This window comes from Danio aesculapii, chromosome 23, assembly GCF_903798145.1.
Source record: "Danio aesculapii chromosome 23, fDanAes4.1, whole genome shotgun sequence".
In the NCBI taxonomy this organism is placed as follows: Eukaryota; Metazoa; Chordata; class Actinopteri; order Cypriniformes; family Danionidae; genus Danio; species Danio aesculapii.
The window spans coordinates 49841616-49913704 of record NC_079457.1 but is presented as its reverse complement, the minus strand read 5'-3'; the positions used below and the strand labels follow the sequence as shown (position 1 = coordinate 49913704).

The 72089-nt window shown below is 38.7% G+C and overlaps 4 protein-coding genes across 5 annotated transcripts in view; all 4 read right to left on the bottom strand.

The window, feature by feature from the left end:
• Positions 1-17696, bottom strand: part of LOC130216850 (arf-GAP with Rho-GAP domain, ANK repeat and PH domain-containing protein 1-like) — a 122875-nt gene extending 105179 nt beyond the window's left edge. The window contains exon 1 of the mRNA XM_056448730.1: positions 17395-17696. The gene's annotated coding sequence lies outside the window, so the exon portion shown is untranslated. The remainder of the gene's footprint in view (positions 1-17394) is intronic.
• Positions 17697-35511: 17815 nt separating this feature from the next.
• On the bottom strand, positions 35512-50748 carry tmem106c (transmembrane protein 106C). Its single transcript, XM_056449762.1, has 8 exons — positions 50411-50748; positions 48894-49130; positions 48047-48110; positions 47057-47216; positions 44123-44263; positions 43478-43527; positions 43338-43391; positions 35512-37014 (listed from the first exon to the last, which is right to left on the bottom strand). The coding sequence occupies exons 2-8, from the start codon at positions 49102-49104 to the stop codon at positions 36867-36869; spliced, it is 828 nt and encodes a 275-aa protein (XP_056305737.1). The 5' UTR covers positions 49105-49130; positions 50411-50748; the 3' UTR covers positions 35512-36866.
• A 1918-nt stretch (positions 50749-52666) lies between these two features.
• On the bottom strand, positions 52667-61060 carry LOC130217334 (PTB domain-containing engulfment adapter protein 1-like). 2 transcript variants are annotated; one of them, XM_056449428.1, is made up of 10 exons: positions 60999-61019; positions 60569-60634; positions 60247-60296; positions 57614-57685; positions 57421-57516; positions 57204-57341; positions 56882-56986; positions 56081-56149; positions 54439-54499; positions 52667-53141 (listed from the first exon to the last, which is right to left on the bottom strand). In XM_056449428.1, the coding sequence occupies exons 3-10, from the start codon at positions 60289-60291 to the stop codon at positions 53092-53094; spliced, it is 636 nt and encodes a 211-aa protein (XP_056305403.1). In that variant the 5' UTR covers positions 60292-60296; positions 60569-60634; positions 60999-61019; the 3' UTR covers positions 52667-53091. The 2 variants fall into 2 exon arrangements, with proteins under 2 accessions (XP_056305403.1, XP_056305402.1); XM_056449427.1 differs by lacking the exon at positions 60569-60634 and having other exon boundaries at positions 60999-61060.
• A 3008-nt stretch (positions 61061-64068) lies between these two features.
• On the bottom strand, positions 64069-71047 carry LOC130217662 (E3 ubiquitin/ISG15 ligase TRIM25-like). Its single transcript, XM_056449816.1, has 2 exons — positions 70269-71047; positions 64069-68644 (listed from the first exon to the last, which is right to left on the bottom strand). Exons 1-2 carry the CDS (start codon positions 71007-71009, stop codon positions 67763-67765), a joined length of 1623 nt encoding a protein of 540 aa, XP_056305791.1. The 5' UTR covers positions 71010-71047; the 3' UTR covers positions 64069-67762.
• Positions 71048-72089: the final 1042 nt, after the last annotated feature.

Here is a 72089-nt window from a genome sequence, read left to right as displayed (position 1 = left end):
TGTAAAGGTTATATTAAATAAATAAATTAACTTAAAAATAGAGACATTTGGAACAGTGAATGGATGATGTTTAAAAATAAAAATGCTTTTTCATTGCGGAATGAACCGCCAACTATTCCAGCATATGTTGTACACAGCCGATGCCCTTCCAGCCGCAACCCAGTACTGGGAAACACTCGTACACACTCATACCCAATTCCCCTATGCGGGGACTGTGGGGGAAACCGGAGGAAACCCACGCCAACACGGGGAGAACATGCAAACTTCACATAGAAACACCAACTGACCCAGCTGGGACTTGAACCAGTGACCTTCTTGCTGTCAGGCGATCATGCTATTCCCTGCGCCACCGTGACGCCCTGTTATTATTATTATTGTCTATTATTTCATAATTAGAATTGTTATTAACTATACTGTGTAATTAGTTTTCATGTGTTCTATTTAATGTAAATATTACAACAGCTTTGGCAATACATGTGTAATATTTGTCAAATCAATAAAGCAAGGTGGGAGAATTGAAGTGAAAGTAATATAATATAAATATATTTAGATTTTTATTTATTTTAATATATAAATATTTTGATTTTTTTATTAATAACACAACAATAACAATAAGATGAATAACATTATTATTGTTGTTGAACGAGATATCTTTTTAAATAATATTATTATTCTAAAAATAATATTATACAACGTCTTATTTGTTTATGTATCGATTTATGTAAAATTGAGTATGTATTGTAATATATGTATATATGTATTATATAATCACTATATTTCTGTATTGTTTTTCATGCTCATGCATATATAATCGCTATATTGTTGTACTGTATTCATTGTTTATATAATGCGCAATGCTTTGGCAATAATTGACTAGCCATGCCAAAGAAAGAAAGAGAGGGAGGGGATGGAGACAGGGTTTCTGCAGGTTTCACCTAGAGCTGGGCGGTATATGAAGTTCTGGGGAGATATTGACATGATTCCCCAACGTGATGCGGGATTATCTAATATCTTTCATATCTATATGGTTTGAGGCCACACGTGCGCATTCTGTGCGAAACAGACCACTCTAAAGTAGCACGCGAGCTCCACTTGCGCAAATGAGCGCATGCGCAAATGAACGATTCACTCCATGAGTCATACAAACGAAACGTTCAAGAACGAGCCATTACTGACGCGACATGGAGGAACATGCAGTGCCGGTGTTGTATCGAAATCTGACTCCCCGGACAACCCTGTACCGTATTTATTTATCAAAGATTTTTGTTTATAATTTGTAATGTTGTTCATCTTATAGTTTTAAGCAGGAGAAAAACCTGTACTGTATTTTATTTATCAGATTTAGTGCAGCTGTTATTTATTGTGCAGCTGTTTATTTGTGAACAGGGAGGGAAACCCCTGTGTTTGAATTATATTTTGCTCAAAAATGTTTAATAAAGTTTTAATAAAGGCTTTAACACTCAATTAATCATTTATTGGAAAATACTGGATATTTATCATATACTGTCATTCCTCCTAAAAATACCAAGATATGATTTTTTGCCCATATTGCCCAGCTCTAGATTTACCAAGTTAAATTTAAGACTTTTTAAGACATTTATGTTTTAGACTTATACGAGGCTAAATGCTATGGATTTTTTTAAATATCCCAGTTGGAAAAGATTTCCACTTACCCTATCAAAAAATAATTAGAATTGAACACATTTAATAATACAACAATGATAATTTAATAATAAAAAATAGAGGTCAAGTCAGTGTAACAGTCACCAGCGATCCAGCCTGTGCAGATCGCTAAAGGACTACAAATCTGCTGGTATATGGACTACAAACTCTAGTCATGCACCACACACACACCTGTTCCAGATCAGGATTGATTACACTCACACAGCTGGGAGCTGCTCAAAGACTGAATAGATGGACTTTAAATACAGCACACACACACACACACACACACCTCAGTGCTGAGTCTTGTTGAACTGATTGTGAACATTACGACGTGTTTTCCTAGCCTGTTTGACCATAGCTTTGTTTTGTTTGTTGTCTGCTTCCTGCCTTTTGACCATCCGTTGCATGACTACGACTCTGGATTTAGGGTTAGGGTTATCATCTCTGTTTAATAAACCTGCGTTTGGATCTGCACCTCTGTTGTCAGCGTCCGCTTCACATTACAGTCACTATCCTCTGCAGTAAATAAATGCTAAACTTTAAAATAAATATTACTGTAAGGAAAGTAGTTAAAATATTATGGTAAATAGAGTTAAAAATGTTACTTTAAATAAATAAATGTATTGAGATTGGGATTGTTGGTGATTGTATGAGCATACATTGTGGTATGATTGCTTGTTAATGGCCAGATTGGGTAGCTATACATGAACAACGGAAAATTAAGGCCTGTTAAAAAAGATTTGAGACCTACAACACAATATATTGGTTGATTTGAGACCTACAACACTACCTACAACAATATATTGGTTGATTTAGGGCTAAAATTTAGCTTTTGAGATTTAAGATTTCTAAAGACCCCGGGGATACCCTGGAGAGAGCGAGAGAATCAGGCCAGAAATTTTTTTTTAAATATTTTTAACACAGCACACAAAGTTAAAGAGGGATATCCTCATGTAAAAATACATGAGGACACACACACACACACACACACACACACACACACACACAGAGTTGAATATCCCTCCTAGGTTTAAAAACTAGACGCTCCACATTCACAACTGGATCTTCAGGTCACACACGTCATACACGGAAAAAGTATTAAAACACACACACACACACACGTCATGACCCTGAAAGAGCCAGGAAAATAAATCACTGCCTGCAACCAAAATGCACACACTAACCATTCACACCATCACAGAAAACGACAAGAACATAAAAATAAATAAAACTTAAACATCACAGCTTTTCATAACACTTTCAACATAATAAATAGATGAATAAACAATCTGAAGCATCCGATTAATTGAAATCGAATCGCAATTTTGAAACTTTGCAAGAGACTGTGATGTGAAATATATCTGTATTATTTCATTTCCCCCGCTATGCGTGACTGCCGTCTGTGTGTGGCCAGTCTTACTAGCCAATTAAGTGAGCACACTTTCTCCTGACCAATCAGAATTGCGCGGATGTGGAACGCCCACAATAAAAACAAACACACAATAAAGTGCAGACGAGTGACGAGTGCAGGATGATTACATTTGCTGCTTCTGAAGCATTAACAGATTAATTCATAATAATATGAGAATATTTTGGTTTCAAAGTCACAGACACCAAAAAAAGGTCATTTGTAAGAATTGTTGTCACAGCATGAGGAAATAAAGCAATCAGCACCTAAAAAAGCACCACAGGCGACTATATGAGGAGTGTCCTGCTAAAAACTCAACTGATAGTATTGTCAGTGAACCTGAATCTATAGCAAGCAACAGCAAAGTACAACTTCAGAGTTGCTTCAGTCATGTTAGTCTGCTGATAATTTTAATAACTATTATTTTTTTATATTAAGATACACCGTCTCCCTAATTTGAGTTCAACTTGTTTATAGACAGGTAAGGTCATTTGATTTGTGTTTACTGAAAAGTGAGTGTTTCATTTCTAAAGATTTAAAATAAATCAGTTTCTTCACACTCACTGCGTTTTACCTGAAGCTCTACAACAAAATTAAATCGCAAATCAAATCCAAATCACAATATCTGTTTAAAAAAATTGCAGTTAGATATTTTCCCTAAATCACACAGCTCTAGTTTGAACTGTGGGGGACACCGGAGCCCCCATGCATGCAAGGATCGCTGGTCTTACTCTCTCATGCGCTTTGTCCTAAAGCAGGGCTCAAAATTGCAACCGTTTTAGTCACATATGCGCCCAAAATTTTTATTTTATCTATGCGACCTCAAAATATATTTGGGAGCATTGGTGCGACTGCATAAAATTGGTGCCGTGCGACCAGTTTTCACTGAAAAATGTTCACTGCGTGATTTAGGAGACATTCACGCAGTGTGCATCTTAGAACTCACAAACACAGCGCTCAGGAATGGTTTAAAACAGTTTACATGTCAACTTGCTGCAGTAAACAAAGCCCCCAATGTCCCGCCTTCAAGCTCTTCTTATTGGCCCCACTGCTCTAGAACTGAATGCAAATGGATTGGTTAATATCAGCTGTCAATCACTCAGTTGATGCCTTTCTTCAGATGACAGGGAGAGCTACAACCGCGAACATGTAAAGCACTGGATACGAGAGAATGAAAACACTGACAGATTTAGTTTTAGAAACCACCTAAAGTTACAAATAATGGCACATCTGATTACTGATCATGTGCTGAATGTTAATCCAGCATCTACACTTTTCCAAGAGTGGATAAAAGACTTCCACTGGGTTAAAGTCCGCTATGAAAATGACTAAAGCATTAATAAACCATAAAGCCGGTGTGACAGAGTTTGCAGGTAACAGCGTTTGTCAAATCTACACATTTTAAGCAAGAGAGGTTCTGTTTAATCCTTCTTTTAATCTTCAGAATGTTGTCAGCTGTGCAGGTGGCAGCTATATGTCAAATGTAACACCACGTTCCCATCGCAAAAGGGCTTGGATTCACTAAGATCAAACTAATATTGCAGCTCATGAAAAGACCGGTATTGCTATTAAGATGACGTATGCAAATAATAAGGTATATGTCAGTATTATCTGTGCAATATCAGACACCAGCCGTGAGAACAGTTATTGTTAACTAAGTTTCATTCATGTCAAGCAGTGCGTACAGGGCCGGTGGGCGCATGCAGATGTCATTTTGTTTGTTTGTTCGATTGTTTAGTGTTGATTTCCAATGCAGTAGATCTGTTCATATAACGTTAAAACTTGTAGTAATGCTGCTTATAATTGGTGGGTGCGACAAAATTTTTAAAGCACCAGTGGTACCAAGTAAAAATGTTAATTTGGAGCCCTGTAAAGCCACTACTGTATGCTTAGTGTTTGGCCGGCAGCAGGCAGGAATTATTACTAAGCCGTACTGACATGCTATTTCAGAGCGAATATTCGGTGAACAATATAGGGAGCACGTCACAGGCTGTCATTGATCAGAAATGACCCAATGTGAATATAAATCCATCCTGAAGATCCTCAGTAAAGCAGGCTAGGCGGAATACCGCTATTTACTGATGTTCTGTTGTTAAACTAAATATAAATGTACATTATGGATGCTGTAAAAGGCCCTTATGAAACTGAGAATAGTCACATCAGTCTTTCACCGGGAGATTTCAGTGGCTGAACAACACTTCTGTGCATATAACCCATTCATAACAACCCAATCTACATCAGCTCTGCGTGACTAAAGAGATTTAAAACAGAACATGACCTGTCTAACAGAGACACTTCAGCCATGGTGTCGTCCAGCGTGCAAAACTAACTCCAATATTGATTTAGGAGTTTAAAGAGTTTTGATTCAGCGTTTGTTTTTACCGCTGTGACTGTCTAGTGTGCACATAAACACATGTACACGCAAATGGCACATCTATGTGATGTATAACGGCTGCAGAGCTACAAATCTACAGTTTGGGTTATTTATCAGAATTATGAGAACTATCAGCCTGACAGTATTTAATAGGATGATCATTTGTTGAGTCTTCTGCCTCACCCAGAATATAAACACATATAAACACATTTAGATCATTTACTTTAATCAGTACTATTGGAGTGTGAAGAGACGTTCAACACCAGCACAACAACACATGTCTCTGAACACCATCACCTACTGCAGCTTTCACATATTTCTGTTTGTAAATATTCACTTTCAATAATGCATTATTATTTTGTAGATTTCATTGAGGCCAGAAGCTGTTAGCACATTTTAAATGAAGCTGTTGTCAAGCACTGTTTGGCCAGAGTTCAGTCTAAATGCTGTTAGCTGGAACAGTGTTTTCACACATGTCAGCAGCAGAGTAAAGTGATGAAGACTAGACGAGCTCCCAAACTGTGAAGCTCCAGAATAAAGCTGATGACTTTTTGTGCATGTCGATATCATTTTACATCACTATATTTACTGTCTGATCATTGAGTAAACGATGAGCTGATTTGAATACGAGATGTTTCAGCACGAGCACTACAGGAACACCAGCAACCTTCATCTGTTTATTAAACTCTCTGACTGATGCAGCTCAACAAGAGAAAGTGGAGTGGAGAAGTGAAACAGCAGCATGTTCGGGATTATGAGGATACATTAATGCTGAAGTTTTCAAATCCTCAATAAAACTGATGCGCGCACACACACACACACACACACACACACACATATGCATGCACACACAGATTCACAAATATATTCACACAGACACACACATACATCGTACACACATACATAGACACACACACACACACACACACACACACACACATACACACACATACATATATTGAAACATCTGTTTATATTTCCCAAAACAACTGACCACAAAGTTATGGGAGCAGAAAAATATTAATCTGTAAACATGTTTTGTACTTTAAATGAGGAAAATAAAGATGCGTTATGGATGTGACCATAAAAGTCTGCGAGTTTCCAGTGTAAAACATACTTTGTAGAAATTTTGTGAATTAAACTGCACAACCCAAAAGAAACAATGCTAATAAAAGGGATAACAGTTGACTCACTACAGAACAACAAATCATTGATTTTATATTTTGGCATATATGAGGAAAACAGTGATGTTATGGATGTGACATCTCTATGTTAAGAATGTGACTTTGGTAAATCAAATATAATAGTTTGAAAACTTTGACAGAGACATTTTTGAGTGTTTCTAAAGTACTGTAAAATACTTGCTTACACAAAAACCCTAGAAACAGTTTCCGTATTTTGGTGAACATTTTTTCATGGTAAGGTTGACATTTGCATGGAATTGCTCATATATATGAGGGCTCGAAATTGCGACCGTTTTGGTCACATATGCACCTGAAATGTTATCTATGCGACCTCAAAATATATTTGGGAGCATTTGTGTGAGTGCATAAAATTGATGTCATGCGACCAGTTTTCACAGCAAAATGTTCACCACATGCGCAGATTTAGGAGATATTCACGCATTATGTCTCTTTGCACCTAAAAACACCAAACGCAGCTCTCAGGAATGGTTTAAAACATGTCAACTTGATGCAGTAAACAAAGCCTGCAATGTCCCGCCTTCAAGCTCTTCTTATTGGCCCACTGCTCTGGAACTGAACGCAAATGGATTGGTTAATATCAGCTGTCAATCATGATAAAAGGGAGCTACAGCTGCGTGAATGTAAAGGTCTGGATACGAGAGAATGAAAACAACACTGACAGATTTAGGTTTAGGAGCCACCTAGAGTTACATAATGACACATCTGATCAGTGATCATGTGCTGAAAGTCAATCCAGGATTTACACTTTTCCAAGAGTGGATAAAAGACTTCCAGAGGTTAAAGTCCGCTATGAAAATGACTACAGCATTCACCGTAAAGCTGGTGGGACGGAGGTTTCAGGTAACAGTGTTTGCCCCTGAATCTACACATTTTAAGCACGAGATGTTCTAACATTATTTAATCCTTCATTTAATCGTCATGATGGTGTCAGTAGTGCGACTGACACCGCGTTCACCATCGCTAAAGAGCATGCATTTACTGAGATGAAACTAATATTGCAGCTCATGAAAAGACTGTTACTGCTATTAAGATGACGTCTGCAAATAATAAGTGATATGTCAATATCATCTGTGCAATATCAGACAGCACCAGTGAGAACAGCACAGTTATTATTGTTAATTCAGTTCATCTCAATCACGTCAGGCAGTGTGTGCAGGGCCGGCGAGCGCATACAGAGTTTTGTTTGTTGGTTAGTTTTGATTAGTGTTGATTTCAAATGCAGTAGATCTGTTCATATTAAACGTGTAGTAACTGTGCTCAGAATTGTTGGTGAAGGCGACTAAATTGTCAAAAAAGTTAGGAGCACCGGTGCTACCAAGAAAAAAAGGGTAATTTCGAGCCCTGTTAGCGGTGGGCCGTTATCGGCGTTAACGTCAGACTCTTATCGGGCGCAAAAAAAAAATATGGCTGTTAATCTATTCTCAAAGTTGGGTTGGGAGCTGGGTCTATTCTACTCAAGCTATGATGACTTTCACCTCGATATTTCAGCGTGGATGTATCCCTGACCGGTGAGCCGTCTGACAAAAGAGTGCCCTTCTGAATCAAATCAGCAGGAGGCCCTTCTGGATCTTGACTACTGACTACGCTTACACGGACATCAGTAATCTAGTTATCTGCCATTATAGTTATATGGTGTTTACGTGAAGTGCTTTCATGGAAGAGTTTCCTGTAATTTTGGGTGACTTTAACTGCAGTTCGGCAGTTTCACCTTCACTCATGAACATTTCATGCATGCCCCCGTGACAAACTGGGGTATTAGACGCACATAAGGAGTGAGGACTGGCGAGAGTGTTATGGAATTTAATAACGCACGCTGAATGAAAAGAAAAAACTTCTGCATTTCACGGTGTGTGTGTGTGTGTGTGTGTGTGTGTGTGTGTGTGTGTGTGTGTGTGTGTTGCTTTACTGACAGCCGCTTGTGTGAATCTTGTGGAAAAAATATGGCGAAAAGTCTTACATGACTGTAATAGTTTGATGGCAGTGTTTACTTCACTACATACAAAATACACACACAGACACTGTCACACACACTCACTTATACTTACCACACTCGCATACACACACACACAAACATACACACACCCTCACACAGAAATGCGCACTCACACATCTTTATATGTATGCACACAGACATACATTTAGTCATGGATACACACACAGGCACGCACACACACACACACGTCTTTATATGCATGCACACAGACATACATTTAGTCACTCTCTCTCTCACACACACACTCTCGCTCTCACACACACACTCACACTCACACACACACACACACACACACTCACACTCACACTCACACTCACACTCACACACACACACACACACACACACACACACACTCACACTCACATACACACACACACACACACTGTTTCCTTTGTGTTTGTTTCCAGCTATGGCGGCAGGCCTTTTTTACACAGATCTACCAACTACCTGTGGGGTTATTTCATTGACAAATGTCGTGAGCGCAGTATTAGAAGTCGAGATCCCATATATATAATAGCCTACAGCATGCGGATCTCTTTGCTTGCGCTCTGATTTTTTCTGCTCGTGCACAAAACTTCTTGCCTCCCCCTCAAATATAAGCCGCTTCAAGAGCACGCAGATCTTCTTGTGCGCTCTCAAATAAACACTGCTGAGGTGCGATTTAGTGCGTTAATGTAACGAGGATGTCTCCAGCCTTTATTAGATTTGCTAGGAATATTTATGAATGTCTCCGGTAATAATGCGTCCTGAAATAAAGTAAACAGCTATACTGTACGTCGTGTTTGCTGGCCTCACGCATAACGCACCTGTCACAGTCAGCCAGTCAGCACGTCACCTTAAAGGGTTAAACAAATGACGCACAGCACAACTACGGTTACAGAAAAGTTCACACTGTTATAATTCACTTACATTTTAATACGCTTTGGTGCGATTATCACCTGCTATTAGAAAAGTAGAATGTTTTGAATGAGAAGCTGTAATGTAGCCGTGGCGGGATGAATCCTGGCCTGGTGCCCCGCCATGGAAGAATGAATGTAGCGGAAACCATTTGTATATATATATGTGTGTGTGTGTGTGTGTGTGTGTGTGTGTGTGTGTGTGTGTGTGTGTACGTATGTAACCATTGGACATTGGAATTACAAATATGTGCATATATGTTCAAATATATTATCCATAATATTATTTATGCTTATATATGCCCATATATATATATATATATATATATATATATATATATATATATATATGTATGTATGTATCTTTGTAATATATGTATGAATCTTGGCGTGGCGCCCTGTCATGGAAGAATGAATGTAGCAGAAACCATGCACACACACACACACACACACACACACACACACTTCTATGTAATGCACTCAATCTACATCCACTTAACAGTGTGAGACTTCAGGTGAATCTTCAGTCCATACAGTAATTGTCTTACCTCAGTTTACACTGTTTATAATAATATAATAACTGACACTAAATTCTCTGAGGGAGGAATCTGACGTACACTTTATATCAAACATTAAACACACACTCTTCACTTGCGTCCATTTCACAGACCCTTTTTTTAAATGTCATTTAATACAGACACCAAAAAAACACGACGTCTTTGAAGCAAACACATTAAAAACCAGCTCTCTCTCATAAAGCCCACTCCGTCTGAAAACCCCCGTGAGTCACAAACACCGGCCCACCTTCATCTGTCAGACGAAACGCTTTAAACCCAGAAAACAAGAGGAGAATTAAACTACTGTGTAATTACAGGCCGTGAAAGGCTTCACAGGCTCTATAAAACGCTGCACTCAGAGCGACACGTTCAACAGAAACAGGATGAAAACTGCGAACAGGCTTCTCAGTTGTGGTTAAAGTCTCACTAACACATGCTTACAAAGTCGCACAAACACACGCGGTGTGAAGTTTTGACCAGCTAATCAACAGCTCAATGGATGCATGAAGTGCTCCACGTTCACACACACACAGCCTTCAGCACATAAACACTGCACTATCGGCTGCTCTCAGTTACAGCTGCAGTAGGTGATGGTGTTCAGAGACATGTGTTGTTGTGCTGGTGTTGAACGTCTCTTCACACTCCAATAGTACTGATTAAAGGAAATGATCTAAATGTGTTTATATGTGTTTATATTCTGGGTGAGGCAGAAGACTAACAAATGATCATCCTATTAAATACTGTCAGGCTGATAATTCTCATAATTCTGATAAATAACCCAGACTGTAGATTTGTAGATCTGCAGCAGTTATACATCACATAGATGTGCCATTTGCGTGTACACGTGTTTATGTGCACACTAGACAGTCACAGCGGTAAATACAAACGCTGAATCAAAACTCTTTAAACTCCTAAATCAATATTGGAGTGAGTTTTGCACGCTGGACGACACCATGGCTGAAGTGTCTCTGTTAGACAGGTCATGTTCTGTTTTAAATCTCTTTAGTCAGGCAGAGCTGATGTAGATTGGGTATTTATGAATGGGTTATATGCACAGAAGTGTTGTTCAGCCACTGAAATCTCCCGATGTAAGACTGATTTGACTATTCTCAGTTTCATAAGGGCCTTTAACAGCATCCATAATGTACATTTATATTAAGTTTAACAACAGAGCATCAGTAAATAGCGCTATTCCGCCTAGCCTGCTTTACTTAGGATCTTCAGGATGGATTTATATTCACATTGGGTCATTTCTGAACAGTGACAGCCTGTGACGTGCTCCCAATATTGTTCACCGCTACTCTGAATATTGGCTCTGAAATAAGTGTAATTCCTGCATGCCGCCGGCCAAACACTAAGCATACAGTAGTGAGAGAGTAAGACTAGCAATCCTTGCATGCATGAAATATTGCACATTATAATGGGTTCTGCTGCTACACAACTGAAACATGCTAGATATAACCCAGTTGTTCATTCAGAATTGTGGTATTATAAAGTACTGTAAAGTTTTCTAACTAGTGAACGACATGATCTAGTGGGTTGTCAACTGTCATTGTTAAAGGGTCATGAAACAACACAACACATGTTTTGAGATGTTGACAGCCATATGTATGTGTCCCAGGCTGCTAAAACACACTGCTTTGGTTGTTTTTGTGTTATTTCCAGCAAATTCGTTCTTCCAGTTTTAAAAGAAAGTTTGAAGCTATATCACGGCGATTAGATCCTTGTGTGTATTGTGTGACTGGATGTCTGTACCGGCGAGTACAACATGACGCGTTTGAGTGTGCAGCATTAATTCATGAGAAAGACTTGTTTCCGACCAATCAGCACGCTCTATTGTGAATGAGGTGCAACTTCATTAATATGCATGATATAGCTTCGAAGACTATTTTAACCTGTTAACAGTGTTCAGTGAAAAGCCACGTTGTGTTGCCAGCCGTAATTAAAACAAGTGGAAGAAGAAGAACTGTTTGGAGACATGGGTCGTCAGTATTGCGTTTATAAATGTGCTTTTGTTTCCATTTCCCTGCTATGAGAGCGCAGCTGGACTCACGTGTGTGGATTACAGTGGTCTGCTAACACGCGACAAAAATACATTTGTGATGAACATTTCTTTCCCGAGAGCTTTTCGCATCTGGAAATGGTGAAATCCGCATTTGCCACTCATCTCCTTTTGCTAAAGATGCGGCTGCAGTTGGTGTTGATTGTCTTGACTCTACAGATTTGGTAAGTGTGTGATCAGTGTTCTTTGTTTATGTTTATTCAGATGGCAAAGTTAGTGTCATCAGCAGTAATCTTTCAGTTTTTAAAGACAAACCTTAATCAAATTGATTCAGTTAGTTTACAGTAGGTTAATATCACTACAATATGATGGGCTGAAAGATGCGCTGTAAATGTTGATCTCCGAATGTAAACATGTAAACACCGCAATCAAACTATTACCGTCGCGTAGGATTTTTGCCACATTTTGTCACAGGATAGTCTAAACACACACGGTTTTCTGATGCTACCTACCGAGTGCATCTAAGTTACCAAGAAATGCAGTGGGGGGGGGTTTTCTCCCATACAGCATGTGGTATCTAACATTCTATTAAAACCACACTTCTCCAGCAGTTACTTGCATCCAATATCCAATATCTCGTTTGTCACGGGGGCATGCATAAAATGTTCCTGAATGAAAGTGAAAGTGAAAGTGACAAACTGCAGTCGACAAATTAAAAACTTGGCAAATAATTAGATTACTGATGTCCATTTAAACATAGTCACTGTCCGTCTGTGTTTGTTTTGCCTCTGTGAAAATCTGCGCGTGCTCACACTGAAACTCCCCTTTTCATGCAAACCCTTCCCTCTTTCACCACTCGACACTCCCACCCAAACAAAAGCTGCACTTTTTCTGACTTTTTTCAATCTAGAGGTGTGAAAACACCCTGCTGAGACGGGGGGGTTCATGGCCTTTTAATGTGCACGTTCGTGTTTCAGGAGGTGGCTTTGGACGGCAGGGGAGGCACTGTGTTTCAAACATATTATGCTAACCGGTTAGCATTTAGGCATTTAGTTAGTTTGCACTAGAAAGTCACTGGTTCGAGTCCCGGCTGGGTCAGTTGGCGTTTCTGTGTGTTCTCCCCGTGTTGGCGTGGGTTTCCTCCGGGTGCTCCGGTTTCCCCCACAGCCCAAACACATGCGCTACAGGGGAATTGATTAACTAAATTGGCTGTAGTGTATGAGTGTATGAGTGTGTGTGTGTGTGTGTGTGTGTGTGTGTGTGTGTGTGTGTGTAGGGGAATGAGTGTGTATGGGTGTTTTCCAGTACTGGGTTGCGGCTGGAAGGGCATCTGCTGTAAGACTCCATTTCAGAGGTCGCCACAAAGGAATGAACCACCAACTACTCCAGCATATGTTTTACGCAGCGGATGCCCTTCCAGCCACAACCAAGTACTGGGAAAAACCCAAATAAACAGTAAAGCGTAATATACACTAGACTTTATTTCATCTATAAGATATATGATATTGCTCTTACTACACAGCCCTAACATTATGAGCCAGCTGTTGTGTGACTAATAACATGTTCCCAAATCAGCTGATGTTTGGTCATATTCAGATGGTTAATTGTGCAGTAACCGACTCTGTAGATTTAACAGAAGTTCTAGTTCTCTTTTTGTTTATCATTCAGTACCAAAACCTCCAAACAGCAGTACTGGTGGTAAATCAACATCTGTTTTTTTATTTTTTAAATGCTATTTTGGTAGTTTTGTGTGCAGAAACACACACATACAACATGATTCTCAAAGTCTCGCTCATGCATATAAACTGGAAATGGAAAGTGTGTTTGTGGCTATTTAAAAGTCACTGGTTCGAGTCCCGGCTGGGTCAATTGGCGCTTCGGTGAGAAGTTTGCATGTTCTCCACGTGTTGGCGTGGGTTTCCTCCGGGTGCTCCGGTTTCCCCCACAGTCCAAACACATGCAGTACAGGTGAATTGGGTAGGCTAAATTATCTGTAGTGTACGAGTGTGAATGAGTGTGTATGGGTGTTTCCCAGAGATAGGTTGCAGCTGGAAGGGCATCCGCTGCATGAAACATATGCTGGAAGGGTTGGTGGTTCATTCCACTGTGGTGACCCCTGATGAATATAGGAACTAAGCTGAAGGAAAGTTAATGAATGAATATATTAGTGGGGACATGGCCTAGGTTAAGGCTTTAAACAGTAATTCTTTAAGCTGAATACTAGTCATTCATTCATTTTCTTTTCAGCTTAGTCCCTTTATAAATCTGGGGTCGCCACAGCGGAATGAACCACCAATTTATCCAGCACATGTTTTATGCAGCACATGCCCTTCCAGCTGCAACCCATCTCTGGGAAACATCCATACACACTCATACACATATGTACAATTTAGCTTACCCAATTCACCTGTACCACATGTGTTTGGACTGTGGGGGAAACCGGAGCACCCGGAGGAAACCCATGCAAACATGCAAACACAGCTGGGTCAGAACATTTTTCACACAGAAACACCAAACTGACCCAGCCGAGGCTCGAACCAGCAACCTTCTTGCTGTGTGGCAACAGCAGTACCTACTGCGCCACTGTGTCGCTGCTGAATACTAGTATCTTGCAAAATAAGTTTAACGTCATTATAAAATAAGTGTAAAATGTTATTATTAGTAATTTATTAGTTTATTTGTATTTATATCGGTTACATTCATAAATTAGTTGGAAAAATCTTCTTTATATTTATAAAAGAGATCAAAATTTCACAGAAGGGATAATCATTTTTAATGCAACGATGGGGACTTATATTGTGACTTGTATCGACCCAGATTTACATCATGTGCTGCATTTGATAATAAGCTGATGTAGCCAATAAAAAGGTGAACAGCTCAGCACGCAAACACACACACACTGGAGGTGTTGATTCACTGAGAGAAACACAGGCATACTGAGCTGCTTCAGTGTTTATAACAAACATCAGCCTGATTAACATTCCAGACACATCACAGGACCAGTTAACCCCTCGACACGTCAACACAAACCCCTTCAACGCTGCGCAGCACACACACACACACACACACACACACAGCTCTCCATTATGAGCATTAGAGGAACTGAAATCACCTTCAGCATGTAGAGCTCCACTAATGTGTGCGTGTGTGTGTGTGTGTCTTTAAGAGCTCAATTAGTTTCCCCACAACGCCTGTGAAATATTGTGGCTCAGACCACATCCATACACACACACACACACACACTGTTCCTGTCTGTCTCAAACACACTCCCATGTTTCACTACACTCTACAAGTGAATCTTAACACACATACCTACTACTGCTGTCTGTGTTTTTCATCTCAACAAGTGCATCTCTGAACACACACACACCCGCCCACACACACACACACACACACACACACACACACACACACACACACACACACACACACACACACACACACACATTCTGTGCATTTACAAGAAAACAAGACAAACATTCCAACAACTGAGCACCCAGAGAATGAGAGAAAAACACAGAGACAGACAGAAAAACAAAAACACAGACAGAAATACCCAAAACATGGAGAGAAAATATGGTGAGACGGGCAGAAAAACAAAAACAGAGAGAAAATAGAAAGATAGAAAGACAAAATTAGAGACCGAAAGAGAAAAGGAGTGAGCACAAAAACAGAGACAGACATGGAAAAGGGAAAAACCGTGACAGAAACACAGAAAATGCAGAGAACGGTGTAGAAAAACAGGCAGATATAACGTCTAATTAAGATAAAATTGCTTTTATATTCACATATTCAGACTTTCTTCTTAACAATATAATAATAATATTCAAGAAAAGTATTCTTTGCAAATTCTTAATACTGAAATCATACTAGCAACCAATGACTATTAAAGTACAACACTATTTACATTCAATTATATAGTCCTAATGTTATATTGGAGTCATTCTTCTATGCCATTTCAGACTGAATATTCAATGTACCATGGTAAACAATATAGGAAGCATGTCACAAGTTGTCATCTGAATGAATGTGCGAATATAAAACCTTAATTAACGTATATAACGGACAGAATATACACAGATAACCTCATATAGGAGTGTGTGGGAGATAATAGTAGCATATTTTAGTGAATAATATATTCAACAATACTCCAGTCTGATGAAACTGAGGTGAAGTTGGTTTTATATTCACATATTCAGACTTTCTTCTTAATAATATAGTTTCAGAAAAGTATTCTTTGCCATTTTTAAATAGGAAAATCATATTAGCAGCCAATGACTATCAAAGTATGACATCATTTACAGTCAATTAAACAGTGCTAATGTTATCATGAAGTCATTGGTCCATGCTATTTCAGACTGAATATTCAAAGTACCATAGTAAACAATATGGGGAGCATGTCGCTGAATGAATGTGCTAATATAAATCCAACTTTACCTCAATTAATGTATATAACGGACAGAATATACACAGATAACCTCATATAGGAGTGTGTGGGAGACAATAAACGCATATATTGGTGTATAATATATTCAATAATACTCGAGTCTGATGAAACACAATGGAGTGTATGTGTGTGTTTTCAGATTCACTTGTCGAGTCTAATGAAACACTGGAGTGTGTTAATTGAGGTGAGTTTGGGTATATATTCACACATTCAGACTTTCTCCTTAATAATATAGTTCAGAAAAGTATTCTTTGCAAGTTTTAAATAGGGAAATCATACAAGCAGCCAATGACTATAAAAGTATGACACTATTTACAGTCAATTAAACAGTGCTAATGTTAGTCTGAAGTCATTCCTCCATGCTATTTCAGACTGAATATTCAATGTACCATGCTAGACAATATAGGGAGCGTGTCAGAAGATGTCGCTGAACGAATGTGCTAATATAAAACCAGCTTTACCTCAATTAACGTATATAATGGACAGAATATACAAATATAACCTCATATGAGAGAGTGTGGGACATAATAAACGCACATATTGTTGAATAGGTTAATACATTTAACGACACTTGAGTCCTGAAACATGAAAACAGACCAGAGACAAACTAATGGAGCGAAAGAAAAACAAACATAAAACAGAGGCATAAATAGAAAATAAATGACAGGATCAAAATCAGAGAGACAGAAAATAGATTTAAAACCACCAAATACGAACATTTTTTTAAACCCAGGAGTGATTTATATTCAATACAATATCCCTGAATTCGCGTCTCATCAAAATTCACCTCAGAAACACGCCGATTTTCAGACCTGGAGACTGTTTATAATATCTGACAGATATTTACCGGTTTTCCTGGACTTTTGAAGAATATCTCGTCGAGATTTGGTCGAGTTTATCGGGTAAAACCATCCGTGTTTATTACTCCGTCTTCTGACTGAAGCGTCGAGCGCGCGCAGGAGTTGCAGAAACTCGTGAAGAAACAAACACACGGTCCGCTGAATACTGATGAAACACACACTTCCAGGAGCTTCCACTTCGGTTCTCGCTGCGTTTTCTGCAGTTTTTCCTCCGCCAGGGTTTCAGTAAATCCGCTCAAACACTGAAAGAAGAGCCGCAAAAAACTTCCGCAGGCGCGTCACAATACCGTGAACGCGACGCGACAAATACCGCTAATGCCGGTTGCTAAGACACGCAACGGTCACGTTCTTGCGGGGGCTGAGCTGAGGGCTGAAACTCCCATGACTTTTTGTCACTTTTAGGATATAACTATAATAATTCAACAACATGTGTAGAACATATGCTGATTCATTTCTGGTATACAAGAGCACATTGTCTTTAGGAATTTGTATTTTAAAATACTATTATGTTAATAATTAGGAACTCGTCATATAGTCTATCTGTGATTGGTCAAGTTTGAGCAGCGCGGAGAAAAGTAACATGTTTGGTGTGATGTTAGCGATGACGCTGACAAAAAATATTCAAGTAAATTTACAATATCAATTTAAATCATTTTTGTATTTATTTATATGTTTATATATTCATCTTTATATTTATATATTCATTATTATATATTTTTACAGAGTAGCTGAATTGATTTATTAGTAGTTTTATATAGCCGCACATTAAAGCTCTGGCGGCAGGCGGCGCTACAGGTCTATTGGTGAATAATTGGTGTGTTCAGAGGGTACAAAACTGCATGTTGAACAGTAAATACACTGTATGAAATATATGTTAATGAACAGTTTCCGTATTATGTGATTCACAAGTGTTTTCTGTGTATACGGTTGTGAATTGCATTATGGGATGTTGATCTTATGTAATATACAACACCAACTCAGACAACATAGCACTGCAAACTACTAAAATGCTAATAAAAGTCACTTTTTACAACTTTTCAATGTTAACTGTTGTTGGAACAAAGATCAAGATCCCATAATGCAATTCACAAGCAGAAATAAACAACTTGAAAACATGAACCACAAAATAAGCTGCTAATTTAAAGACATTTTTACAGTGTACTGGATTAATTTAGCATTTGTTTTGAACAGTATTAAGCTACACTGCTGCTTTTACAGTAATGCATTTCAGATATATCAAAAGCAAAGCATAATCACTTTTTCAGGCATCAAAAAATCACATTTACCTTTATTTCTGATTCATTTGTCAAATCGGTCAAGCTAAATACATTCGTATTATGGCAAATTATGGGACGGTGCACTGATTTTATGATGATGCACATCCAGGTGTTCCCTTCATAGTGCGCACACCGCAAAAACAGTGTGTTCAAGACTTTTATTGTAGCCATGTTCTTACTATTATTTACTTTCTTGTCTTGTTTTTAGTCCAAATATCTAAAAAGTCTTAAATTAAGAAGCATTTACTAGACAAGTGAAAAAATATTGTATTGTTTTCAAAAATAACGACTTAAAATTAAGCAAATTTGTCTCGTAAAACAAGCAAAATAATCTGCTAATGGGGTAAATAAAATAATCTAATAAACATATTTATCTTGCGTACTCCATTGGCAGATTATTTGAGCTTGTTTTAAGGAAAAACTCACATAATTTTGACTTGAAAATAAGACAATATTTCAATATTAACATGCAAAATGCTTCTTGATTAACAAATTTTTAGATATTTGGACTAGACACAAGAAACAGAAATTAAGGAAGAAAGTATTTTTGGTAAAACACCATTATTTTAAAATATATTTTAAGTATAAAAAAAATCAATGTATAATTTTAATGTGAAGTGGACGCTGAAAACAGGGGTGCGGATCCAGACGCAGGTTTATAAAGAATAGTCAGGCAAGCAAACACAGAAGGCGAGGCATCGTAAATGCATCGTAATGTTAACTTGACAGATGAACAAGACTCAGCAACAATGTGTGTGTGTGCTGTCTTTATAGTCCTTAATCAGTCCATGAGCAGCGTCAGCTGTGAGTGTTTGCAATCAGACAGGATTAAGAACCGGAGGCTGTGTGCAGTGCATGACTGGATCTTGTTGTCCATTTAATGGCAGATTTGTAGTTCAATTGATAGTTGATATTTTTATTTTAAGATTTATTTTTGGCCTTTTTGCCTTAATTAAGTTGATAGGACAGTGTTTCAGACAGGAAGCGGAGTAGAAGAGAGAGGGGGTAGGGACGGGAAATGTCCACAAGCTGGGAATCGAACTCGGGACACCCTGAAGTGCTGCTGCACCCTATGTCAGCACACTAACCACTAGGCTATTGCACTGACAGTTGATAGATCGTTAATAGATAGTTGATAATTGATAGATAGTTTATTGAACTGTGTGTTTACCAGTGATCTGCAGCTAGATGGGGATCATAGCAATAATAATAAATGGTCATTTTATTGTATTTCTGTAATTTACTGGCAATTTACTGCAATTGCCCCTTTACAGTAACTTACCTGTAAATGTATTTTACAGTAGCAGGGCCCTACTGTACTCTCATTTTACAGTAAAATAGCCCTCCAGGAATTTCTTTTTATGGTATAAATGCCACATTTTAATTTTACAATACGACAATTTCGACATTATTTTTACTGTTACTTCTGCATGAGCTTGATCCCTGATGTTAATTTTGGGGACGGTTGAGAGAAGCAGAAGTTGTCAGATGATGGTCCGAAAAGAGAGAAACTCACTGTGCGTGTAGAATCGACACGTGTTTGCCATCAGATATAGAGTTTCTGAAACTCTTTGCAGTCTTTTCTCAGGTGACTGTGGTTTAATAAGAAAAAAATAAACCCTAAACCTTCTAACCACAGACTTCCTGTGGTGTGTGTCGTGAGTTTTCTGCTTCATGACTGTCTTCAGCATTAAAAACACACAAAGACCCAGAGAGACTAGATCCAGATTTGAGTTTAGTGGCAGTAAATGGAGTATATATAATAATAATAATAAAAAAAAAATAAAAAAAAATTATTAATCTTATTAATATTATTATTTATAATATTATTGTTATTATTAATATTATTAATATTCTTATTCTTATTATTATTATTATCATTATTATTATTATTATTATTAATATTATTATTATTAATATTCTTCTTCTTCTTCTTCTTCTTCTTATTATTATTATTATTATTATTATTATTATTATTATTATTATTATTATTATTATTATTAATATTCTTCTTCTTCTTCTTCTTCTACTTATTATTAGTATTATTATTATTCATCTTATTAATATTATTAATAATAATATTGTTGTTATTATTAATATTATTAATAATCTTCTTCTTCTTCTTATTATTATTATTATTATTATTATTAATACTATTGTTTTTATTATTATTATTATTATTAATATTACTATTATTATTAATATTCTTCTTCTTCTTCTTATTATTATTATTATTATTATTATTATTAATATTAATAATATTATTGTTATTATTATTATTATATTATATATAATATATTTTATATATATTATATATATTTTATATATTATATATATTATATATTATATATATTATATTATTAGTAATTTATTATTATTATTATTATTATAAATAATGTGTCTATTAGTATTATCAGGGACTTAAAGAAGTCCCTACTGGAACTATTAGACTTGATATAGATTTATTTTTATTATTTTAATGTCCATTAAAAACAAAATTACATTCAATTAGAAAAAAATACAAAATAGAGATTATGATAGGAAGCTGGAACACGTCAGCGCTGTGCGCGTGCATGAAAGTAGGCGGAGCTCAGCTGTCAGTCTGTGCGCGCACCCACACACACACACACACACACACACACAGTGGGATGTAACAGCTGCTCGTGCTGCATCACGCCGGGAAACACGTATGCGTTTATCACTTCCCACACACACTCATATATGTATGGAAGGCCATTAGGGCCAAAACGTCTGCAACAAACGCGTTTACACGTTATTACGTGTTAACACGTAATTTACGCGTTAACACGCAATTACGCGTTAACACGTAGGTACGTGTTAACACGTGATTTACGTGTTAACACGCAATTTACGTGTTAACACGTTTTTTTTAAACTAGTGTCATTTTTAAAGCACAATCATTTAATAATTTCTCCAACCTGCTCATTTTAAAATGTATAATGTCATTTCACTTAAATCACAATAAATGATTTGGAGTCAATGAACTGTAGTAGATATTTTGTATAATGAAAGGCCAAACATCTTCTGCAATGTTATGTTTGATGGCCGGGGACATTATAATTCTTGTCATTCAGCTGCTGAGATTTCTTTGAAAATGTGTCCAGAGAAATCAGTATGAGCTTTATTTGACAAGTGTGGGCAAACACACAAGAAATGTTTTGGGTGTTTTTTTTCCAGAAGCACAGGATACATACAAATCAACACAAGGACACAGAATGACATAAGTGGATATAAAATAAACAATAAAACATTTTGGTTACAAAAATCATAAACAGTAAGGGTTGTGTATATGTATGACCATAAAAAATAAACAGGTAACAACTGATCTAATAATAAAGATCTATAGATATAAAGATGTGTAGAGATCTGAAGGTTGGACGGGTGCACAGCAATAATCCTCTCCGCTGTCCTGACAGTCCGCTGCAGTCTTCTTATTTCTGATTTGGTGGCTGATCCGAACCAGACAGTAATTGAAGTTTTGTCAGATGAAGTGGCGGCAGATTGTGCATTCTCATACTATATGTAACAGGTCATTAATTACTAAACACATGAATGATTTAATGCAGAGTAGCCTATCTTGGTGAGGTTTATGTCTGCAAATAATGCACATATTGTAGAACAAACATTTTATAATTTATAATTTTGTGTTATACATTTATGCTTGTAATATATGTTTATTGTTTACAGAACTTTGGACTATGTACTTTTGTCTCTGTACTGGAAGCTCCAATCACCAAGACAAAATATTCTTGTGTGCAAACAACTGACAATAAATAATTGACAAGTTTCCATAAAACTATGTAATAACTAAGCTCCTTTCTGCCTTTTAAGAAAAAAACTAAATTATGATATACTAAATCAAAATTACAAGATAAAAAGTCGAAATAATGATTTAATAACTCAAAATTATGACTGAATAAATCTGTAGAAATTACATTATGACAATAGGTGGCGAAAAACAACCATCTAAATGTAGAACTTAATTCTCTAAAGATGATTAATCTAATAAAACAAAGTTTTTTAGAGAGTTATTAAATCTTTAACTGAAAATGTCATTTTTTTAAGCATGCAGTTTTCTTAAACAAGCTAATGAAATAACCTAAACTTAAACTAATGTTCCATGGTAATTTACTTGACAAGTACCTTTGCATTGTAGTGGGTAACACATGCAGTTAAAGTCAATGCAAAATGTTAATTTAAAATAATATTTCCCACATTATCTTATATATATAGTCATAATAAGTCTTATAGTATATATATATATTCTCGATTGAGCAAGAGGGGCACCTCAGCCAATGAAGGCAAACGGGCAGTGGCTCTAGGCACCGGGCCACCCCCCGTGCACATATATATATATAAAATGTGTGTGTGTGTGTGTGTATATATGTCGATCAATTATTATGCAAACTTTAATACTTTTTTTAAAATATTAAGATGTTGTTAGCAATTTTATCTTGACAGACTGGCACAATTCAGCATGTAGACTCTCAAATTAAAAAAATAAATCACGCATTGCGGCCAGGCATGCACAGAGCATCTCCGTTCTCACAATGAGTTTCTGAGTTTTATCATCCAACCAAGTTCGTTCTTCCGAAGTAATCTGGGAACAAGGTCAGTGCTGCAAATAGCTTGTAAAGCCTGGCTCATTCAAAGAGACCTGCGCAATGAATGATAATGTCATTAATAATCAAAACAGTATAAATCAGGCTTCTCTAAAACAGTAAATATTGCACATAAAATTAAAAAAATGGTGTTTTGGCGCTGAAGCATATAGCGGACTTGTGCACTTCAGATGGTATTCCCTCTTGTTTATTGTGTAGATAACGGAGAAAGAAAAAAACACACATTACAATTAAGATACAAATTATATCAAATCAAATGTTTCAAAAAGATAATTTTCCAAGAAAAATACAAGTGTATGTTTTTGCTCCTGCCTATGAATGGATGATTTCTTTTGTTGTGTGGAAAATAAGGGTTTGATTAGTGTTCCACTGTAATTGTTGTGTCTCAAACCCCTGTCATATGTCTGCTACATTTTTAATTTCTCATTATTTTAAAGATTATGTCATGCACATCTGATTTTTCCTCATTCTGATGTGGTTTCATTTTCTCCTCACTTGCTGCAGGAGTTTTAAAATCCTAACCGATAATAAAATCTGGTTGCAGCGCACACGAGGCGAATCTTCTGCGATTTCATTATCTCAAATCTTAAACGTGCGCACACTAGAAGATATGAAAACTGCGGCACAGCACACTACAAGGTACTCTTAAGAGTGTGCCTGATAGAGCACCTAATTGCAGAATAACTCTGCTTTTTATTTATTATAGGCTAGGTTACAAATATTTGACCATTTGCCAGAGCGAACAGCCTGCAGAATGAAAAATGCTGCTTGGGGGGAAAAAAATGCTTTTTTCCTACAACCCTACTGTATAAATTTTTTTTACGTATAATGTTCTATTACTTAAAATTTTGTTAAAATGTATATGTATAGTTTATATATAAAATGAGCCCTAGCTTATTCCGCTTTGATAATTATGCAAGGATAATATTGCATATTCGGTTTAGGCCTGGATAAATTATGTATTTTATAAAATGATTGTTTATGGACTAAGCTAACTGTAATTCAAGCGAAAGGAGAGAGACCGAGTGAGCGCGCGAGAGGACTCATATCTCCTTGGTGACCAATCTTCATTGATTGCGGATTCCAGCAGTAAGCGCAGACTGTGAAGGTTTAGTAACAGAGTTTTTCTTAAAATGTCGCAATGCACACAACATAATGAGTGACATATCAGAATTAAAAAGAGGATAAACTGTTGGTGTGCATCTCGCTGGCGTATCTGTGACCAAGACAGAACGTGTTTGTTTGAGATGATCAAGAGCCACGATATCCAGGGTAAATCACCAAATGAAGAAGAGCCACAGCCATCAGGAGGAACTTTGGATGCCAGAGGAATCTGTCTGAAATAAATGTCTTTGTGTAGTGAACAAGCATGAATAACATGCAGGTTTTAGAGTATTGGAATTCTCAGCTTCAACCTGCATGTTTTTCATGCTTGTTAACCATTTATTAATATGATTTACTATTACCATTAACAAAGCATTTGTGAGTGTAATTTATTGTAGTGTACACTCCAGCATTATCTAATGTTACATTTGCTCATTGTTTGTTCTTGTTACCACTAATGTGTTAATTAACACTGTAACAGACGTTAAAAAGAGTTATCTTACATTTCTTTGTGTTTAAGGATCACTTTACTTCTGTTGTTTATGGGGACTTTTATTTTGACAAGAAATCCGATTTTCAGAGCTAAAAAGAAATGATGAGAGAACAGTATGTGCATTTCATGACGGTTTATCAGAGCTCGTACTAAAAAGGACGGTCACTAAGTTTATTCAGTAACCCCCCGAAAAGGCATACGGTTTGTTAATGTAGACTATTTCATTTAAATTATTTTCGCTAGTCTCTCTCTCTCTCTCTCTCTCTCGTATTTTTTTATCCTCGTATGAATACAGCCCAACGCTATTTTACAGTTAGATGACTGGTAAAGAAGCAGGCTATCGGAAATTGAAATAAGAAACTGTCTCAGCGCAATCTCTGCCTTATTCCTCGCTGCCAAATATGTTGAGCTCCTTTTAAAGGAAGTGGACCAGATGGCGTAGGCTCGACGTAGCCATTGTGTAACAAAACGATTGCGCGCATCACCACATTAATATTTACGAGAAGGATTACGAGCTGTTACGACAGACACAGTCATCGGGACACCACAGCTACGTTTTACTTGAATTATTCATGATGAAGTGACCGAAGCACTACGATGCGCTTACGGTGACCTTACCTCATCAACCAAGCTCATGACGGGAGAGTAACGCACGCGGAAGTGCGTTAAGAAATACAAACCGAAAGCAGCAAGTATTGCTGCTGTTTAATGTCTGGTTCAGTTATATATCGAAGCTAGTTTCTGCCAGATACGGCAAAATCATGCTTTAGAAATAGAGATTATGATTTAGAAAAGTCTAAATTATTGGATAAAAATCAAAATTGGAGGTCCAAGGTGGAGGTGAATAATTAATCTAATGAAATCTTTATAGTAAATTGAATCTTTAACTGAAAATGAGATTTAAAATGTTAATTTCTATTATATAGTATAAAACATATACTTTCAAATAAATATCAGGACATACAAATATACCAATTAATCACACACACACACACACACACACACACACACACACACACACACACACACACCACACACACACACACACATATATATATATATATATATATATATATATATATATATATATATATATATATATATATATATATATATATATATAGATAGATAGATAGATAGATAGATAGATAGATAGATAGATTACAATTCTGTCTAAAGATGTCAAAGTGGCATAAAACAGTATATATAATGCACAAATATTTAATACTACTCCAGTCTATACAACAGGATGAGTCCATTTTTATGGTTGTCATGTTTTATGTTTTGTATTTGTTACAGCCAAAACATAATTTTATGTGTAAGCCTTGAATATTGTGTTGTGCTCCACCCTGCTTTTCCACCTTTGACCTTTTCCAAAAATTTCACCCTTGTGCTCTCCCCAGCTCTCAGGTTAATTAGCTTCCAGCTGCTAATCATTATGAACCTGCCTGAGTCAGAGTGGTTTGGCTATAAATACTGCCTTCTGAAGCTATAGTGAGTTGAGGAACACTTCCTAGTTGGTATTTGTGATAGTGGTCACTAGTGGTTGTGGTAGTTGGATTAAGCCTTAAAGCCAAATTAATATTATTGTTCCTGCATGTCCATTACTATTTACTATTTTGTGTACTTAATTTGAGATTTACTTCCAAGTGTGACTAAAGGGTGAGTGCCTTTTATTTTGTATATCCTTTCACCTGTTCGTTTGAGAGGGGAAGCTCAGGGAAGTTTGTGTGGTTTTTTTTTTTTTTTTGCATTAGGTAAGCTAGTCCTCTAAATTTAGCTGCTTTCTCTTTGTGGTTGGGCTATACTCCCTCAGCTTGACAACTATCTATTAAATTTCCTATATTTCTAATAAAGATCTTATAAATAATAAAATAATTTATTTTATTGAAATATTTATATTTTTCTCTCTTCTTAACCCTGTGCTGACTCTTCACTCTGGGGCTGAGGATTGAAGTGTGTTCTTCACATTTCTTTAATTCTAATTCAATATTTCTACCAAATTTTAGTCTGTTACATATTTTTGTCAAACGAGCTCCTTGATTTAAAAAAAAATATATAAACCTTTGAAGAGTACACTTGAAAACATGATTTATGGAAATTATTAAAACTGAATATTTTAGTAGTTTTCAGAAAATGTTTTTACATTTGAGTATAGAAGATTTAATTTGAAAAGATTTATTAAAAACATGTAAACAAAAAAATTTAAGTAACCTCTTCATATAACTTTTAAAATTTAAGACTGTTAAAAGATTGTCCATTTTACTGGCCACTCGATGGATGAAAACACAATGAAGCAATATAGGCTAACTCTTTATCTATCTATTTTATTTTATTTTTTTTGTGATTTACAGCGAACCTCTTCAAGACCGGACTTTCTGTATGAAATTTAGACTTGAAAGAAACTAGTTTATGAATACCTCCTCATGTAGAGGTGAATAAGTTGACAAGCTGAATTAAACTTGTTCAAACGCTGTTGCTGTCAAACATTGTTTACTTAACTTAGTCAGTTTAATGATGAAGGGATTGACCGACTATTTTACAATGCTCTCTTGTAAAAGTGTTTTATTTAGATATATTTGTGGCTGCTGTATTTTGAAGTTTATTTCGATACATGGAAAATGGATGTAGTTAGTATTATAAAATGCATTTCAATGTGATGCGGTGGCGCAGTATGCTGTTGCCTCACACCAAGTAGGTTGCTGGTTCGAGCCTTGGCTGGGTCAGTTGGTATTTCTGTGTGGAGTTTGCATGTTCTCTCCTCGTTCGTGTGGGTTTTCTCTGGCTGCTCCGGTTTCTCCCACAAGTCCAAAGACATGCAGAACAGGTGAATTAGGTAGGCTAAATTGTCCATAGTATGGGTGTTTCCTAGTGATGGGTTGCAGCTGGAAGGGCATCCGCTGCGTAAAACATATGCTGGATAAGTTGGCAGTTCATCCTTCTGTGGTGACCCCTGGTTAATAAAGGGACTAAGCCGAAAAGAAAATGAATGAATTTCAATGTATTTTTTCCCATCCCTGCTCCTCCTGCTTGCGTGGGTTTCCTCCGGGTGCAAAGACATGCTGTATAGGTAAATTGGGTAAGCTAAATTGTCTGTAGTGAGTGTGTGTGAAGTGCTGGGCTTCAGCTGAAAGGGCATCCGTTGTGTAAAACGTTCTGAATGAGTGGGCGATTCATTCACCTGTGGTAAACCCAAATTACTAAAGGGACTAAGCTGAAAAGAAAATGAATATCGAAAAAATTGCCCCTTAGCCTATTTATATAACTATTACAAATATGTACATGTTATTAAACAATGTATTATATTTGATGTAAAATAAATGTATATTTTCACACAATTCTCAGTTAAAGATTCAATAACTATAATAATTAAAAAAAAAAAACTTTTTATAAAATCATCCTTGGAGAATTAAGTTCTACATTTAGATGGTGCTTTGTGGCCACCTATTGTTGTAATGTAATTTCTACAGATTTATTCAGTCATAATTTTGAGTTATTAAATCATAATTTCTGCTTTTTATCTTGTAATTTTGATCCAGTTAATCATAATTTGGGTTTTTCTTACCTCATTTGTTTACACACAAGAATATTTTGTCTTGGTGATTGGAGCTTCCAGTAGAGTAACAAAAAGTACATAGTCCAAAGTTCTGCAAACAATAAATATATATTACAAGCATGAATGTATAACACAAAATTAAGAAATACAGTAATTTTATAAAATGTTTGTTCTACAATATGTGCATTATTTGCAGACATAAACCTCACCAAGATAGGCTACTCTGCATTAAATCATTCATGTGTTTAGTAATTAATGACCTGTTACATATAGTATGAGAATGCACAATCTGCCGCCACTTCATCTGACAAAACTTCAATTACTGTCTGGTTTGGATCAGCCACCAAATCAGAAATAAGAAGACTGCAGCGGACTGTCAGGACAGCGGAGAGGATTATTGCTGTGCACCCGTCCAACCTTCAGATCTCTACACATCTTTATATCTATAGATCTTTATTATTAGATCAGTTGTTACCTGTTTATTTTTTATGGTCATACATATACACAACCCTTACTGTTTATGATTTTTGTAACCAAAATGTTTTATTGTTTATTTTATATCCACTTATGTCATTCTGTGTCCTTGTGTTGATTTGTATGTATCCTGTGCTTCTGGAAAAAAAACACCCAAAACATTTCTTGTGTGTTTGCCCACACTTGTCAAATAAAGCTCATACTGATTTCTCTGGAAACATTTTCAAAGAAATCTCAGCAGCTGAATGACAAGAATTATAATGTCCCCGGCCATCAAACATAACATTGCAGAAGATGTTTGGCCTTTCATTATACAAAATATCTACTACAGTTCATTGACTCCAAATCATTTATTGTGATTTAAGTGAAATGACATTATACATTTTAAAATGAGCAGGTTGGAGAAATTATTAAATGATTGTGCTTTAAAAATGACACTAGTTAAAAAAAAAACGTGTTAACACGTAAATTGCGTGTTAACACGTAAATCACGTGTTAACACGTACCTACGTGTTAACGCGTAATTGCGTGTTAACGCGTAAATTACGTGTTAACACGTAATAACGTGTAAACGCGTTTGTTGCAGACGTTTTGGCCCCAATGGCCTTCCATATTCGCTTACGCAACAAGCCAGAATGAAAACAAAAAACCCGCCATGTTTGAAAAACACAGCGAGAGATTTTAGCGGAATTATAAATACATATAATAACGAGCCATGGTCGACCCGAGCTCAAACAAACCTTGTCATCATCTTGATGGACAGCCACAAATCCAAGAAGAAGAGCAGATTTACCCTGTGCCCCGTAGTTTTTTACGAGCCAGTCTGAGGCGCGAGCGGTTTCGCTTTCTTGCTAGCGCTCGCGCGCGTCTAACATTATATCTGAAATAACAAACTTCTTGAGCTGATGATAATAACCTGCACTTGATTATTGACGTGCTTTTGAAACTCGATCCTGTCAGACACTGACAAACGTGAGAGTGAAGCGCGGAAAAAACAAAGGAGAAGCCGGAAAAAAAGGAGCACATTCTTTTTTCAGCAAACATGAACAAAATGCCATGTATAACTATTATTGTTATTATCACCTTTTGGACTAATATGTACGCAGAATGATGGAATTGCTCTCTAACAGAGGCTACATGTGCTGCAGAAGATTATAGACACAGATGAGAGGTTTACACTGACTGGAGGCTATATATTTTGTTGTTTTTGAACCTAAATACGGAAGAAATGTCTGTTGTGTGTGTTCTGTAGTTGATAACATATCGTAGACTGTAAGGGGCTGTATGTGTTTATACATGTTCATTTAGTTATTTAATATAATTACAGACGTTACAGTAGGCTGTTTCGCACTGTCATTGATCTGCAGTTATAATCAACTCATGTTCATTGAAAAGTTAGTAATAAACATTTCTACACGAGTATTTATGTGTGTAAAGCATCTGTTTTGTGAGAAGAGCTACTCATATGATATGTGAGCAACCCGTACAGCTTTACTGTAGACATTTCCTCCAGCGAGAATGACGTCGACTGAAACTTTCTGTCATACACCACGCCCACCAAAAGGGTACCCTTGTTAGTGGAAACGCAAGCCTGATAAAGGTGACTCGTACCGAACCGTACCGTACCAGTCAGTGGAAACGAGCCATATGTCTAGGTTGCTTTTCGAAACTTTAATCATCATATTTAAGCTTATAAAGCACTTTAAAAATCGCGTTTTATTAGAGAAGAGAGCAGATGTGAATCACTCAGTATTCATGTTTTTAGACCAATCCTGTTTGTCCTCAGCTCAGTGTGCTTTCGGTCAGGTTTAATCCTTCATATCTCGGCCGTTTTTTTTAATGTTTTGGGTTCATTTTTCAGCATTTTAATCTGTAAGTTGTGTAGAATAAGTGTTGAGTAATAAACTGTCATTATTGATTTAAAAAAAATATTTCTGTGGGGTTACCGTTTATGAGGAGTATAGCTGATTTAGTGTGGTTCTTACAATCAGGATAGTTTCATGTCTTTCTCCCTTAATAGTATTTGATACAGTCTTAATTACAGGTTAAGGTTCCGTTAGAGTCATGTCAATGGTAAAGTTCGACATTCAGTTCTCCATCATGCTTTATTATGATGAGTTTTTATGATGTACACACATAGGCAATAACCCTCTGATCACTCAAACACACAGCAATATCAATCATACATTAATTAAATCTGGAGGGATTTTACTACTGCTAGTCATTGTGCTTGAGTATACAAAGTCATAAATGAATGAACTAAATCCAATATTACACTGACATCATATAGTGAAGATCAGAAGCTCCTCGTGAACATCAGAAGAGGCTCATCAGCAGTCAAAACACAGGAAACAGCACCGCATGAAGAACAGAAGAACACTACAGAAGATCACTTCAGGCCAATGCAGCGACCGGGCCATCCTGCTGCTGGTGGTGATGGTGGTTGGTGTGTGTGTGCTTGTATGTGTGTGCGTGGACGGTTGTGTGCCTGTGTGTGCGTGTGTATGTATATATGCGTGTATTTGTACCTGTATATGTGTGCTTGCATGCATGCGTGTGTGTGTGTGTGTGTTACAGACACAGAGAGAGTAAAGCAGGAAATCAGAGGCAGAACAGGGGAAGGTCTCAGCGCATCTGATTGGCTTCATCCATTTAGCCTGTTTTTTTTTTTTTTATTAGTCAGCATGTCTTGAGGGCGGAGCCTGTCATTGGGGCGGGATCTGCCATGTGGGCGGAGTGGCTTGTCCACAGGAGTATTTCTGGGTGGAGAGAATAAAGTGTATCCTGGCCAATCATCACCGAACCGCTCACTAGCTCCACCCCCTGAGCCACTGCCGGGCTCCAGCTCACCTGCACACACACACTAGGGATGTCCCGATAAAACATTTTAACTTCCGATACGATACCGATATTGCAGCCTTCAGTACGAACCGATACCGATATAAATCCGATATCAGCACAAATCATGAATACTTTACTTTTACCTATTTGGTTGAGTGGAATGTATGAACGGCTAGATCAAACTGAGAACAAAAGCCAGCAACAGTAAGTATGGAAAAAAACAACATATTTATTAAATATTGGTTGCATAAATGTGAATCTTTTACATAAGAAAATATATAAAAGAATTCAAGAATAAATATTAAGACCCTGAAAAATATCTTAATTGAATAAACAAAAATATATTTTTTAAAGTGCAAAATACTAATTAAAGCTCACTTCAGTTATTTATTTTGGTCATGGTAGAAACAGCTGAGAGCAGGAACAGAAGAAAAACATGTTAATTGAACAAATGCTAAAGGTTGAGTGTCTAAGGTTTCAGCTTCACACAGCTTCTGGATGAATTTTGATCCAGTTTCCAGCTGAAATATGTCTTTGACACAGGGGAGCAGATATAAGTTATTGTTCAGTTAATAAAAATGTACAGTATAGTTAATACAAACATTTACATGATCAGATCTATTTAATCTGTGTTTGTATATAAGAAGATTATGGCTGTATCAATGTTCCCAAACCTTATTAATTTTATAATATATATTGCACATATTATATTTAACATAAATATACTTGCAGTAGCTGGATTGAAACACACCTTTTCTCCACAGCACATACAATAATGCGACTTTTAAGAATAATTTTATTTATCAAAATTCATTTTATTTGCATAATATATTGCACAGATTACACTACTGCCCACATGGGAAAAGTATGACAATGTAAATAAAGACAGAACTGCAAACTCATGTGCAGAGCTGACACTGTTTATCAGAGCATTTTATCTGTCTGGGCTTTTTAAAGAAGAGTTCAATATGGGAATGCCTCTAAATAAATTCTCCTTTTGCCTGAAAATAATACCATTCTTTCTCTTAAACTGTAATGGCCTTCAGCAACACAATGATGTCTTATTCTTATTTAACAGACAATTAAAATAACAAAGATGTTTAGCATTTAACACCTTTTACATGACACTGTTTATTTTCAGTGCGTTCAAGTAAAAAAAAATGTAATAAAGAATAAGAAATCCACTATTTCACTCCTACTATCCATGTGCACCACTGACATGTCAAATATGCTCCCTCCCTCTCTCTCAGATTCAGATTCAAAGAGCTTTATTGGCATGACTGTAAAACAAATCACAATGTTACCAAAGCAGTAACAAAACACAGAACATACATCTAGATAAAAGAAAAATAAGTAATAATAAACAAACACATTTATATATATTTCGTTATAATATACATATCTGTTGTCACAATAAACAAGTTAATTAAAAAGATTAATAAAACTATATAATAATAAATGATAAGGTCAGAGAGCTTTAATTAGGGATAAGGGGGTTCAGCCTTTTTCTCTCATATGGTGGCATGAGGACACGTATTGTGCTGCTAGGTGGAGACACGTCATTTTCTCCCAAAATATAATGGAGTTTCTCCATATTTGTGGCTTGCTGAGATATTTGTGTAAAGTAAGCATCTCTTATGCTCTGATATTTGCTGCAGCTCATCCTCCACAACTCCAGCAGAGCAGTGTGGACACTGTGGTCTGAGCTCTCTCTCTCTCCTGAAAGATTGAGATGCACCGGCAAAAGTTTGCATATAAAGCATAAAAACAGCTAAAGAAAGCAGAATCCGGGTCATGTTAGGCGATTAAGAAATCCTGGCTGAATGCATTTTTTAAGTCCCAAATAGAGGACATGTCCGGGAAAAGAGGATGTATTGTCGCCCTAAATAATGTGCTGTATCAGTCTATTCAGTAAAAGGCTTTTCTTCTCCACGTGTCCTCGCGCTCTTCTCAAAGCTAAAGTCAGAGCAGGCGTCCAGCGCGTCTCTGTGGGTCTTTTTTTTTACTGATATTGGACCTATTTCCGATATCAATATCGGATCGGGACATCCCTAACACACACACACACACACACACACACACACACTGTCGGCCGGACACTGAAATGCCAATGAATTGGTGGCATCAGTGTACACAGCTAGCAGCAATCACAATCAGCTATGTACAAAGATGCCAGACACATGACGTGACGCATTTCCAGCCTCGCCACTGAAACAGCCCAGGTTAGCACGGCCATCATATCAGATTCCATATCCGGAGCCTCATATACCACCCGTGAGGGAGGAAGCAGGTCTGGATCGTAATCAGAAAATGACAGCCCAACCTTCAATGCAGCAATGGACATCTGGTCCTCGGTGTGGTCAACTGAAAGGGCAATCATCCCGGAGGATGGAGCACTCCTTTCACTCGAAACTTGGATGGAGTGCCCTAAGGAATGGGAGGTCTGCAAGCACGAAGGGCGGCGGAATGACCCCACTGTGACCCTCAGATCTGCCCGAGTGCCAACCGCTACTTTTGGGCAACAACAGGGGTGGTTCGCCCTTTTGCAAGAGCGAGCCGCGATCTTAGCTGTACAACAGACATGCAACACAGTGCTCGTGCCCATCATCCGTGGACAGGGAACCACCACATCCAGAAACCCACAGTCAGAACGTCTTGAAAAAGACGCGCTGCACAACCGTGTTGCTCTTTTAGGAAACTTACTCAGTTACTCACCGCTCTAAGAGAACCGAACCAGAGAATGCCAAGGGACAGGAGAATGGACCCAGCCCAACCATCTGCCACTGCGTCATCACACTCTGAGACTGGGAGAAAAATCCTGTGGAATGACGGCATCTTCTCTCACTCGCTCTCTTTCGCTCCTTCCTCGAATGATGGAGATGGAGGAACCAAAGACTCTCTCAATACCGTGAGGTTCTGAAAGCAAAAAGGTCTTAGTGTTGTGTCTGGCATCTTTATATACAGATGATTGTGATTGCTGCCAGCTGCGTACGCTGACGCCAACAATACATTTGCATTTCATTGACACGTTTTAGTACTCTTTCAGATGATTGGCTTTCCAAGTTCAACCGGCAAAAGTTTGCATATAAAGCATAAAAACAGCTAAAGAAAGCAGAATCCGGGTCATGTTAGGCGATTATGAAATCCTGGCTGAATGCATTTTTTAAGTCCCAAATAGAGGACATGTCCGGGAAAAGAGGCTGTATTGTCGCCCTAAATAATGTGCTGTATGAGTCTATTCAGTAAAAGGCTTTTCTTCTCCACGTGTCCTCGCGCTCTTCTCAAAGCTAAAGTCAGAGCAGGCGTCCAGCGCGTCTCTGTAGGTCTTTTTTTTTACTGATATTGGACCTATTTCCGATATCAATATCGGATCGGGACATCCCTAACACACACACACACACACTGTCGGCCAATGAATTGGTGGCGTCAGTGCCAATGAATTCACACAAATACAGTCATCTGAGCAGAGTAGAGCCATCTGACCCAATCAGAGCAGAGTCATCTGACTAATCAGAGGAAAGTAATCATCCGCACAATCAGAGCAGAGTAGAATGAATGTTTTAAAGCTACTAGTAACGTTTGTGGCTGTAGATCTTGCAGCCTGAACTGAGGACTGTACTGTTGAGGTTAAACTGAGAATTAAAAATGAAGTAAATAAAAACAGAAAAACACTTCATCATCCAAACATATTAAAAAAATCATATTCTGACACGGCATTCACAGCAAAAACTCAACCCAACACTTTATTATCAGCTTATTTATAACACTTCAGACAATGAAAAACACACAACTAAAAGTCAATAATTCAGCCAAATCTACAGAGAAAGAAACTGTCAGCATTTGATCAATAAAACCTTGGTGAAACACATTATCATGGCATCACAGATGCAGAGACTGAAGCAGTTCACTGTTGTGTAACAGGTTCCTCCTCAGCTTCAGTGTCGCACAGCAGAAACACACACACATTAACACTGAGAACACACACTTCATCTACACATTACAGTCAAACCTGACACTATTCACACCCATGGCAAATTCTGACTTAAAGTTTTTGTTCAAATGTAAATAAGAGCTGAGAAATATATTTTTTACAGAATGACGCCTCTTGTACATCATCTTACTCTCTTTTAGGAGAAGCCTGGGTCATTCACAGAGAAAACAACACTTGCAGGTTGAATAAAAGTAACTTTAAGTCAGAATCTGTCGGGGGTATAAATAATTCTATAAAGTATAAAGTCTATTATATTCTGATTATTTGTTATTCTGACTGATGAATTAATGTTGAGTTATACTGCAGAACAAAATGAATCAATAAGCGAAATAATCAGCAGAAATCAGATTAATTATTGGACATTACAAACACAACGACAGACATTTCGCATCAAGAAAAATATATAATAATTTACAAAGCAACAGGTATTTTAAAGTGCACATCAGCATCCTGTCAATAATTAAATATAATGTCCCTTTTGGTCAAATCACTGTAAAAATAAATGTACAGCAACTCTTATAGATGATAAAGCTAGACACTATCAATGAAAGCAGAGCCCTTTCGAGCACACTGCAACACATGCTTCTCTTACTTTGAGTGTCTTGTTTCAAGTCCAAACTCTAAAATCAAGAGCATTTCCTAAATGACTAATAAATAGTCTTGTTTTCAGAAATAATAAGTCAAAATGAAGAGTTTCTCCTTAAAACAAGCATAGTAATCTGACAATGGAGGAAGTGAAATAATCTTAGATCATAAGTGACATCAAGAGCATTCTGCTTCTATCATTGGCAGATTATTTTGCTTGCTTTAAGGAAAATCTCTCTTCATTTTGACTCGTTATTTCTGAAAACAACACTACATTTAGTGCTGGTCTAGAAAATGCTTCTTGATTTTTAGATATTTGGGCAAGAAACAAGACTAAACTCTAACTAAGAGACGCCTGTACTGCAGCATCTGTACTGAGAGATGGATTCAGGGATATTGTACATCATATTGGATGTTTTGAGTTTTTACAGTGAAAGGAATGAAAGAAACGGAGCTGCCTTCTGAGAAATGAGCGAGCGTCTACCGGCTGAGTTTTCACCTCAGCAGTTTCCCGTTCTGAGGTTTAGACCAGGCGAGTCCTGACGGCTGGTGCACGGTGGAGTTTGAGCCGCAGTCGATGTAGCGGTACGTTTCCACAGTATTCTGTCCCGCTCGCACCATGTAGGAGGTTTTCACTGAGGTCCTGGGGGAATATAAGGTCACGTCAAATTAAAATACATTTAAACACAAGTTTCAGCCTGTTAGTTTTAAGGATATCTATAATCTAGAGTCTCCAAAACAGACATAATTCACCTTTAGAAGATATAAACCTGATATAAACATATATTATTAACATTAATATATATATATATAAATAACATTAAGTCGTCTGCAGTTTGTCGCTTCCACCTAAATAGATCAAAAATTTGTCCACGTCACCTCATACTTCAGCCTCTCATCAAATACTGTTTAACAGCAGACTGCGCTTTAGGATACAACAGATGGCGCTCTAGGATACAGCAGACAGCACTCTAGGCTTGTGTTTAACAGCAGACAGCGCTCTAGGCTTGTGTTTAACAGCAGACAGCGCTCTAGGCTTGTGTTTAACAGCAGACAGCGCTCTAGGCTTGTGTTTAACAGCAGACAGCGCTCTAGGCTTGTGTTTAACAGCAGACAGCGCTCTAGGCTTGTGTTTAACAGCAGATGGTACTCTAGGATACAGCAAATGGTGGTCTAGGACACAGCAGATGGCGGTCTAGGACACAGCAGATGGCGGTCTAGGACACAGCAGATGGCGGTCTAGGACACAGCAGATGGCGGTCTAGGACACAGCAGATGGCGGTCTAGGACACAGCAGATGGCGGTCTAGGACACAGCAGATGGCGGTCTAGGACACAGCAGATGGCGGTCTAGGACAGAGCAGATGGCGGTCTAGGATAGAGCAGATGGCAGTCTAGGATAGAGCAGATGGCGGTCTAGGATAGAGCAGATTGCGGTCTAGGATAGAGCAGATGCCGGTCTAGGATAGAGCAGACGGCACTCTAGGCTAGTGTTTAACAGCAGACAGCGCTCTAGGCTTGTGTTTAACAGCAGATGGCGCTCTAGGATACAGCAGATGGCGGTCTAGGATACAGCAGACGGCGGCCTAGGCTTGTGTTTAACAGCAGACGGCACTCTAGTATACAGCAGATGGCGCACTAGAATACAGCAGATGGCGCTCTAGGCTAGTGTTTAACAGCAGATGGTGCTCTAGGATACAGCAGATAGCGGTCTAGGATACAGCAGATGGCGGTCTAGGATACAGCAGACAGCACTCTAGGCTAGTGTTTAACAGCAGACAGCATTCTAGTATACAGCAGATGGCGCTCTAGGATACAGCAGATGGCGCTTTAGGCTAGTGTTTAACAGCAGATGGTGCTCTAGTATACAGCAGATGGCGCTCTAGGATACAGAAGACGGCTATCTAGGCTAGTGTTTAACAGTAGATGACGCTCTAGGATACAGAAGATGGCGATCTAGGCTAGTGTTTAACAGTAGATGACGCTCTAGGATACAGCAGATGGCACTCTAGGCTAGTGTTTAACAGCAGACAGCATTCTAGTATACAGCAGATGGCGCTCTAGGATACAGCAGATGGCGCTCTAGGATACAGCAGATGGCGCTCTAGGCTAGTGTTTAACAGCAGATGGTGCTCTAGTATACAGCAGATGGCGCTCTAGGACACAGAAGATGGCGATCTAGGCTAGTGTTTAACAGTAGATGACGCTCTAGGATACAGCAGATGGCGGTCTAGGATACAGAAGATGGCGATCAAGGCTAGTGTTTAACAGCAGATGGCGCTCTAGGCTAGTGTTTAACAGCAGATGACGCTCTAGGATACAGCAGATGGCGGTCTAGGATACAGCAGATGGCACTCTAGGCTAGTGTTTAACAGCAGACAGCATTCTAGTATACAGCAGATGGCGCTCTAGGATACAGAAGATGGCGCTCTAGGCTAGGGTTTAACAGCAGATGGCACTCTAGGCTAGTGTTTGACAGCAGACAGCACTCTAGTATACAGCAGATGGCGCTCTAGGATACAGAACATGGCGCTCTAGGCTAGTGTTTAACAGCAGATGGTGCTCTAGGCTAGGGTTTAACAGCAGACGGCATTCTAGTATACAGCAGATGGCACTCTAGGCTAGTGTTTAACAGCAGAATGCATTCTAGTATACAGCAGATGGCGCTCTAGGATACAGAAGATGACGCTCTAGGCTAGGGTTTAACAGCAGATGGCACTCTAGGCTAGTGTTAAACAGCAGACGGCGCTCTAGTATACAGCAGATGGCGCTCTAGTATACAGCAGATGGCGCTCTAGTATACAGCAGATGGCGCTCTAGGATACAGCAGATGGCGCTCTAGGATACAGCAGATGGCGCTCTAGGATACAGCAGATGGCGCTCTAGGATACAGAAGATGGCGCTCTAGGCTAGTGTTTAACAGCAGATGGCGCTCTAGGCTAGGGTTTAACAGCAGATGGCACTCTAGTATACAGCAGATGGCGCTCTAGGATACAGAAGATGGCGCTCTAGGATACAGAAGATGGCGCTCTAGGATACAGAAGATGGCGATCTAGGATACAGAAGATGGCGCTCTAGGCTAGTGTTTAACAGCAGATGGCGCTCTAGGCTAGGGTTTAACAGCAGATGGCGCTCTAGGATACAGAAGATGGCGCTCTAGGATACAGAAGATGGCGCTCTAGGATACAGAAGATGGCGCTCTAGGATACAGAAGATGGCGCTCTAGGCTAGTGTTTAACAGCAGATGGCGCTCTAGGCTAGGGTTTAACAGCAGATGGCACTCTAGGCTAGTGTTTAACAGCAGAATGCATTCTAGTATACGGCAGATGGCGCTCTAGGATACAGAAGATGGCACTCTAGGCTAGGGTTTAACAGCAGATGGCACTCTAGGCTAGTGTTTAACAGCAGACACCACTCTACTATACAGCAGATGGCGCTCTAGGATACAGAAGATGGCGCTTTAGGCTAGTGTTTAACAGCAGATGGCGCTCTAGAATACAGAAGATGGCGCTTTAGGCTAGTGTTTAACAGCAGATGGCGCTCGAGAAGTGTATCGTCATCTTGATGCATCGTCTCCAACTTTCAATGTAGGATAAAACTCTAGTATACAGCAGATGGTGCTCTAGTATACAGCAGATGGCGCTCTAGTATACAGCAGATGGCGCTCTAGGATACAGAAGATGGCGCTCTAGGATACAGAAGATGGGGCTCTAGGATACAGAAGATGGCGCTTTAGGCTAGTGTTTAACAGCAGACGGCGCTCGAGAAGTGTATCGTCATCTTGATGCATCGTCTTCAACTTTCAATGTAGGATAAAACTCTAGTATACAGCAGATGGCGCTCTAGTATACAGCAGATGGCGCTCTAGGATACAGAAGATGGCGCTCTAGGATACAGAAGATGGCGCTCTAGGATACAGAAGATGGCGCTCTAGGCTAGTGTTTAACAGCAGATTGCGCTCTAGGCTAGGGTTTAACAGCAGATGGCACTCTAGTATACAGCAGATGGCGCTCTAGGATACAGAAGATGGCGCTCTAGGCTAGTGTTTAACAGCAGATTGCGCTCTAGGCTAGGGTTTAACAGCAGATGGCACTCTAGTATACAGCAGATGGCGCTCTAGGATACAGCAGATGGCGCTCTAGGATACAGAAGATGGCGCTCTAGGATACAGAAGATGGCTCTCTAGGATACAGAATATGGCGCTCTAGAATACAGAAGATGGCGCTCTAGAATACAGAAGATGGCGCTCTAGGATACAGAAGATGGCGCTCTAGGATACAGAAGATGGCGCTCTAGGATACAGAAGATGGCGCTCTAGGATACAGAAGATGGCGCTCTAGGATACAGAAGATGGCGCTCTAGGATACAGAAGATGGCACTCTAGGCTAGTGTTTAACAGCAGATGGCGCTCTAGGCTAGGGTTTAACAGCAGATGGCACTCTAGTATACAGCAGATGGCGCTCTAGGATACAGAAGATGGCGCTCTAGGATACAGAAGATGGCGATCTAGGATACAGAAGATGGCGATCTAGGATACAGAAGATGGCGCTCTAGGCTAGTGTTTAACAGCAGATGGCGCTCTAGGCTAGGGTTTAACAGCAGATGGCACTCTAGTATACAGCAGATGGCGCTCTAGGATACAGAAGATGGCGCTCTAGGATACAGAAGATGGCGCTCTAGGATACAGAAGATGGCGCTCTAGGATACAGAAGATGGCGCTCTAGGATACAGAAGATGGCACTCTAGGCTAGTGTTTAACAGCAGATGGCACTCTAGGCTAGTGTTTAACAGCAGAATGCATTCTAGTATACGGCAGATGGCGCTCTAGGATACAGAAGATGGCACTCTAGGCTAGGGTTTAACAGCAGATGGCACTCTAGTATACAGCAGATGGCGCTCTAGGATACAGCAGATGGCGCTTTAGGATACAGAAGATGGCGCTCTAGGATACAGAAGATGGCGCTCTAGGATACAGAAGATGGCACTCTAGGCTAGTGTTTAACAGCAGATGGCACTCTAGGCTAGTGTTTAACAGCAGAATGCATTCTAGTATACGGCAGATGGCGCTCTAGGATACAGAAGATGGCACTCTAGGCTAGGGTTTAACAGCAGATGGCACTCTAGGCTAGTGTTTAACAGCAGACACCACTCTACTATACAGCAGATGGCGCTCTAGGATATAGAAGATGGTGCTCTAGGCTAGTGTTTAACAGCAGATGGCGCTCTAGAATACAGAAGATGGCGCTTTAGGCTAGTGTTTAACAGCAGATGGCGCTCGAGAAGTGTATCGTCATCTTGATGCATCGTCTCCAACTTTCAATGTAGGATAAAACTCTAGTATACAGCAGATGGCGCTCTAGTATACAGCAGATGGCGCTCTAGTATACAGCAGATGGCACTCTAGGATACAGAAGATGGCGCTCTAGGATACAGAAGATGGCGCTCTAGGATACAGAAGATGGCGCTTTAGGCTAGTGTTTAACAGCAGACGGCGCTCGAGAAGTGTATCGTCATCTTGATGCATCGTCTTCAACTTTCAATGTAGGATAAAACTCTAGTATACAGCAGATGGCGCTCTAGTATACAGCAGATGGCGCTCTAGTATACAGCAGATGGCGCTCTAGGATACAGAAGATGGCGCTCTAGGATACAGAAGATGGCGCTCTAGGATACAGAAGATGGCGCTTTAGGCTAGTGTTTAACAGCAGACGGCGCTCGAGAAGTGTATCGTCATCTTGATGCATCGTCTTCAACTTTCAATGTAGGATAAAACTCTAGTATACAGCAGATGGCGCTCTAGTATACAGCAGATGGCGCTCTAGGATACAGAAGATGGCGCTCTAGGATACAGAAGATGGCGCTCTAGGATACAGAAGATGGCGCTCTAGGCTAGTGTTTAACAGCAGATTGCGCTCTAGGCTAGGGTTTAACAGCAGATGGCACTCTAGTATACAGCAGATGGCGCTCTAGGATACAGAAGATGGCGCTCTAGGCTAGTGTTTAACAGCAGATTGCGCTCTAGGCTAGGGTTTAACAGCAGATGGCACTCTAGTATACAGCAGATGGCGCTCTAGGATACAGCAGATGGCGCTCTAGGATACAGAAGATGGCGCTCTAGGATACAGAAGATGGCGCTCTAGGATACAGAAGATGGCGCTCTAGGATACAGAAGATGGCGCTCTAGGATACAGAAGATGGTGCTCTAGGATACAGAAGATGGCGCTCTAGGATACAGAAGATGGCGCTCTAGGATACAGAAGATGGCGCTCTAGGATACAGAAGATGGCGCTCTAGGCTAGTGTTTAACAGCAGATGGCGCTCTAGGCTAAGGTTTAACAGCAGAATGCATTCTAGTATACGGCAGATGGCACTCTAGGCTAGGGTTTAACAGCAGATGGCACTCTAGTATACAGCAGATGGCACTCTAGGCTAGTGTTTAACAGCAGATGGCACTCTAGGCTAGTGTTTAACAGCAGAATGCATTCTAGTATACGGCAGATGGCGCTCTAGGATACAGAAGATGGCACTCTAGGCTAGGGTTTAACAGCAGATGGCACTCTAGGCTAGTGTTTAACAGCAGACACCACTCTAGTATACAGCAGATGGCGCTCTAGGATACAGAAGATGGTGCTCTAGGCTAGTGTTTAACAGCAGATGGCGCTCTAGGATACAGAAGATGGCACTCTAGGCTAGGGTTTAACAGCAGATGGCACTCTAGGCTAGTGTTTAACAGCAGACACCACTCTAGTATACAGCAGATGGCGCTCTAGGATACAGAAGATGGTGCTCTAGGCTAGTGTTTAACAGCAGATGGCGCTCTAGGATACAGAAGATGGCGCTTTAGGCTAGTGTTTAACAGCAGACGGCGCTCGAGAAGTGTATCGTCATCTTGATGCATCGTCTCCAACTTTCAATGTAGGATAAAAGCTAAAGACAGTAAGTGTGAATGTGGCAATGAGACACTTACTGCATGAACACCACGATGTTGTGGACCTTGATGGTGGCCATTGTGCAAAAAGCACTAAAACAGAGTGAGACAATATGAAATCAGAGAAGAGCAGATATAGACTAATGAAGATGAAAAAGTGTGACTGATCTGACACTCACTAAACATAAGACAGACTTCCTCCGATCTCCATCCTGACAGTGAAGTTGACCTGCAATTCAACACATTCAGATGCAACAGTTAACATTATCCACAATTCCTTATTTTCCTCTCAGTGACTGAATTTAGTCCCATTTAAGAGTACAGTTAGACTATTACAGCATTAGAAAACACATTCCATTGTAAACTTCATTCATTACACAATCCTGAGTACATGATGGTAAATGATTATTCAAAAACAAAGATATATGCACACTAAACACAACCAGTGTATATTAGAGACACGGAGAGCTTCTCCATTCTTCTTCTATGCTGTGTCTGAGCATCACCCATGGAGGATTCCAGGGAAGGACACAAGGAAAGGATGCGAGAGATTGAATAAAGTGAAATGATGAATCCTCACTTCCTTTAGCAGCACTTCCTCTCATCATCAGTTAATGGATACTGTACAGCACTGATTCTGCTTTGGTGTGGGGATTCTTCAATATTACAGATGATTATTAAAATAGAAAATAACATGTCTGTTCTCATTTAGGATTATCACTGGATTATTCCCTGTTATGAACTGCTTGTTATTTGTGCAGAAAATTATGTTGCCTCAAAATGAAAGGAGCAGTGAAAACAACCCAGATTTAGATGAACTGTACCTGTCTCTGGCTGAGGGGCTGAATGTGGATGACGTTATCCAGCTGCTGAGAGCCAATGACGGTCTTCATGTAGAGCACCTGACAGCTCACACTGTCCACCCACACCGTGAAGAAATTAGAGTTGGTGAAGTTCAGCGAGCTCTGTTTAACACAACAACAACTCAATAATCAACCCTTGTATGCTGCTGGGTCATTTTTATCCACTCTGGGCTGATTTTGAGTCTTCATTTGGCCTCAACTTTCTCTGTGCTTCAGCAGATGTGATGATTTTTGCTGATTAATCTGATTTTTGATGTAGATTTTGGAGAAATGCTTTGAAAATGTTCATAAACTCATCAACACACTGTGTTCAGAGTGACTCTCCTTTGGTGATGTTGGTGTCTGTTTTTGCCCCATTGACTTCCATTATAATCACATTTATTGACTGTAAAGCCGTGACAGCGGATAATCATGCATTAGCAAACACAGTAAGTGTATTTCTGCACACACATTTCAATTTGCTGTTTTACTCCACTGAACTCCATATAAATGATAATAAACTCTTCAGAACAGGCCGATCTAAAGGGTTAATGCTGCACACTGATGATCAAAATATGCTGTCGTGGCTTTGCAGTCAGTAAATGTGATTATAATGGAAGTCAATGAGGCAAAAACAGACACCAACATAACAAAAGGGGAGTCAATCTGAACAGTACACAAGGGTTAAATAACACTCCACAGCACAGGCAATAAATACACATCTCTTTGCATTAGCATACACAAAAAACACACTTTTGAAATCCAAATCCAAAGGATGGTTAGGGTGCATTATTAGGGCAACTGGAGCCTTGAACACTTCCCAAAAGGCATTATAATTCACTCATGTACATCTTCAGTGTTTGTGCTTTCAGTAGAGACTTTTACATCACACTGAACTCTGAACACAGGACTGAAGCAGTTTCAGTGAACTAGAGCTTCATCTGTGTTGAGCTGCTGTAAAAGCGCTATAGAAATAAAGATGAACTGAAGTGAATTGAATAAACACTGCAGTGATGATGAGAAGGTGTACAGTAATATTGTTATAGTGTATGGATGAATAGTGTTTATCTTGCTGCTAGAATGATTGATTGGTACAATGTAATGGATAATACGATAACAAACTGGTAAAATGTTAAATCTGCTTCTCTTAAATCAATATTTCATGTAAATGTGTGTAAATATATAATGATTCAGTTTTAATATATCAATATCAGTAATGTTATTAGCTAATATGGAAATGTTTGAATGATTTATTTATGATACAGTTTGTAAAATGATATTTTCTGTCATTTAGGAGATGTATTATATAAGAGACTTACAGTGGTAACAAACTACAAAAACTCAGATTACTATTGAGCAATTTTTCCTCAGGAATGGGCTAGTTGCACAAGATGGCACCGGTGAGCTTTCGAGACGCAAGTGTGTGCGCGTTTACTTCTCGTCATTTAGATCTATGAAGGAAGAGGTGAGGATTTCACATTTTCTCTACCAAAAATGAGCATGTTTATAATAAAAAACCAAAGTAGTTTATCAGTGACAGGACAGGACATCCTCACTACACTGCTGCACACCTCACTGCACTTATCTGCTTTCATTCTGTCCCTGTTGATGCTGCAGTTCGTGCTCAGTGGTTACTCAGATTGCGTTGGGATCACTTCAGTCCTACAAAAACTACTAGTGTGCAGTGTACATCCTAAAGAACATTTTATTTTGACACCTGGTGGACTGAGAAAACTTGGAGTTAATCCCTGTCTTTTTGCATGGAACAACTGTACTCTTCCCACACTGAGAGTTTGGATCATTAACCAAGATCCTCTGTCCCAGAGACATCTCCTATACGAGAAACAACATGACCGCTACAAAAAGAGATGATCCCAACGCAATCTGAGTAACCACTGAGCACCAACTGCAGCCTCAACAGGGACAGAATGAAAGCAGATGAGTGCAGTGAGGTGTGCAGCAGTGTAGTGAGGATGTCCTCTCCTGTCACCGATAAACTACTTTGTTTTTTTATTTTTGGTAAAGAAAATGTGAAATCTTTACCTCTTCCTTCATAGTTCTACACAACCCGAAGTAAATACGTACACGATTGTGTCTCGTAAGCTCACTGGCGCTATCTTGTGCACCTAGCCCATTGTACTTTACTATGTAGCTTTAACAATGTGTACTTTTACTTTCACTTGAGTGCATCATGTATGCATACACAAACAGCATGTAAACGCATTAGCCTTCCACAGCGTAACACTCGCTACTCTTAATATTTACTCTACTGCACTACATGTTTAGGGTGAGTGATGGTGCTTTTACTTGAGTCTGATCTTTCACTGCTCTTTCCACCACTGGAGACTTGCTTTGTTTAAACAAGTGGATTCAGTTGTATTTGCATTGTCAACCTGATAAAGTCAGAAAGCTTTGATTTTGAAATCATGTTTTTAGTTACTATACTTTACAGATCATTTCACAGAAATCTGCAGATGTGTTACGCAATTCTGCAATTCTAATTCAGAAATAGCAAAAACTGTCTGCAGGTTCAGTCTGGCCTGGAAATGAGTTGTTCATAACATTACAGCATAAGAGCCTCTGATTCTCAACATCACTCGCTTGTTAAGTGACGTCCCACAAAGCCGTTTCCGGGTCCAAGCGCTGTATCAAACTGTAAGGGGAGACTCAACAAATGGTAATAATAAACATATTGACATATACATACAGTAATTAATCTGTCTGTGATGCAGCAACAGACTGTTATGAACACCACGACTTTATATAAGTGTGGGATATGACTAAACAGTGGTAAAACGAACATCACTCATATTCATAATCCAATATTTTCTCAATTCAAATGAGTAGCGGCTTGCATCTGGAAACTGCTTTATACGTCACGACTTAACAAGCGGACAAGACTAATGAGGGAATCACCGTCATGTTGATGAGCACTTTACTGTTGTTTCTGTCAAAGTGCACAGTCACCGAGCGGATGCCGTCATCCACCACCAGCACAGGACGCGGAAACAGGAAGAAAGCCACCAGAAAAGATGCCAGCAGACACAGAATTACTGACAGCACCACATACAGCTTCCTGCAGAGAGAGGAAGTCCACAATCACGAGTCTGAGTCAGTGTGTTAGTGTGCTTACAGGGACAGTTCAGCCAGGAGTGAAGACCCTGTCCTCATCTACTCACTCTTCAGTCCTTTCAAAACAGTCTGAGTTTCTTTCTTCTGTGTAAAATTAAAATGAGATATTCTGAAGAATGTTGGAAACCTGTAACCATTGACTTCCATAGTATTTGTTTTTCCTACTGTGAAGGTCAGTAGTTACAGCTTACCAGTTCATTTTTACTAGGCTGAAATGACTTTTGTGCAGGGTTTAACCCCAGTACTGTGTGTGTGTGTGTGTGAGCAGTGTGTAAACATCTCCAGCAGCCTCTAATGCTGAACATGAATTAATTGTGTTAAATCAGACGAAACCAGCACTGACAAGTGCTAGAGCTGTTTTACATCTGTCGCTATGGTGATGTAGAGGCATCTGTAGCTCCGCCCTCTTCTGAAAAGAGCCCAATCTCATTTGCATTTAAAGCGACAGTCACCAAAACACCACAATTAGGATCAAAGCCTGAAAGGGTCAGTTTCAGAGAGCTGGAGAACATTATCTGTGTGCTATTCTCAGCTCAAACTGAACACACACACACACAAACACACACACACTCCTTACGATATCTTCTTTTAAGTTCAACAGAAGAAAGGTTTCCAAAGACTTGAGGGAGAGTAAATTGTGAGCAAATGTTCATTTTTGGGTGAACAGACCATTTAATGTGCTTTGACTTGTGCTGTGGTTCTCTTATAGGTAAGTTTCATAAATGAAGAGTGTTTCCACTGTGAATGTGCTGTGTGTGTCACTCAGTCACTCACGTTCTCCGAGGCTGTAACCTTTGATCGCTGTAGGGAATCAGAGCAACCAACTCATTCAGCTGCCCTGAAAAACAATCAGCCGGTCAGATAACACTGAGAAATATCCACCACCTCCTGACCTCGACCAATAACACTGATTAACTGCTGATTGGCTATTTTACACAACACAAAACACAACAAATCCCATTACGATATTGGTGTGTCTGCGATATATAATGCGATAGAAATATCATTTCACAAGATGATTTTTAATACTCTATGAATAAAACTGAGTAATGATATAGAATAAACAGTGTTTTATGGATTTTCTGTGGAATTAACAGTATTTAGGGACTGAAATGCAGTGATCATGTGTAAATGAACACTGTGCAGTCTACAATGTTTAAATAATTAAATACAAATAATCTTTGCTAAAGCTTTAAACTTTACAACTACTTGATTTAAATCCGCTTGAAATCGTGCAGTCATGGGCCTTAAAGACACATCCAAATGAAAAACCTTTCACTCTATTAGGGTTAAAGTTTGTGATGATCCCATGATTTTATAACCCCAGCTGGACACTGCAGATCCAGCGATATCGATGCTGAAGCTATACATTGTGCAGCCCTAATTTACAGACATTTAGTGAGTGTGTGAGCAGTGTGTGAATATCTCCAGCAGCCTCTAATGCTCAACATGATTTAATTGTGTTTGTTATCATCAGACTTGATAGAAATCATTAGGATCAAAGTCTACAAGGGTCAGTTTCAGAGAGCTATATAACATTATTACATGTATTCTGGACTGATTTTGAAGAGTTCTTCCTTCATAAGGTGAATGTGAAGCTGTGTGTTTTCAGCATGCGCACCTGCTGGGATGCGTCCGGAGCCCTGGCAGGTGGGGCAGGTGATGCTGTCGCGGCCCGTGAACTCCACATAGGGGAACTGAGCAATGTCCTCCTGTCGGTCCAGCCCATCCAGAGACTCATCTCCACCCGTCAGACAGCCTTTATGAGCGCTGCGTCTGCGACCCGGGACAGCCAATAGCCAGCTGTCTGTCCGGCACAGAGACGCCCCCATCACAAACACACTCACAGCCCAGCAATCTGAGAGACACGATGAGGAGGATGAGGATGTGTATTTATTTAGGATCGCTTGATTTAGGTTATTCCAGAATCACTCCTGAGCAATGCAGACGACTGGTCTCTCCACAGATGCGTCTAGAAGCTGGAATCACCAGCAAAAGCTTTTCTACAAAGTATTAAATAAAGTGTGTTCAATGCTCATTCCCTGTGTCGTGTCACTTTATTTATTAAGACTCCGCTTGTATACTGAAATGTTCTGATGTCTTTGTATGAATTCAATATTTGGTTTGATAACTGCATCTGGTGGAAATTCTGTCAATAGCCCACAATAGAGGTAAAGTTGTTTTTTTATTCGCACATTCGTTCATTTAGCAGTCTCTATATTGTTTACCATGTTACTTTGAATATTCGATCAGAATTAGCATGAAATTATATTATTAAGGAGAATGTCTGAATATCTGAATTTAAAACGAACTTTACCTCTTTTAGCCCACATAGAAATCCCCTTCCGGATGAAAATGCTGATGGTCAAATACTTATTTAGCCCGCTGTATATAATTTAATTTTGGGTATGGAGTAATCAGGTTATATATAAAAGATCTGAGGTAAAGCTATATCTTCGCATGTTTATTGGTGCATGTTTTATTGACTTGAAGTGGTTTTGTGGAATACATTTAGATTTTACTTCATTTGCATGTTGCATTGATATATAAATAAATAATTTGACTCAATCTCAGTATTGCAACACGGGACATTAATAAAAACTCAAAATTTGTCACAAGTTATAAAAAAGTATTTAGTTAAACCTAAACAGCCAACTTCTCATTTGTAGTTTTCTGTATTTAACACAAATCACATGCTTGAGGTAAAGTTGGATTTCTATTCGCACATGCAGACTTTAATAAAAAGCTTCAATAAAATAGTAAAGCATAATGTAAACAGTCTAACACAGATTGATTCTAATGACACGGCCGCTACACAACACCAGCACTGTTTAACTGCTGTCATCAATGCTGGACAGTGATAATCATTAGCTGATCATGTGATTTCACCATTTAGAATTAGCAAAAAACTAAATTATTAGTATTATTTTAAGTCTGAATGTGCGAATATAAAACCACCTTTACCTCTCTATATTAGTCTGTTTCCGTCTACCGTGCATTCAGCTGACAGTGGCAACTCTAACTTACTCCCGCTGTCAAACTACCGGCATCACCGTCACTTCCCGACGAGCTCAGCTTAACCTGGATTTACATCAGGATTTAGTGTATTTGTGCTAAAGTTCAGAAAGTATCGCTTACCTCAAACTACAGACACACAGATATCGCTGCTTCACTTCTGCTTTAACTCCTGTCAGTCAGTCCGCTCGTGTGTGTGTGTGTGTGTGTGTGTGTGTGTGTGTGTGTGTGTGCGTGTGTGTGTGTGTGTGTGTGCGTGTGTGTGTGTGTGTGTGTGTCTCTCTCTCTCTCTCTCTGTCTGTTCTGGGGTCAGTCAGAAAGGCGCTGATGGACACTTGACTGCCATCTGTCACTCCGGAGATCAACAGCACAAACACTGCAGCAGAGCACCGGGACTTTTCATCTACAGGAAGTCATTTTGTTGCTAGATTTAGCAACTTTTCATGCTAGACTAGCAACATTATTATCAAAAAGCTCCTACATTTAGCAGTTTTGACATTTATTTGTAGAGAGAGAGAGAGCTTAAAGTGCTGCAATTTAAGAAGACACGTGCTATTAAAACACACCAGCAAATTAAGAAAAGATCCTCATCGGTTTGACAGGTGTTGCAAATCCTCACAACGCAAACATATTAAGAAAACGTGCTGCATTTAATAACAGCACATGCTAATACAGAACACAAGGGAAATGTTTCAAGGGGACCCTACTTGTGACGGACCCGGATATGTAGATTATGGTTTTTCATTCTAATAATATACAAAAGACATGGGAATGGTTTATTCAGGATGTTAAAATAAACAACAACAAAAACCCTCACCTTTCAGAAATCACCTACAGCTCGACTGAGCAATAGTGACGGCACAATAAACAAATCCCAGCCGGGTCCGTCACGGTTTTGGGTCCCCTTGAAACGTTTCCATTGTGTTCTGTGACGTTTGCATGTGTTGTCTTAATTTGTTTGTACCGGAAGTTCATCGGCTGCAAAACACTTGCTGAGCATATTATAGCCCATTAAGGGTCAGTTCACCTAAAATTGACAATTGTGTAATTTACATAATTTACTCTCTCTTGACTTGTTCCAAACCTGTTTGTGAAGATATTTTGAAGAATGTTGGAAACCCGCATTTCCAAGAAGATATGGAAAAAATAAAACTTTGGATATCAGTGGTTATTGATATAGTTTTTCCATATATTATTTAGTGATCAACAGAAAGTTGTGTAAATTGCTTCCTTGTCCTCATTTGTAAGTCGCTTTGGATAAAAGCGTCTGCTAAATGTCTAAATGTAAATGTAAATGTAAGAAACTGAGGAAGGTTTGTAAATACTTGAGTGTGAGTAAATAGTGAGTAAGTTTGTCAAAGTCTGCCTTTAACATCAGGCAGACAGTGCCTTTAACATCAAGAAATGACAAGATTCAGGTTATTAATATCTGTTCACATTACCACGAAACTAGTCATTTTACCACATTTTTTTACAACTTTAGATGCAGTTTGGGCACATATGTTATTGGGCACATATGTTTTGTAAAATTGTAGACAGTTTAATGAGATATTTAGTAAATATCTCAGCAAAAAATCTCTTATTGGCCTCCATAGCATTACTAACGCATATGATAGCGATACTTTAGTCTGAAAGGTGAATTATGAATAATTCTGATAATATCTGAAATATTAAAATGCTGGACCGAAGCTGTAGAGGTCAGTTTGGCCTGGGTTTTGTTTGCAATTACAGAGTTTTGACCAGCAGGCGGCACTAGCGTCTATGCTAGCGTGTGCTGTTTGGAAACAGGGAATCGTTTAGCAAATTGATTTACTGATTCAAAGCTTTGAAAAGCACACATTAGCGATTTTCAAATAGAAACTAAATTAGTATTTTGATATTGTCTTTTTTAATTAGTCTGAATTAAGCAGCGCTGACCTCTGTGGTGCTGACACTTAAGTCAAGGTATCAAATTCATTCTGAATTGTTTGGAACGATAAACGACTCTAACCGAACTAATTCAGTTTACAATTTAATTCAGCTGATTCAAAGATTTAGAGAATATCAACTTCCAAATAAAAATTAAATTACTATTTCAAATACTGTATTTTATTTTCAATTAGTCTGAAAGCTCTTAAATAAGCAGTGCTCACACACGTCAAGTAATCAAATTGAATCTGAATCATTTGGAACTCTAAACGACTCACTCACTCAAATGAATCAGATTGACAGTTCCTACAAACTACAGTTTCACGTCTTCAGCTTGATTAGTTATTTTATTTTATTATTGTCAGGTATAGAACATTGATTAAAATATGTAAATGAGAATATAGCTCATCTTGGATAGACTGTTTTATGGTTGTATGTGGAAAATAATGTTTATCTCCTGACACATCGACGACACACTTAAGAGATTTATTGCTCAAATTATTTATAAATACATACGTCAGGTCATTTTATACATGACAAACTGCAACAGAAGGCAAAACCAAACTTATTTTCTCATTTCTCTCACTATAATATCAAGCTCTATGAAAATATGCAGTTAATAAAGAATATGAAGTTAGCTTAAAGTCAAATGTTAATTAACGTTCAGCTAAAGATTAACTGTAGCCGATCCACTCATATGTGCATCCCTAAAGTTAGCCTACGTGTTTAACAAATCATATGTTCATTTGAATAATTTAGCTTTCAGACATGGAAATAATAGATAATTCTTCATGTTGAAATGATGTTTTACACAGCTCAGTGCTGTCAGATCTGTTGGAGTTGTTTAATGATGGTGTTTCAATAGCTTTGATCAGACATGTATCATCTGTTTCTGCTCAGAAATTTCTTTCCAAAGGAGTCTTGTCATCTTCTGTGAAGAATCTCACTGAAATAGGCAAAACAAAACAAACCACACCATTATTAAATATATTACTGAATTTATATAAAATTATTGTAGCATTTTAAGACTTTTGTGACCATACAGATACAGTGTTAACAGGATTAAGCAAATAACTCTGTTTAACAACTTCATTTAATTCATTGCTTTTCAATACTGGATGTGTTCTAATGTAACCGTCAGTGCCCTGTGAAGTGGACTCAATTTGTGCATTTAAACTGTATGTATTGTATGCTGTCTCAGATATCTGTAGTACGTGTCGTCGTGTGTAAAGACGCTTTTGTTGCAAATACATGAATGAACTTTCTAAAGCAGGCGTTCTCAAAGTCTCAACTCAAAGATACAAATCATCAGAGTCAACGTTCTGGATGAACTGATCATAGCACCTTTAATGCATGTGCACATATATAAATAAACTAAGACTAAAGAATTAAAAGCATTTTCCATTTATAAATACATCAGTAACTGTTTTATTCATAAGTGCAAAGAGGCAACATGTCAATTTAAGCACTGTTTATGAACAATACATATTAGGGCTGCACACTATTTGGATTCTGCATCGATATGCAACGTGATCATTCGCAACAGTCACATCGCGAGTATATATACAAAGTGTTGAGTCTGGATTATAATTGATGATTTTTCAAGGGTTTTGAGGGCTTTGTACCATTTGTCACTTTGAAAAATTAATAATAAATAATTCTGTTGAACTGTTTATAAAATGAAGACTGTGCTGTATTATTTTACATTTGATTATTCAATTACTGTATACCATTACCTGAATACATTTCCGCTCCTCGAGATAAGACAGTGATTATTTAATTGGTTTCTTTTCCTTGAATTGATTTTATCTATGTTTGTAGATTGTTTATTATGTTTTATGCACCCCCCTATACAATCATGCCAATCAGTCTAAAATGATTAGTTCTTTCTGAGCAGTTGTTCAGCTCATCTGGTGAAACTGTACTCATATGGCAATATACAGTGCAGAATTAAAGAATATAGCCATGTCAGAATTCTCCAATATAGTGCAGCCCTAACGTACGGTGTAGACTTCAGAGATTCACATACTTGCTTTAAGACGCTGAGAACCCCTGCAGAAAGTGTCAGGAAATATATTCAGTTCCTCATACAGTTAAAATATATTCTCTGACAGTGTGATATTTCAGCAACACTCTTTAAAATGAATGCAACGAATGCAATGCAGTGTGTGTGTGTGTGTGCGTGCGTGCGTGCGTGCGTGCGTGCGTGCGTGTGTGTGTGTGTGAGGGCTCACACACAGTACCTTGTCCAGATCGAGATGAAGTTTCAGACTCGTCATCATGATAGTTTCGGATTCCACCTTTCTATGAGATAAACACATGTGTTTACAGACAACAGCGGGAATAGCTGATGGATACAAACCTGTGTGCCAAAAATAGGGCTGTGCAACATTAATAGTCTAAGATAATATCATAATTGATGTTTTAATAACAACAGAGCTGACATTAAATATTATGCCACTGACTCAGCAAAATCACATGAGCCAGCAGCGATTACACAGTGTGATGGAGTCTACCAGGATGCATCTAGAAGTAACCATGACTCAAGGAAGCAAACAGATCATATTCTGATATCATAGTTCAAACATATCATAAACTCAGCATGAAATCTAAATATTCTCTTCGTTTCTATATGTATTAGTGCTTGTTATAAATCAGATTAATTTCTCAGTTCTGGTCACATTGAATGCATTTTAGGGTTGCATTGTCAATTCTTTTGAGAGGGGCTATCAGTCATTTAGTGTGTCACAATAAGTCTTTTAGGGCGGAGCTATCAGACCTTTAGGACGGGGCTATCAGTGTCTTTGGGGTGGGGCTATTAGTGTCTTTAGGGTGGGGCTATCAGTCCTTTAAGACGGGGCTATCAATGCCTTTGGGTGGGCCTATCAGTGCCTTTAGGGTGGGGCTATTAGTTTCTTTAGGGTGGGGCTATCAGTCCTTTAGGGCTTAAATAATTTTTAGGATGACAGTATAGTCATACAGTGACTCCATTCATTAAACACAAGCATAGAAACTGTAGTTCTGCTTTTAATGTTAAGTTGTAAATATGTAAATGTTCAGTGGCAGAAATAGAAAAAAATAAATAAATTAAGAATTGTTTTGGACTCGGATCATGACCCCCCTAATTGCAATTGGATCTTAAAGGCCTCATCTGATTGGTCAGATTTGTATAAACAACCTATGCTGCAGCACACAAATGATTGACACATGAAGTTGAGTTAGTTTATAGCACCGCTCTGCGATACATGTATTGTTGAGCTGCACAGTATATGGTTTCAGCATCGATATCACAATGTGTGCATCTGCAATAGTCACATGGCAAAGATCTGCATTGTTGAGTCAGGATTAGGGTAAATCAGGAGCCACAGATTTATATTTAATTGCAGTATTTATACAGAATGTATGTCTTGTTTTTAGTCCAAATATCTACATTTTAAAGTGACAACAGGATTATTTCACTGACCCCACTGGCAGATTATTTAGCCTGTTTAAATCTAAAACTCTTCATTTTGACTTATTTCCTCTAAAGTTGAAAACCAAACAATATTGTGACATTCGGAGTAGAAACCAGACAAAACAAAGTAAGAAAAGCATTTTTTGCATTGTGATTATTCAGTTTCTGTACCTCAATACTGTTAGACTTCCTAGAAAGACCAGCAAATAGAGCTGTCCAAACTATATTGTGAAACTGTGTTTATATCGCAATGTTTATAGCAGAAAAATAAAATAATGCAATATCAGTTATTTACAATATCATGCAGCCCTAGTATATTGCATACACTATTATTGCAATAATACTTTTTCTATATATATTGTGCAGCCCTAGTGTGTGTGTGTGTGTGTGTGGTTAAACATGCTTGTGTTTGTGTTTTTGGTATCTGTAACCTCATTGTCTGGCACATTGGCTTGCAGTTTCCTCTTCAGCTCAGCGTTTTCTCGTTCCAGAACCTTATTCTGAACAGCAAAGAGAAATACAGAACGTTTCAGCTCGCACATTATTTAATTTGATTGTGTCACACTTGTTATTAAAGGGTTAGTTCACTAAGAAATGAAACTGTCCTGTTCATTCACTCCCCCACAGCTCATCCCTCATTCTTCAGATGAATATTAAAGCAGATGTTAAGCTGATTGTGTGGTGTTTGCTGCTTCATATAATGGCAGTGAATGGTAACAGGATTATTAGATTAAAATAAACACACACACACCAGTCCAAATCAATAGCCGTGACTCCTGATGACACACTGAGCTCTTGTGAAGCGTATCCATCGCTCCATGTGAGAAACTGTTTACAGTGTTATAAGATGACTGTGAGTAAATTAACAGGACATTTCCATTTTTGTCTGAACTAAAATGATTATTATTAAGGCACAGTAAATGTTTTATCAGTCACACTGTACAATCAGCTTCATTAGTTAATGCATTTACTAACATGAACTAATGATGAACAGCACTTGTACAGCATTCATTAATTATAGTTCAACATTTACTTATGCATTATTAACATCCTCAGTAATGCTTGTTAACAACAAACAGCTTTATTTTCATTGAATAACATTAATTAACACGATTAAACATTGTAGTGCATGTATAGCTCATAGTTTGTTCATGTTAGTAAATGCATTACCTAATACAGCCTTATTGTAAAGTGTTGCAGTGTTATCTAGGAGGTGTTTTCTGACTGGTCACCTTGTGTCTCAGGGCCTCCACCACCAGATCTCGATCTCCTGGAAGACTTTCATTCTGATTATAAGCCCTGAAAGTGTCGCCAATGATGGACACCAGCAGATGAGACTGAGGGAGAGAAACAGCGAGAGGATCTGAAACTCTAATGGACTTTGTGAAGGATTGCTGGTAAGATTTACACTGCGCCTGAGTCAACTTCAGTGGTTTAATGGTATAAATAAACAAATATAGTGTTGTCGACTGTACACTGTTAATGCTTGTGTGTGGCTGGGTCGTCCTCTAGTAATAGTAAAGCTGTAATGTATTTCAGACGTCTGTCACTCACAAACTTCTTGCTCTGGAAGATGTAGCAGTGGTACATGTCTGACGCTGGGTGTTTGGCCACAAAGCCCAGTATTTTGGGCTGATTCGGGTGCACAGCACAGAACGACACCGACGGCAGAGCGCAAGAGTACAGCATGAACTGAGAAACAGAGAGAAGGAGACTCAGTAAGGGTTTTTTCTCATCAAACACAGCTCCAGCGCATTATCTTTACACACACCTTTGTTTTGTGCTCAAGAATGTCAATGGAGCTCCGGGTCAGAAACAGATGCGCTTTTGTTTTCTTCATTTTCTCGCCCATCTCTATGGTAGGATCCTGAAATAGAAGGACGTGATGATGATGATGATGCTATGCAGAGACTGAGGATTTAATAATCTATAATGGCTACAGTGATTTGGTATTGGTGTATCACCTGCAGGGCTTGAAGAGCATCTGTCAGGATCTGCATCCCACCTGGACGAACCACTTGGATGCGACCCAAAAACTACACACGATCCAGAAACCCAAACGTAAGTGATTAACACATTTATAGTACATTGGGTTTCTATCAGCCTGGGCTTATTGGAATTAAGTGCCTTAGCCTACATTTATACCAAAATGTAAAATATGTTGCTCTGTCTACATTTCGTTACAACTTCAGATAACAAATCCACTAGAGGGCCATGTCTACATTTCGTTACAGTCTGAAATACACTAATTAAGGTGCAGTTTTTTTTCTCTGTAAACATTATTAATGTGAAAAGAAATAAAAGTTGTTGTACATTTCCAATGAGTGTTCGATTGAATAAATCACAGTATTAAAGCCAGATACTGGCCCATTATTTACATTATTCACATTTCTAAACTTACTTTGAACTTGATTTTAAACTGAATTAAAACTTGTTCAAGTCACATAAGTAATATAGTAATTTACAGTGAATGTATAGTATTTATAGTAATTTATAGTAAATCGTGTTTTTAAACCATTTTAAAGAAAAGGATATACAACCACAAATCAGTAAAAGTTGGGACACACAAATAAGATGAAAAAGAGAAAGCAGTGATTTCCAAATTGACTTTGTCTTGTATTTGATTGCAGACAATACAGCAAACATTATTTAATGTGTTCCTCAACATTTTGATTATTTTAGTTTTTTTAATAAACATTTTTGGTTCTTGCAGCACATTCCAAAACAGTTGTATCAGTAAAGCATTTCACACTCTGTAATGTTGCCGATCCTGTCCACAACACTTAAACGGCATTTAGGGACTGAAGACATGAAGTGTTTCAGGGGTGATTCTGTCCCATGGGAGGATTCCGTCCCATTCTTCCAGCAAACAAATCCTAAGGTGGGCAACAGTGCGGGGTCTTCATTGCCGTATTTGCACTTCTCTATTGGAGACAGGTCAGGACTGCAGGCAGGCCAGTCCAGTACCTGTATCCTCTTCCTCCACAGCAGGACTCTGTAATGTGTGCAGAATGTGGTTTTGCATTATCCTTGCATTAATGGAGCATCACAGAAGTGCAAGTTACCTGACACAACCCTATACCATGACAGATCCTTGCTTTTGGACTTATTGGTGGAAACCGTCTGGAGGATCCTTTTCTTCTTTGGTCCAGAGCACATGTCATCCATTTCTCTTAAAAACACTTGAAACACAGATTCATCTGAGCACAGTACACGTTTCCACTGTGTGATGGTCCATCCCAGATGCCTCTGAGCACAGAGAAGTGGATGGCACTTCTGGACACTGTTAACATAGGGCTTGCTTTTGGCACAGTACAGTTTCGACTGGCATTTGTGCATGTAACTCTGTATTGTGGTGCTTAACAAAGGATTGCAGTACTTTGTCAAGTGGACAGTAGTCCTGAGCCCATGTGAATGATGAATGAGGATTCTTGATGCAGCGCCCCCTGAGGGGTCGGAGGTCACGGTTGTTCAGCTCAGGCTTATGCTCTTGTCCTTTACGCACTGAAACTCCTTCAGATTCTTCAATCTTTTAATGATGTTCTGCACGGTTGAAGGTGAAATATCCACATGTCTTCCTCTCTTTTTCTGAGGAACATTGTGTTTAAATATTTCAATCATTTTCTCACGGCAATCTGCCGATCCTCGGCTCATCTTTGCTCCTAAAGGACTAGACCAGGAGTGTCACACTCAGATCCTGGAGTGCCACTGCCCTGCAGAGTTTAGTTCCAGCTCTGCTTCAACACACTAAACTGTAGGTTTCAAACAAGCCTAAAACACTCGATTAGTTTGATCAGGTGTGTTTAATTAGGGTTGGAACTAAACTTTGTAGAGCTGCGGCCCTCCAGGAACTGAGTTTGATACCTGTGGACTAGACATTTCTTGGATGTTGCATTTGTAAACAATCACATTCACCTGTTGACATCAGCTGTGTCACATCACATCATTAAAATCGACGACATATTTATCAACCTTTTTTTCAACCATCATTATTTCACCAGTTTACCTGATTACTGCCCTAAACTGCTCCTGTCACAACTCATGACATGTGTTGCAGGAACCAAAATCGAAATAATAAAAATAATGAGAAACACATAAAAATGTAACTTTAAGAAATGAGTAAAGTAAAGAGTACATTTAGAAATCACTACTTTCTTTTGCATTTTACATTCTGTTCCAACTTTTTCTGATTTGGTGTTGTTCTTTCTTTCTTTCTTTCTTTCTTTCTCAGTCACACAGATTGAAATGTAATTTACAATTGATTTAAATTAATGTAAAAATATTGGATTTTTAGCCCTTTTTCTACCCTTTTTCACCTCATGTAATGTAGCCAGTTCTATATCGTCACATATATGTACATATATTTATACATCCAACATTAAAATAAAACTTCTAGTTAGAAATTTAATGCATTTGGAAAAAGTATTTAAAATAAAATATTTTAATATATTCAACATATTCAATATGTTTCAGGTATGTGTGAATATATTGCACTTCCCTATGGTTTTTTCTTTTAGTTTACTGCTATTTCTTATAAATGCAACATTATTAACACTGACCACATCTATGACAAACAGATGCTTTAACTTCGACTCACTTTAACAGAGAAGTAGATTTCACTGTCGTCCTCGATGTCACTCATTGTGTCTGTGAAAAAACACATCGCAGTATACAAGACAACATATTTCACATTAATTATTAAAGCAGTGACTTACTGTGTCTTCAACAATGTGGACATGTTATTAACCTGCTATAACAACATATTGAATGTCTGCTTTATGAGCATATAACACAGAACACAAAACTACAGTAGTTTTCAGTACTTCTTGATCTGAGTCAAACCCTTTCTGCACAGTTGTCCTACACTGTGAATAATATCTGTTCATCAATAGTGTCCGTAGTGTTTTGTGTTTATTTACATTGGTGAACGGCATTATGGGATGTTGACCTCTGCTCTGTCCACTTCTGATGATGAATATTCAACTCTACAGTTTAATAAAGAGACTTTTATTGACATTTTAGTGGTTTGAGATAATATCAGAGATAATATGTAGAGAAATAAGTGTGTAGAATAACAGAACATCTTTATTTTTAGTGAAGCACTTAGGTTATAATTTAATAGTCATGTTAGTTGTTGTTCTTGTGTTGTGTATTATGTTGTCATTGTGACTGCAATGAAGAAGCAGTGTTTTATACTGCTGTTGTGCCGTGAGCGTAAGAAAGGTGCATTACAGATCAAATGTATTAGTATTATTATCACACACACACACACACGGGGGACACTTTAGAAACTGCTGTGCATCCAAAACAATGTAAAACATTAGAGTAAAATCCTGTAAATGCACTTACGTTTGGGTGAGAAGGTTGTGTGGTTGTAGAAGTGTCCTCTTCCGCTGTCTTTCAGGGTTAAAGTCATGCGATGTTAATGATTAACTATAAAAACTTCTTTTCTTTATGGCACATCCAGGATGATAAGCAACACACTGCAACATCTGCTTATTATACAACCCCAATTCAGGAAAAGTTCATCAAAAATAAAGTAGTGATTTACAGGTTTACTTTTACTTGTGTTTCATTGCAGATAATATGAACACACAATATCTGATGTTTTGTGTGGTCAACTTCATTTCATTTGTAAATATTCATCATTTACTGCAACACACTCTCTGCTAATTGTAATTATGATTGTGTATAAAAGCAGTATCTAAGACAGGTCTAGTCCTTTAGGAGCAGAGATGGGCTGAGGATCGCCAGTTTGCCAACAAATACATGAGAAAATGATCGAAATGTGTAAACACAATGTTCCTCAGAGAAAGAGAGGACATGTGGATATTTCACCTTCAACAGTGCAGAACATCATTAAAGTTTGAAGGAATCTGGAGGAGTTTCAGTGCTTTTGGCAAAGGTAACCTGCACTTCTGTGATGCTCCACTAATGCTGAACAGGACAGAGAGATTCTGGAGCACAATATGCTGCTGTCTTCTTTCCAGGGACGCCCATGCAGAGTTCAACAAGACAATGCAGAACCACATTCTGCACACATTATAGAGTCCTGCTGCAGAGGAAGACGAGACAAGTACTGGACTGGCCTGCCTGCAGTCCTGACCTGTCTCCAATAGAGAATGTGTGGTGTATTTTAGAGTGCAAATGCACCAATGAAGACCCCATACTCTTGCCCACCTTAAAACTTGTTTGCAGGAAGAATGGGACATCACTGCTTTCTTTATTTCATTTGTGTTTTCCTGACTGTACTGACTTTTTCTGATTTGAATATTATGTATGTTAAAAAATAAGACTCTGCTTTCATTTATGGCACTGAGATCAACTCATTTGTCTAGTGGTGTGATGCAGTTTAGGTAAACAGAAATAAAATCTCTTTCATCAGACACGCTGTAAAAAAATCCATTGATTAGTTGCTAAATTATTTCATGTTTTTATTTCCCCCTGTTTATTTCCCCCCGATCCCCCCGCTTGTGAATGTCATTATGGTGTCTTGATCTTTCCTCCAGCAGCTTTTATCCTTGAGCAGTAGTAAAAGTGTGTGTTCTGCTCATGTGTAATAGTCTGCAGTGCTGTATAGTGTGTGTTCTGCTCATGTGTAATAGTGTGCAGTGCTGTATAGTGTGTGTTCTGCACATGTGTAATAGTGTGCAGTGCTGTATAGTGTGTGTTCTGCACATGTGTAATAGTCTGCAGTGCTGTATAGTGTGTGTTCTGCTCATGTGTAATAGTGTGCAGTGCTGTATAGTGTGTGTTCTGCACATGTGTAATAGTCTGCAGTGCTGTATAGTGTGTGTTCTGCTCATGTGTAATAGTGTGCAGTGCTGTATAGTGTGTGTTCTGCTCATGTGTAATAGTGTGCAGTGCTGTATAGTGTGTGTTCTGCTCATGTGTAATAGTGTGCAGTGCTGTATAGTGTGTGTTCTGCTCATGTGTAATAGTGTGCAGTGCTGTATAGTGTGTGTTCTGCTCATGTGTAATAGTGTGCAGTGCTGTATAGTGTGTGTTCTGCTCATGTGTAATAGTGTGCAGTGCTATATAGTGTGTGTTCTGCTCATGTGTAATAGTGTGCAGTGCTGTATAGTGTGTGTTCTGCACATGTGTAATAGTGTGCAGTGCTGTATAGTGTGTGTTCTGCTCATGTGTAATAGTGTGCAGTGCTGTATAGTGTGTGTTCTGCACATGTGTAATAGTGTGCAGTGCTGTATAGTGTGTGTTCTGCTCATGTGTAATAGTGTGCAGTGCTGTATAGTGTGTGTTCTGCTCATGTGTAATAGTGTGCAGTGCTGTATAGTGTGTGTTCTGCTCATGTGTAATAGTGTGCAGTGCTGTATAGTGTGTGTTCTGCTCATGTGTAATAGTGTGCAGTGCTGTATAGTGTGTGTTCTGCACATGTGTAATAGTGTGCAGTGCTGTATAGTGTGTGTTCTGCTCATGTGTAATAGTGTGCAGTGCTGTATAGTGTGTGTTCTGCTCATGTGTAATAGTCTGCAGTGCTGTATAGTGTGTGTTCTGCTCATGTGTAATAGTCTGCAGTGCTGTATAGTGTGTGTTCTGCTCATGTGTAATAGTCTGCAGTGCTGTATAGTGTGTGTTCTGCTCATGTGTAATAGTGTGCAGTGCTGTATAGTGTGTGTTCTGCTCATGTGTAATAGTCTGCAGTGCTGTATAGTGTGTGTTCTGCACATGTGTAATAGTCTGCAGTGCTGTATAGTGTGTGTTCTGCTCATGTGTAATAGTCTGCAGTGCTGTATAGTGTGTGTTCTGCTCATGTGTAATAGTGTGCAGTGCTGTATAGTGTGTGTTCTGCTCATGTGTAATAGTCTGCAGTGCTGTATAGTGTGTGTTCTGCTCATGTGTAATAGTGTGCAGTGCTGTATAGTGTGTGTACTGCTCATGTGTAATAGTGTGCAGTGCTGTATAGTGTGTGTTCTGCTCATGTGTAATAGTCTGCAGTGCTGTATAGTGTGTGTACTGCTCATGTGTAATAGTGTGCAGTGCTGTATAGTGTGTGTTGGTGTTGTATATTACACTACAGAAAGCTTGTAGTAAACTGCAGCACATGTTCTGTTATTCTACACACTTATTTCTCTACATATTATCTCTGATATTATCTCAAACCACTAAAATGTCAATAAAAGTCTCTTTATTAAACTGTAGAGTTGAATTATCATCATCAGAAGTAGACAGAGCAGAGATGTGTTTGTGGTTTATCCACCTGGAACAGTAACCTGTCAAAAATAAAATAAATAATTCTGCATATTGACCATACTGCCATGAAACTTATAGGTCTAAAAGACCCCCAGCGCCTTCGATACCTCGCTGTTTTTAATCTTTTCTGTTGTATCAGGCTATGATGAAATGCGTCCACAAAAAATCTCTCCCCGGGATCAGTAAAGAAAGCATTCAACAACATTAATTATTCTCATGTCATACATGTTTATTATATATTATACAGCCAAACAGACAAACTAAACAAACACTTACATTTAAGATGATTTATTAGAGTTATTATTTGGCATTTAAAGCTATTATAGCTGATTGTATTGACGCACCAGTAGATGGGGCTGTTGTTGATAAAATGGTATACTGTATTTTATTAAGGAGAGTTCACTCAAAATGTCATATGCTGACTCTTTACTCACCTATGTGTGGATTCAGATCTTATTCTTTCTTCTGTTGGACACAAAAGAAGATATTCTGAAGAATGATAAAAACCGGTAACCATTGACTTCCATAGAAGGAGTAACTAATACAAAGTCACTGCTTACAGGCCTTCAGCTTTCGTCACGATATATGTTTGCTTGTGTTTAACAAAAGAAATATCAGAGTCAAACATGAATTAAACAAGTGAAGGATGAGTGAATGATGACAGAATCTGTATTTTGTGTGTGAACTGACCCTTTAAATAAACAACAACATTAATTATTTTATAAGTCAAAGCCAATGGAGTGAGCTGTGAGCTCTTTAAGATTAATGAATACTTGTTTTCTCCTGGTAGACACTAAAGAAGATACTGTGAAGAATGTTGGAAACCAGTCAACACTGACTTCCACAGTATTTGTTATTCCTACTATGGAAGTCATTGATTACAGGTTTCCAACATTCTCCAAAACCTCTTCTTTAAGGTTCAACAGAAGAAATAAACTCATAAAAGTTTGGAACAAGTGAAGCAAGATTAATGATGACAGAATTTTGAGTGAACTAACCCTTTTACTAAGACTTTACAATTAGGGTGTATTACTTAATGTATTTACCAACATGAACAAACTATGAGCTATACATTCATTACAGAGTTTACTCATGTTAGTTAGCACTAGATAATGAAAACAGTCATTCAGTGTTAGTTGAAGTTACGGTGCATTAACTAACAAGCATTACTGTGGATGTTAATAAAGCATTAGTAAATGTTGAACAATGATTAATAAATGCTGCACAAGGGATATTCATTATTAGTTAATGTTAGTAAATACTTTAACTAATGAAGCTGATTGTAAAGAGTGACCTCCCTCTTCAAGTTAAGAATTGCCTATAGATGTAACCTCTGCCGTCAGTGTTTATTAGAAGAGAGTAAAGAGAGGAGCATTGAGTCAGCTGAATAGAAAATTCAATTGAATCAGAACGCTTCTAATAATGTGACAGAGGGTGTGAACAAGTATTTCTTGTTTTACGAGCTCATGCACATTTCCTTATAAACCTGTCGATTGTGAATGCAAGAACATGCTGCAGTTATTTTTGTGCATATTTCATAACATATAATCTGCTGATGATCTGGAAGAGTGACTGCATTATCTCTGAAGAATGCTGTTCCTGTCTCTACACCTCTCCAACGCTTTAACTGAAACTAAATTAGGAACTCACTGCTTCTGTTCATGTTCTGATTAATAAGAGCTGAAACTCCCTGACGATTCAGTGCTTCATTTGATTACAGATGCTTTTAGAGCCAGAATATAGACATGTAAGGAATTCATTCACTCATTCATTTTCCTTTGACTGACTTCCTTATTTATCAGGGGTGGCCACAGTGGAATGAACCACCAACTATTCCAGCATATGTTTTACTCAGCGGATAACCTTCCTGCTACAACTGACTACTGGGAAACACCCATACACACTCACACACTGCGGCCAGTTTAGTCCATCAATTCCCCTATATAGCATGTGTTTGGACTGTGGGGGAAACCGGAGCACCCGGAGGAAACCCAAACCAACACGGGGAGAACATGCAAACTCCACACACCAACTGACCCAGCCGGGACTTGAACCAGCGACCTTCTTTCTGTGAGGCCACAGTGCTAACCACTGAGCCAGCGTGCCGCCACATCTAAGGAATATTTACAGTAAACAAGCCTATTCAGTTTGCTTGATTTTAGAGAGACAGCAGTATTGTGTAAAAGCCGAGCTCTTTCTGTTTTAATTTAAGTCAGTTTGTTACTGTGGGTTCTTTCGTTGCTCTTGCATATACAAGTGTTTAAATAAGCTCTTTTCATAAGGAGGAATAGTTTTTACATTTGATCATAGCATTGTGAATGCATGACTGTGTCCAGCAGTGGAGGTGCAGAAACATTCAGTCGTCTGTCTGAAACCTGCAGATCTAGAGCAGCCATAAACACTGTATGTGTTCACGAGACACAGTCTATGTACATATACAGCCTAAAGTAAAGTGACATTAGATGCACAGTTTGTATTTGAATAGATGCATAAGCTCGGACATGGAGGTTAACTGAAACACAATAAGTGCAGTCTTATCATCCATTTATTTGTCACTGATTGTGTTTTATATGAACAATAGTTCATCTCTGAGAATCTGCTGAAAGAGCCAATCAGAGAGGACTGTAGGTCAAAATAACCTCAGTACCCCTCACAGCACTGAAATCAGTTTGATTAATAAATGAGATGTTCTTGATTTAAATATATGCACTTACATGCTCACTGAAGCATGCATTACACAAACTAACATTAATATCAAATATTAAAAAAGATTTGACCCCCCAATATATTAATTAGCACCCTGATTATCATGTTTAATCTGAGGGAATCTATGTCTGCTCCAAGCCTGTTCCAAAACTAAAGATAATTTTTTAACTTCAGCGCTCAGCATAATTGAGGACACTTCATTTAGAAAAGGGTTATTGTTATCAATCTCTCAGTGAATATCGCCAATGTATTCTGGTGCATTTAAACAAAACTGATTTATTCAACAGATGATTTAAAAAATGACAAACTACAACATTTTTAAAGAAACTTTTACATTGTTTTGCTTCTCTTGATTTTTTTTATGTATTTAATATTTTTCTATAAGATATACATTTGTGTGTACTAGTTTATGGACAATTATCATAAGTTATTTTGTCAGATGAGCTCCAGATTTGGCTTCAGTACAGACTAATCTAATGTATATGCACTAATATAATACTGTAGAGCTTCCTAAACATATGAATTTAAAGAAGAGATTTGTGAGGGGTGTACTTATATATGCTGAGCACTGTATATAGCTAGATTTTTATATATTTAAAGGTTAATTCAATGATTTTAAAAGTGCTTTTTGTATATTTACACACACACACACACACACACACACACACACACACACACACACACACACATGGGTATATGATTAAAGCACGGGTCCATCTTTATAGTAGGAGGCCTTAACTCTATGTACTTGCATAAAAATATAAATACAATGTACTGACTGTGTTGATAATGTGTGGCAGAACACATGTGGTGCTCTTGAGCTGGGATACGGGTCGGGTTATGCAGGTATGGGTGGGTTAAAGAGTGGGTTAAGGTGTAAGGGATGGTCAACAGACTAATTAAAGATGTAATAACACAAATTAATTACAGATGTAGTTACATGCAGGTCTGTAAAGAATCGTAAGTGCCATGTAAAAACATGTCTTTACTGTAGAAACACAATGTAATGAATGTTTAATTTCAGTATAAGTACAGATCAGTTAAGGCTACCTAATATAAAGTGGGAGCCAAACATGCATGACACCCCCAGGTTATAGAAATGCATTCCGGTCATAGCATTTATCCATAGCAATGCTGACAGAATGAGAACGAAAGAATGAAGCAACAAAGTAAAAGTGAAAGCGTGCTGCCGTCAGTCAAACTCCACTCAGTAGAGTTATCCAGGACTCCTCTGAGGTGGAGAGTATGCCAAACGCAGGATACACCACATCCCTGAACACGGCACTGAACGTATGCAGATGTTGCTTTCTGCCTCCGTGACCTGAGCTGTGAAACGCAGCCGTTCCTCCCTCATAATCTAAGCTCACCTCTACCTTCTTCGGCGGCACGAGTAGCGATTCTCCCACCAGTATACTCGTGGAGTCGTGGCACGCCGTCAGCTTCTTGCTCTTCCACTGGAGCCTCCACGAGCTGCTGTTATGGCCCAGTCTGCTGTGGTCTCCTTTCCTCGGGATGCTTTTATAGCACAGCCCTACAGACCACGCGCAGCCCGGCCCGACCTCCACCGCCCACATGTGCACTCCTGTGGAGAAACCCTGCACACACATCACCTGAGATATGGAGGAGAAGCGCTCGGCGGGGTCTCCAGAAACGCTGCTCTTGGCTCCAGCGCACTGCTTGACTGTTTTCAGATCGGCGGACAGCAGGAGATTTGGGTGAGCCGTGGCTGGGTTGAAGGTCAGGTCCAGCGGGTTCATCATCCCGTGCAGATACTCCAGAAGAAGACTCATCTCCGCGTGAAAAGCATCTGTGCAGAGTTTCGAGCGCAAGTGCTTGCCGTCGGACGACTCTTGGATCGGTAGAGTAGGGATGGTGACGTTTGCAGCCTGCCGTATCTTTGCGTCGACGTTGAGGTAGTTCTGGATGAAGAGGAACTCTGAGGATTGAGAGAGAATGTCGTTTGTGCACTGGTTTGCTTCACGGAGCTGATGGAGACATCCCTCTAACTCACAGAGACTGGCCTGTCTGCTCTTGTCCCGCAGAAGAAGCTCATCCTTCATTGCGGTGCTCATACGAGTCTAGAAACACAGTAAAGGGGAATATTATTCACAGTTTACAGCCGCAGTGTGTGAATATATGCAGCCTCTCATTTATATAATCAGACTTGATGCAGAAACACTTTGATTGACATTCTCTCTTTGTACGTGTCATCAGAGGGGGAAAGCCCCGCCCACTAGTGCCCATCTCCCCATCTCATTAGCATAAACAGCAGCCCTGAGTGAGAAGCAGCCGTCTGTCCATTAGCCATTAGAGTGTTTGAGCTGCTGAAGATAATGTCAGCATAGACTAAGAGGATTCTAGATGTGGAGTTTTAGATGAACAGTGAAAGGAGCGACATAGACTGACAGAAGACTGAACACACACTCACACTGAAGCACACATACACACCTGACAAGCACTGACAACACACACACTGCTGTTTTACATCTGTCACTATGCTGACACACAGCCGTCTGTAGCTCCGCCCTCTTCTGAAAAGAGCCCAATCTCATTTGCATTTAAAGCAACAGTCTCCAAAACACCACAATTAGGATCAAAGCCTGAAAGGGTCAGTTTCAGAGAGCTGGAGAACATCATCTGTGTGCTATTCCCAGCTCAAACTGAGGTCATTATAAATATGTGATGGATTTTATAATGGCGTCATTAATGTTGATTTAAAAAGGATTTGGCAGGGTAATAACGATTTTAATGACACATTATAATCACGAATACAGTTTGCTCCACTGAAAACGTGATCAGAGAAATATGACACAATTATAATGCCTCAGGACAATCATGTTTATGATGGATTTATGACAAGTTTTGTTGTCTTGGTAACATCTAGTTGTCATGACAAAGACACAGACAGGTTGTAATGCATTTGATGATGTCAAGTTGTCATAACAGACCATGTCATCTTTGACATACTGAGCAAATGACACTTAATAGCAGTTGTCATAAGCAGGCATAAAATCTCATTTGTGTGTTATGTCATGATTTTAAAAGGTGTCATGTCTTAGTAAAGTTACCGTCCATCTTTCCTGAATTATTACTTTCTGACGACAAGCTGTGATGAGGTGTTTATTTTTTATTTTCTGGCCATTGCTTAAAAATCAGAAGAGGCTTCATCATCATTCACGTTTATCTGAACACATAACTCTGGAGTAATACAGTTTACCTTGCCTTGTATGTGTTAATAAGTGACATCATGTTATCCAGTTGGTACTTAAAGGTGCGTTCATAAGACTTAATCCTTTGACATGATGCCATGGCTATAAAGGAGATTTTATGCATATCATTAAAGGTATAGTTCACCCATTTAGTGACTTCCATAAAACCGAACTAGTTACAGTCGTACCATTGTTACCGTACCTTTTTTTTTCTTCTTCTAACATTTCCCGAATGATATTAAACAGATTCAGGAATTTCTCTTAGTATTTCCTCTAATATTTGTTCTTCTGGAGAAAGTCTTATTTGTTTTATTTCAGCTAGAATAAAAGCAGTTTTTAATAGTTTTAAAGCCATTTTAAGCTCAATATTATTAGCCTCCTGTTTCTTTCTTCTGTTGAACACTAAATAAGATATGGTTAACCAAGCTGGAAAACACTGTCTTCCATAAAACCGAATAGTTACAGTAGCAGCACTTCTACCGTTCCTCCTCACCTTGTATGTATTAATAAGCGACATCATGTTGTCCAGCAGGACATTTGCTCTGGCCACCAGTCTATCTTCAGGTTTGTCTGGTTCCTCTCGTGCACTTTTCAGCAGAGATTCAGTAATCTGCTGTTTATCGGACACAAACTTCCCCAGTTCCTCAAGAACTCTCTTCATTTCTTCCTTTGCCACCTCAAAGGTCTGCACCTCGTGGAACTGGTGTGCGCCCTCCATCAGGCATTCGGAGCAGAGGAACAGTCTCTCCTGCACACACAGATATTCAGTCACCTTTAAGTGCACCGTACATCGCTTCCCGTCCCGTTCTGCAGGCAGCCCCACTAACACATGCAGTGACCGGTGCCGCTCTTCATGTTTTTTGAGGTGGCCTGGACACAAAGACATCTCGCAGCGCGTGCAGTACTTAACCGCAGCCACGGGGTTATCCAGGCACTGGTCACACGGGACTGTAGTTTCTCCTTTCAGTCCTCCTCCAGTCGTGGCCACTAGAAATCCGTCCACAATACTGCTGAGCTTAAAGTTTTTGGGGAGTGCCTCAGGGCTGCCGTATTCTTCCCTGCATTCTGGGCAGCGTTTCGGACACTTTGGTTCTTCAGCATTGGCAGCATCTGTAATGCAGCCCAGGCAGTAATTGTGTCCGCAGGGAAGCGCCACAGGATCCCGAAAGAGCTGCAGACAGATGGGACAGCTCAGCTCCAAAGCCAGACGCTCCTCTGGTTTACTCTGGGACATGTCTCTGCGTGTCGGGGGTGAAAGCACGTCTGCGAGTGTGTTTGGAGAATCGAGAAATGTCATAGGACTTGCTGGAACAGCCGGTTATAACCCTGCATTGCAACATTCCTGCTACAGACAACAGCACTGCTGGGAAATGCACCGGCTTTTACTATAAATAAGCATGTGTTATAGTGATTATCAGGGTGTTTATGGTCAAAACAGCAATTTCTGTTCAATTGTTGAGAAGGTATTCTTAAGGCTGTGATCATGACATGACATGAAAATGAATGAACACACATAAATGACAATTCTGTCTTTGTTTACTCACCCTTTACTGTTTGAGGATTTCCTTCTGTTGAACATAAATGAAGATATACTGAAGTAAGCTGAAAACAACCCAGGCTCATTCTGATTACATACTCTATATACATTTCTGGAGAGCGCAAAATTTGTTACAGGAGCTACGTTTTTTTTTTTTTTTTGGAGTTTTTGTTTTCATGAATCCACTAGAGGGAACTGTGTACATTTTTTCAGATCTTTTTTCAGATCGCACCATAGCGTTCGCTTTAAAGATGAACTACAACCAAGTTCCTCTGGCTACATAATTCACCATCTACAGAAATGTATATGGGGACGTTTTCAGAATGAGCCTGTATTGGTTGAAAACCTGTAACCATTGACTTCCATAGTATTTGTTTCTCCTACTATGATTTCCAGCATTCTTCCACACATCTATTATGTTCAACAGAAGAAGGAAACTTGTGTTTGTTTGTTTGTTTTTAACCACACGTCATAAGGCTGTGATTGTGGCATGACATGAATATGACTGGGATTTTATGTCATGAAAGCAATAGTTCAGCCAAATATGACAATCTGTCATTATTTATGTGCCCTTCACTTGTTCCAAACATGTTCGAGTTTCTTCCTTCTGTTGAACACTAAAGAAGATATTTTGAAGGATGTTGGAAACCTGTAACCTGTAACCGTTGACTTTTCTAGCGGAAAAACAAATACAATGGAAGTCAATCGTTTGTGTTTATCAGATGAAAGTAGGTCTTCTTTAATGAACAACAGCTTTAACTATTTCATTTCTATTGC

Bases quoted from the DNA above. Each gene is read 5' to 3' on its own strand.
- LOC130217334 (XM_056449427.1), bottom strand. From the start codon at position 60,291: ATGAGTGACATCGAGGACGACAGTGAAATCTACTTCTCTGTTAAA. The intron at 57,517-57,613 runs GTGATACACCAA...CTTCTATTTCAG, and splicing joins ATGCTCTTCAAGCCCTGCAG to GATCCTACCATAGAGATGGG. The intron at 57,342-57,420 runs GTGTGTGTAAAG...TCTGTTTCTCAG, and splicing joins TTCTTGAGCACAAAACAAAG to TTCATGCTGTACTCTTGCGC.
- LOC130217662 (XM_056449816.1), bottom strand. From the start codon at position 71,009: ATGTCCCAGAGTAAACCAGAGGAGCGTCTGGCTTTGGAGCTGAGCTGT. The intron at 68,645-70,268 runs GTGAGGAGGAAC...CTGTGTTTCTAG, and splicing joins CGCTTATTAATACATACAAG to ACTCGTATGAGCACCGCAAT.
- tmem106c (XM_056449762.1), bottom strand. From the start codon at position 49,104: ATGGGGGCGTCTCTGTGCCGGACAGACAGCTGGCTATTGGCTGTCCCG. The intron at 48,111-48,893 runs GTGCGCATGCTG...ATTGTTTTTCAG, and splicing joins CTCCGGACGCATCCCAGCAG to GGCAGCTGAATGAGTTGGTT. The intron at 37,015-43,337 runs GTAAGTGTCTCA...ATATTCCCCCAG, and splicing joins AACATCGTGGTGTTCATGCA to GACCTCAGTGAAAACCTCCT.